Source organism: Phacochoerus africanus, chromosome 7 (assembly GCF_016906955.1).
Source record: "Phacochoerus africanus isolate WHEZ1 chromosome 7, ROS_Pafr_v1, whole genome shotgun sequence".
NCBI classification, from domain to species: Eukaryota; Metazoa; Chordata; class Mammalia; order Artiodactyla; family Suidae; genus Phacochoerus; species Phacochoerus africanus.
Window position 1 is genome coordinate 21,829,954 of NC_062550.1, and position 61,067 is coordinate 21,891,020.

The 61,067-nt window shown below is 43.6% G+C and overlaps 2 protein-coding genes across 9 annotated transcripts; one reads left to right on the top strand and one right to left on the bottom strand.

Annotated features, from left to right (window-relative positions):
- Nucleotides 1-12,634: 12,634 nt before the first annotated feature.
- On the bottom strand, nt 12,635-51,793 carry CBX5 (chromobox 5). Of its 6 annotated transcripts, none has more exons than XM_047786815.1 (6): nt 51,636-51,793; nt 51,373-51,469; nt 32,267-32,445; nt 26,601-26,787; nt 23,308-23,408; nt 12,635-21,103 (listed from the first exon to the last, which is right to left on the bottom strand). In XM_047786815.1, exons 3-6 carry the CDS (start codon nt 32,401-32,403, stop codon nt 20,953-20,955), a joined length of 576 nt encoding a protein of 191 aa, XP_047642771.1. In that variant the 5' UTR covers nt 32,404-32,445; nt 51,373-51,469; nt 51,636-51,793; the 3' UTR covers nt 12,635-20,952. The 6 variants fall into 6 exon arrangements, with proteins under 6 accessions (XP_047642771.1, XP_047642770.1, XP_047642767.1 ...); XM_047786814.1 differs by having other exon boundaries at nt 51,306-51,469; XM_047786811.1 differs by lacking the exon at nt 51,373-51,469 and having other exon boundaries at nt 51,636-51,791.
- A 500-nt stretch (nt 51,794-52,293) lies between these two features.
- On the top strand, nt 52,294-58,669 carry HNRNPA1 (heterogeneous nuclear ribonucleoprotein A1). Of its 3 annotated transcripts, XR_007135828.1 has the most exons (12): nt 52,294-52,450; nt 52,996-53,112; nt 53,406-53,552; nt 53,688-53,898; nt 53,990-54,082; nt 54,168-54,260; nt 54,370-54,444; nt 54,720-54,878; nt 55,391-55,546; nt 55,789-55,857; nt 58,259-58,333; nt 58,522-58,669. XR_007135828.1 is itself a non-coding variant. In XM_047786808.1 (11 exons), the coding sequence occupies exons 1-10, from the start codon at nt 52,436-52,438 to the stop codon at nt 55,842-55,844; spliced, it is 1,122 nt and encodes a 373-aa protein (XP_047642764.1). In that variant the 5' UTR covers nt 52,294-52,435; the 3' UTR covers nt 55,845-55,857; nt 56,095-56,806. The 3 variants fall into 3 exon arrangements, 2 of the variants coding, with proteins under 2 accessions (XP_047642764.1, XP_047642765.1); XM_047786808.1 differs by lacking the exons at nt 58,259-58,333; nt 58,522-58,669 and adding an exon at nt 56,095-56,806; XM_047786809.1 differs by lacking the exons at nt 54,720-54,878; nt 58,259-58,333; nt 58,522-58,669 and adding an exon at nt 56,095-56,806.
- Nucleotides 58,670-61,067: the final 2,398 nt, after the last annotated feature.

A 61,067-nucleotide genomic window follows, 5' to 3' on the forward strand; every position in this document is an offset into this window, starting at 1 on the left:
GACACAGTTCGTCCCATCTGACTGGGGATGGGCCTGCGGCAAGCCTCACTTGGGGGGGTGGGTCACAAGGCCACCTAGTGTCTGTCCTGGTGGGCGGTCAGAGTGAGAGCACCTGGTCCGCTGCTGCCTATCCCTCGGGCTGTGCAGTCGCTTCCGTGGGGGAAGGGCAGCCACGTCCACCTAGGCTTCCTCCAACCCTGTCTAACTCTTAAAATATATTCTCTCTCCTGCCCTCACCATTTTGATGGGCTTCCAAGGTAAGAAAGTTTCTGGTAATTTTCCACCAGCCCCCGGGCATCATTAATCCCCTTACGCCACACCAGGCGGGTCTGACTCCAATGGGGAAGTCCTTCCTGGCATCTGACCACCATTCCTTCTGCTGCAGCTAAATCTAACAAGCTCTGTCCTTATGGAAGAAAGCAGGTACTTTAACTTTCCTTCTTTTAGTTAAACAACCCAAGCCTCCAGACCCTTTTCTGTGATGACATTCCATTTCCCCATCCTGACAAGGCGTCCCTTTAGGGATCATCAAGATCCTTGTATCTCCTGCCTTTCCTGGTCAGAATAATCCAAGGCTGTTTTCTGATTAGCGGCCCACACTCCCTCCCAATTTCCACCTCTCAGTACAGGACACACACACACACACACACACACACACACACACACACGCCCCCCGCAGCTGTACTCCCATCCAAGTCCCACGTGCCTGGGCCCAAAGATGGCCTCAGTTTCCCCAGCAGGGAGTTGTGCTACGTCTGCAGCGCCCTCCTGTTTTGTAAGGGCCCCCTCTCCACCGCATCTAGGTCATCTCGTTCCTTCCCCAGCTTCTGAACTGGACACCTTTACGGTCTTTCATTCATCTCGTAAATATTTATTGAGCGCCTACTATATATGTCTTGCCTCGACTCACTCCTAGCCCTGCGGCTGCTCCCTGGTCTTAGAGGAAGAAGCAGGAGATCCAGCATTGCCGATCTCCAGGCTGAAGCTCAGGGTAAGAGAGCTGAAGGTCGTCCGCAACCGGCTGGAGCCACTGGGGTAGGGCGGGGCTAGGCGGACGCCCGCGAGTCTGAGTGCTCAGGGACCGCAGAGAGGACACTGCGCCAGGCGCCCCAGCCTCCCCGCGCTCCCGCCTGGCGCAGGATTTCCCATTCTTAGCGCAAGGAAGACCCCTTGTGGCTGTTGTGGGAAGAGCTGGCAAGGAAAGGGGGCAAGAGCGGGGAGATGACAGTTCCCAGCCCTGATTTTCTTCTAGGTCTTGCCTAGGTGGAGACACTCCCAGGGCAGGGGTGGGGTTGGGGGGTGGGAGGTGGCTGTGTCCCGCAGTCCTTCACCCCATTCCCATATCCTCAAAAAAGCAACAACTGGGACTTCGGGAATAGTCTTCTCATCAAACCACAGGAAAAATAAGACAAACAGTAGCACGTGTGACTGTGGATAGACTTCTGGAAGGACTTCTCTAGATGTGTTCGAAGGGACGGATCGCAACGAAAGGATGAAAGAAAACAGGATTTCCGACCCTCCCCTTCCCTGGCGGTGAGGAGAGAGACGTTTCTGAGGTTGGGGCGGGTGTGGGATTATCAGCCCCTGCCCTCCGCTGCTTCCGCACCGAGAAGGAAGCTCTCACCAGCAGGGATGCTCAGGTGGCCTGGGCACCGGGGGCCGTCGGGTGGGGTGGGAGTGGGGTTGCACAAGGTCATAGGGGACAGGGAAGGGACTCCACATTCGTCACAATAGATTGTCGCGGTCCTGAAGGGGGACCCTCAGGGCAGGGAAGAGCCCCCCCCCCCACTACACCCACCGGGTCTGAACTCCTTCGGGGAGTGGAAGAACACTCACAAGACTGCGCCCCTTCCCCTACACTCTGACGCTGCTGGAGATCGAGCCTGGGTCCGGGGCCGCGTTCATTTTCATGCGTTTGCATACCCAGCTGCGCACAGCTGCATCCGGCTTTGGGCCATAAATTCATGGCAGGGGGCTCCGGGCGGCGAGCGGACCCCACGCGGGGCAGGCTTCTCTCCGCGCGCGTCTATTGTCGCCCCGGGCGCTTGCGGGTTCTCACGCCTCCCTGAGCCCCCTCCCCCGGTTCGCGCCGCCTCCTGGGCATCTGTCTGCCTCGGCCAGCTGCAGGCCGGGCCTAAAAGCCCACTTCCCCGTTCTCTGTCTCTCTGGAACTCTACCCGGTCAAGGTCTCCAGAACGTATTCATTCAGCTTGCTCTGACGCCTCGCTGGAGCCAGGGGTTTCTGGGCGGATTTTCTTGCCAAGACCACTGCGTAGCCTCCTAGGTGATAGTCCTGCCCCTGGAGGCACCTTGCCAAAAAACAGGTCTAATCATGGTCAGTACCGTAAAACTGAATTCTCTAAGGCTTGATGAATAAACCTTACATTGTTCACTCTCATCAAGGAAAGCCCCTCGCATCCTTTTTTTTTTTTTTTTTGTCTTTTTGCCATTTCTTGGGCCGTTCCTGCGGCATATGGAGGTTCCCAGGCTAGGGGTCGAATCGGAGCTGTAGCCACTGGCCTACGCCAGAGCCACAGCAACGCGGGATCTGAGCCGTGTCTGCAACCTATACCACAGCTCACGGCAACGCCGGATCGTTAACCCACTGAGCAAGGTCAGGGACCGAACCTGCAACCTCATGGTTCCTAGTCGGATTCGTTAACCACTGCGCCACAACGGGAACTCCAACCGCTCGCATTCTGCTGGCATCTCTTGTCTGTTCAACTAACAATTGGTGCTAAAATGGTCCTTCCTCCAGGGGGGAAATTAGTTTCCTCCCTAATTTCTCTCACCTCTGGCAATTTGTAATGAAACGTCTGTTAACACTTACAGTATAAACGTTTGGTCAGTTGCATCCACCAGATTGCAGAGCTGCCTCAGTTAAGACAGGGACTGTGTTTGCTGCTATTTCCCAGTTCCCAAGTTCACGGTCCTGGCACCCAGGAGATGCTCAGAAATTCTGAATGAAGGAGGGAGAGAAGGGAATGAAGGAAGGGAGGAAAGGAAGAAGGAAGGAAGGAAGGGAGAAAGGAAGGAAGCTAGCTGTGATTTCCCCAGGCACCTGGAATATGACACACATAGGAGACACTCTGCTGGTCCCAAGCATCCTTTACATGACATCTGTGAGCCCACAGGAGAGTTCCTCCCCCACCCACCCATTCCCTTTTGGCCCAAGCACCTCTCCAAGCATCCTTAAAACTGTGAGGAGTGAGAAACCAGGCGGATTATGAATGGAGAGCTGGTGCAATGAAAGAGCACTGGACTTAGAATCCTGAAGCCTAGGGTCAAATTCTAGTGCTGCATGACACCTCGGAAAAGTAACTTCCTCCCACTGAGGCTATTTCCTCAACTGGGAATAACAGAAATAAAACTGACTTTTTTTTTTTTTTTTTTTGCCACGGTCTCAGCAAGTGGAAGTTCCTGGGCCAAGGATCAAACCAACACCACAGCAGCAACTCAAGCTGCTGCCATGACAACACCGGATCCTTAACCCACTGTGCCACAAGGGAACTCCAATATTGACAATTTAATAAGAATATCATAATGGGAGTTCCCGTCCTAGCGCAGTGGTTAACGAATCCGACTAGGAACCATGAGGTTGTGGGTTCCGTCCCTGCCCTTGCTCAGTGGGTTGACGATCGAGCGTTGCTGTGAGCTGTGGTGTAGGTTGCAGACACGGCTCGGATCCTGCATTGCTGTGGCTCTGGCGTGGGCCGGTGGCTACAGCTCCGATTCGACCCCTAGCCTGGGAACCTCCATATGCCGCGGGAACGGCCCAAGAAATGGCAAAAAGACAAAAAAAAGAAAAGAAAAGAATATCATAATGATTGAATGAAATAGTTCATGAAATGCTTACTCTGTGTCAGGAAATGTTGGACTCCTTGAGATTCCAGGCAGATGATGTAAAGATCCACCTCACCCCCTTCTCCTGAGGAGGAGAGAACATCCACTAACCTTCCAAGCCAAGAAGTTAAAGAGATTGAGGTTTCCAGGACCTCAGGTTTCACCAGTCTGCATTCTGCAGGAATGTGTGGAACAATAAGACAGTCACCGTGTAGGGTGGACATGGCGCCGCCTGTCCTCGGAGTATCGTCCTCACTGCTTTTCTCCTAATGGCTACCAGGGGGCAGCACAAACCCCCAAATCACCTCAGGCCGCTAGAGGCAGGTACCCTTTTGGGCCAGCCTGAGAACTGAGTCCTGGTGGGCACCTCCCCATCCCCTCCCCGGCAGGGCTTGGTGTCCTGTCCATCCTTTCTCCCTGCCCCCACCCCTCGCCCAGTGCCTCCTGTCTTTTCTGGTGGTTTTGTGCTTCCTTGGCTAACTTAGAGCAGACTCCTGCCCCCAGTTGCCCAGCCTCCCCTTGATCACAGCCAATCAAGTAGGCATCTCAGGTCTGGGCATCCCAGGACTGAGAAGGGTGTCCTAAGCAGGCGTCCCAGGACTGGGAAGGACATAACTAAAGCCTCGGGGAACAGAGCCCAGCACAGAGTTCTTAGGAAGAGAGACCCAGGTTCTAGGCTTAACTGTCACTAATCAATGGTGACACAAAGGGCTTGGTCTCTCCGAGTGGTGAGGCGTAAATGCACTCACTGCATGGAAAGCTCTGCTCTATGTGTATCTTGTCCAGTGTTGATCCTTCTGACTCAGCCCAGGGTGCACCCTACCTCTGCTCAGGCCAGAGCCTCCCTCATACCAGCCCTATATCCTGTCTGGTCTCAACTTCCTTGAATTGGTGACAAGACCTCTCATCCTTCTGACATCTTCTTGGATACACATACTCCTCCCTCACCCCGTCCTGCAGACAGGAGGCTCAGTGAAGTTGTCCCTGTCAGGACTTTCATCACTTTTCTTTTATGGCGATGGTGTCCAGGATGTGCCTGAACACAACTCAGGTGCTCCCCCCTCACGGGGTGCTTTTTTCTTCACTCTCCATCACACTCATCCTTCCTTTTTTTTTTTTTTGGTATTTTTAGGGCCACACCTGTGGCATATGGAAGTTCCCAGGCTAGGGGTCAAATCAGAGCTACAGCTGCTGGCCACAGCCACAGCCACATCCACAGCAATGCCAGATCCCCAACCCACTGAGCGCGCCCAGGGATCGAACCCACATCCTCATGAATCCTAGTCAGATTCATTTTTGCTGTGCCACAACCGGAACTCCACACTTCAGCCTTCTCACCCTTCTTTATACTCTTTTCTTTTCCTCTCCATTTATTTATTTATTTATTTATTTATTTATTTAATCTTTAGGGCGCACCTGCAGCATATGGAAGTTCCCAGGCTGGGAGTCGAATTGGAGCCAGCCGCTGCCTACGCCACAGTTCAAGGCAACACTGGATCCTAACCCACTGAGCAAGGCCAGTGATCAAACCCGAATCCTCACGGATACCAGTCAGGCTCATAACCTGCTGAGCCACAGTGGGAATTCCTTTTCCTCTCCTTTTATGTACCCATGCTTTTTACGTCCTCTCCTCTTTCTTCTGAGACTTAGTTTCTTCCCAGCCTTTCTCCCTCTAGAAATCCTGTCCTCTCTTCATCCCAAATGTTTCCTCTGCTCTCTGAGGTGAGCTGTCCATCATTTCCTTCCAACTTCCCCCTCTGTGCTCCGTGCCTCTCCTCGCAGGCCCAAGATCCTACCAGGGCACGAAAGATTTATGAGCCACTTTTTGAAGATCCCAAACTCAGAAGCCAGCACCCTCTGGTGCTTTAAGGGACATGATGTGCAACCTCACTGCTGGGACAGCCTCGATGATAAGGGAATTGAGATTTTGACAGTCCCCTGCAGAAAGCAGGAGGGAGGGAGAGAGGATGGGGTCAGACAGCCCGGACAGTGAAGGTCTTGCCAACCATGTTTTTGTTTGTTTATTTGTTTGTTTTTGTTTTTTTAGAGCCACACTCACAGCATATGGAAGTTCCCAGGCTAGGGGTGGAATCAGAGCTGCAGCTGCCTGCCTACACCACAGCCACAGCAACGCAGGATCCGAGCCATGTCTGCTAACTACACCACAACCCAGGGATCGAACCCACATCTTCATGGATACCAGTTGGGTTCGTTAACCTCTGAGTCATGACAGGAACTCCATGTTTTGCTTTTTTTTTTTTTAAATTTGGTTTTTGTTTGTTTTGTTATTTTAGGGCCACCCCTGAGGCATATGGAGGTTCCCAGGCTAGGGGATGGAGCTGTAGCTGCCGGCCTACACCACAACCACAACAACACAGGATCCAAGCCGCGTCTGTGAACTACACCACAGCTCACGGCAACACCAGATCATTAACCCACTGAGCAAGGCCAGGGATTGAACCCACGTCCTCATGGATACTAGTGAGATTCGTTTCTGCTAAGCCACAGCAGGAACTCCCTCATGTCATCTTTTAAATTATGTTTACATCCTTGTTCACTGGCCATCTTGCAGAAAGTCTGTAGATGTCACTGCCATCCCCCAGCACTAACTCTGTCTCAGCTCCAGAAGGCAGGGACAACGTGTCACTCCATCTGTAAAGCTCTTTGCTTTGACAAGTCTCCAGGATACTCAGGAGGAGGCCGTAGAAGGCAAGTGGACACTTAGAGGACAGAGAAAGAGTTGAGGCCCAAGAGACCACTCACAGGTTTGGCGGTCATGAGCCTTATCATCAGCGATGGTGGAAATCATGAGTGGATGAGCTATCTCAGGAAACAGAAGAAACTGAGGGATGAGAATAAGAGCTGAGAGTAAAACACTGGAAACACCACTAGTTCAAAGGTACAAGGCTGTGTTGAAGCAGCCAGAGAGGTAGAAGGGGGCCTTCCAGACCCCAGGACCTGATAGGACCCATACATAGTACATTCATAATAAATTTAAACAATACATAGTGTTATTTGGGTCTCACCTGGGGTACCAAAAAAAAAAGAAAGAAAGAAAGAAAGAAAGAATTCATGATGCCATGAAACTTTTTATTTTGCTCTACCTTTGGCATGTGGAAATTTCTAGGCCAGGGATCAAACCTGAGCCACAGCTGTGACCAGAGCCACAGCAGTGACAACACTAGATCCTCAACCCACTGCACCACTAAGGAACTCCTGAAAACTATTTTATAATGAGCGAAAATATACAAAAGTGTAAAAATAGGAATGTCTCCTATGGACAAAATCTGATCTATCCCACAAACGTAAAAAATATGTATTATATTAACAAGATAGGATTATAATTTTTACACTTTTATCAAATTTTTCTTATGATTTTGTGAAAAATGAAATAATCATTTACCATTTGAGCTGACTCCCCTAGGAAACTGACACAGGAAGGGGAAATTCACACAGCCTATGAATGACAAAGCTCCACTTGAATTCTCACCTAATGATTTTTTTCCAGTGCTCAGGCAGTTCTGGGCTGGTGCTTTGGCTAATTCCAGAGCAAGGTCAGCTGGGAGTTTCTATTGCTTTCTAACCTCTCTCAATCCACACTTCATCCTGCCGCTCTCTGTGCCCTTGGCCTTTCAACACGTTTGCTAGCCTTGCAGTAGCATGCTGCCCCTGAGGCCCTTTCCAGCCTCTCTGCCTTTCCACCTGACCAGACATGTTGCCTGCAATTTCCTGCCTCAGATCTATATGGCTGTCCTGGTGTGGAGCTAAGAGGAGCTTTGCCGCCCTTAATGACTTTCTCCTCTTGGCCCAGAGAAGCCCGCAGGTACCTACCAAAGCCTGTCCCACGCAGCTTTCAAATATATTCATAAAGGATTTAGGGATTATCTGCTGCCTTGAATTATTCCCTAGGCCATTGCTTCCCCACGGTTACAGAAACACGACTTGGGAGTTAACATATTCAAATGAACAAAAATATATATTCCGAGAGTTACAATCAAATTAACACATCCCTTGAACCCCCAAACACACACAGACCTGCCATTTCCTCTGCGGGGGGGCAAACAAGGAGCTGTTTGTCCCATCTCATCTTTGGAGACAGCAACTGTTATTCAGTTCTAGAAATCTATAATGCACAATAGTGCAACCCTATCTGCAGCCTGTGGGACCCCTGAACTGCCAAGGCCCTCCCCCACAAATAAAAACCACACTCTCCTCTCTTCCTGGGACCACATGAAGCAGGACTTGGGATTGAAGGAAGAAACACCAGGATTCCAGGCCCTCCACCCTCCATCAGGCTGGAAATTGAAGTCAGGGTGCAGAAGGGCCTTCTGAAATAATCAAAAATATGTTTTAGATTTTTCAGGGTGGTCATCCACTCCAGAGCAAAGACTATTCTAACTCAGAACACGAGAGTAAACACTATGTTGATTCACTGCCCAGAGCTCTTCCGAAGCGAAGTTCCAGCCGCTTGCATCTGGGGGAAGACAGGATGCCTGGACGCAGAGGACGCAGCCTCCAAGGGCCTCGCAGGCCCCTCGGTGTGTGTCCACATCCCCGGCATCTGTTTTGGCGCATGCGCACGCGCACATGCCCAGCCCACCCTGTTTTCTATCCTTCTTCCTTTCGCGCCAGTCTCCCGGTTTTTCACAGGAATGACTTTGTACCTCCCTCCCTCCGTCCCGCCATTCCACCCTCTCTCTCTCTCTCTCTCTCTCTCTCTCACTCCTCTATCCTAGCTTGCAACTTCATTCTTAACCATGCCTGACCCAGCTCCTTAATCCAAACAAGAAAACCTCTTCTCTGATCCAAACCCTCAGACCCTCAATAAGTGAAAGAAACGTGGAGCGATGTAAAAGGAGATGAGAGATCTAGTCCCTGCTCCTCGCTTCCCTCTATAGTCGGGCTGGGACAGCCTTTTAGGGGTGGGGGAAGGCATCAGGGAAGCGGTTTCCACCGGTCACATAATCCCTTAGTCTGATGAATTGAGTTCCCCAAGAAGAAAGCTTTTATTCTCACGCTGAAAGGCACCAAAAAAAAAAAAAAAAAAGACTAAATAAGGATCCAATTGGCTCAGCTGGCCACTACAATGCAGTGATTTCCAGCCTTGTTACTACACCCTAGATTCCAATCTCAAGGAGGGTTATGAAGTTCTCAAAAATGATTATCTTAATTTTTTTTTTTTTTTGGTCTTTTTAAGGCCGCATCCGCAGCATATGGAGGTTCCCAGGCTAGGGGTCCAATCGGAGCTGTAGCCACCGGCCTACACCACAGCCACAGCAACGTGGGATCCAAGCCATGTCCATGACCTACACACCACAGCTCAGGGCAATGCCGGATCCTTAACCCACTGAGCAAGGCCAGGGATCCAACGTGCATCCTCATGGATGCTAGTCAGGTTCATTAATCACTGAGCCACGACAGGAACTCCAATTATCTTAAGATTTTTAACAGAAAAATATCACACGGTGACCTGTTTTTGTAGGGATGGCAAGGGTTTCTTTCTCTCACCTACAAAATCACACACACAAAAACAATAAAAGTAGAAACTTTTTTAAGGTTAAGAATCACTATTTTAGACATCACTACTGAGAAAATGAGGAGGACTGAGGGTGGAGAGATGCTCCAATTCCCAGAAAGACAAAAATGTGTGATCTTACTCTTCCCCACACTTCTAAACGGGGAAGTAAAAAGAAAATCTGCGTACTTTTCTTTCCCTCCCAATCCCTTCCCTCCAGCCCTCTTATTAGCTGTTTTACTTTTATAACATGGAAATAAAAAACAAGGAGAGAAGAGTTCCCTATTGGCCTAGCGGGTTAAGGATCTGATGTCACTGCTGTGGCGAGGGTTCAATCCCTAGTCTGGGAACTAACTTCCACATGCCACAGGTCTGGCCCAAAATAAAACAAAACAAAAAGGAAAAAAAAGGAGGGGGGGAAGAACTGAGAAGATGATTAAAAAAAAAAAATCAGAGAGGGGCAAGTAGTCAGGGAGAGGCAAGATGGGTGGAGAACACTGGGAAAGAGAGAGCATCCTGTGCCTCTGTGTCCCGGTCTAGAAGCTTGTGCCTGCAGCCTCCCCAGCATCCTTGAGGAACAGGGAGCCCCTGCCCTGCTCTCCAGGATCAAAGCGGCAGCTCCATCACCTCTCCCCTCAGACAAGACTGGGGAGGTGAGGTAGGAACTAGAGAAAGGAGGACAAAGGAGCACTGTCAGGCCCAGGTCTCTGGGAGCTGGCTCTCCTGGCCCCTGCCAGGAAGAGTTGAAACAGAAAGCAGCAGAGGGTTACAGCAGAGGTGAGGGAAGTAAGGAGAACCAGGCTGCCCAGAGGGGCTGCATGGCATCGGACTGGAGAAGGAATGGTCCATCCCCATTCCCACGCAGCACAGGCAAGAGTTTTTGTGCACCTGTCCTCCTCCCTGTCGCTGCAGACCTCACCTGCCCCCACCTCCACCCTTGCTGCAGATGCAGAAGCAGAATTTCATAAGCTTCAGCAGCTGTGGCCAATACCTCAGCTCCCCACCAGTTTCCTTCCCCAGAAGACAGCAGCAGCGGGGGAGGGGGGGCAGAGAAAAGGAAAGGGTGCAATAATAAACCCAAACCTTTTCATCTCGGCAGCCCCCATATTTATCGGCAAGCTCAATTCTCAGCAGCTCTTCCTCTCTCCTTGGCTCATAACCAAATGATCACATAAGGCTTTGCTGAGAAGAGGCATGAGGCTGTTGAGCCGGCATTGCCTCTCCCAGTCTGGGAGGGGGTATCACATTATGTGCAGAAAGAGATGCACCTGTTTCCAGAGGTGGCATGGGGTAGAACGAGCTCATAAAGAGTCCCAGATTGTTGCAAGAAAGATAATAATTTGATGGGGTTGAAATTAAATGTCCAAATTGAGGCTGCTTATGGACTTTGAAGGGGGTGGGGAGAACCTGGGGTGGGGAGGCTAGAAATGAGAAGAAAAAAGACAAAGAAAGAGAAAAACAGACACGATACAGTAGACAAAGGGGAGAAAGCATAAAAAACACAGACGCACAAATAAAGACAGAAGCTGAGAGAGGAGGGAGCTGGCACCTGGAAGGCAAGATGTTACAGCTGCAGAGAGGGTGGGGGAAGCAGGAGAGCGATGGGGAAGAGGGAACGAAGGCCGAGGATCCTAGGAGCTAAGAACCAGACCCCTCCATTCCTCTGCCTTCAGCGTGTCCCGACTTTGAGCAGGGGAGTTCATGTGGGTTCTCGCTCACTCTTTACTCCCCACTCTGCTGGAATAACACAGCCCACCGTGCTGTGCGTGATCCATGCTCACCCATCAGGTGGCCAAGCTTTGCCTTGTTTCCTGCCCTGCCCCCACCCATAGTCACACCCCAGGCTTGGGGAGCAGCTCGGTGTATCCACAGGCTCTAACAGGCTCCCCTCTGCACACGCCCCATGTGCAGCAGCTCTCAACCTTGGGGCTCTCATCCCCCAGCTGACACTCCCTTTCACAGGGCAGAGGCTGCCTGGGGGGCTCCTTCCTCTTAACAGGGTGATTTCAAGCTGTGGCTCAGCCATCCAGCTAAGCGCAGACTCCCACACAGGGATCCTCCATTTTCCCCAGGCTGTAGGGGCTGCATTGATTTCCTGGGCTCTGCAGCCCCTTTAGTGGAGACAAAAGGGGAAGCACAACTGGCCAGCCCTGGCCCAGTCCAGCACGCTGAGGCAGGGTTCCCGGGAGAAGAGTTATGAGCAGTGATGAGCTCATCTGAGTGAGCGCCAGGCAGGCATAGCCCCTGATACACCAGAGGGAAACAAAACCAAGACATACTTGTTTAGGAGTGGGAGGGGGTGTCAAAACCCTGGAGCCATGCTCTCTGATGGGCCCAAGGCAGAGACAAAGCAGAGTGATGGTGAGAGAGCTAGAGAGAGATGGAAAGGAAAGGGGTAAGCAGTCCCAGGCTTCAGAGGTGGGAAATAAATAATGTCCAGAAGAGTCTGGCTCTGAAGTGGACCAAATGGCTCTCCTGTCCCATGTTTATGGGGTCATGGACCATTAAACCAGCCAACCTACAGATGTCTTCATAAGACTTTACGAGATTAGACTGGGGAGACCCCATAACTCAGCAGCAAGAAGGGAAAACAAGAGGAATTGCAGATAAGAGATCGTGGAAACGAGAGGGCTCGGCCTTTGGAGGAGGCGCCTCTCCGTGGGAGGATGTCTGGGTTCTGGGATCCCTCTGTCTTCACTTCTCACTCCTCAGTTTTTGCCATAAGATCTGCATCAGGCTTATTTACCCAATAAATTCTTGATTATCCACACACTCCCTTTTCCTTCCTAAGCCAGCTTCCAATTACCCCCATACCCCCACCATGACTAACAATCATTAAGGCCTCAGTTTCTTTGGCATTTGTGAAGCAAATCCAAAAAAAATAGTTATATTTATAAACTCACATATACTGGGGTTTTCAAAACTGATTCAGATTATTTGTCAATGTGGTTTTCTGTAAATTCTCGTAACCAGGAGCTGATTTTTCAAGGGGTCCCTGGGTTCCTAAGGTTAATATTTATTCTCTGAGCCACTTGGACCATGAAGCCTTAAGGGAATGGAGTAGGAACAGGATGCTTGTTCTCTTTTTCCCTCAGGCTTGCGCCACCCTGTGGTCTCACAAAGTCAGAGACCAACGATCCTTAGAAAAAAAGCCCTTGTCCTTCCTCCAAGTCACCCAGCTTTCGGAAACACACGTGCGATTACCAGCTGACATTTGGGGCCCAAATTAAGGAAGAAGCCTAAGATCCAGATCTTCAAACCACCACTCAGGATCCGTATTTGAAAAGCAACCATTTATTAGAACCAATACAAGAGTATGAAAAGAGGGAAAAGAGGAGGGTGGAAGAGGGGGAGAGAATGAGGTCTGCATCAGATGTCAGTTGTGGAAACACATAAATTGCCTACTTTTAAACATTTACATTTAAAAGGCGAACATATATATATATCACTTATCCTAAAAAAAAAAAAAAAATCAAAAGCAGACATGTTTGGCTGAAATAAAACCAGGAAACACAACCAAAACTCCCCCACAAACCAAAAAGGTCCATAGAGAATTCAATTTTCCACTTTTCCATTCAGAAATCTGGCTACAAAGTGTGATTTGTTTGCTACTCAGGATGGTACAGAGCGCTGAAACCCAGCCTCTCACGTCTATTCGATGCCATCCTGAGGGAAGGGGAGGGAAGGCCTGCGGGCCATGGGCGTATCAACTCCTGGCTGCTTGGCAGGATGTCAGACTGTGCTCTCTCCATCCTCCAGAGAACCGCCTGGTGCCGCCACTGCAGTGAACAGAGGAGCAGAGTCCACAAAACACCGAGAACCGAAATGGGACCGCAGCAAGGGGCCGGGACCTTGTGCTTTTTCAGGGGTTACACATCTAGGGTCAAGGAGAGGGAAAGAGCCCTATTGGAAAGAGGAGCTGGCTAAGCCCCTAAACTGAGATGGAGAGTAAGGCTCTCGAGCCCACACCTGGGCAAATAGAAAGTGTCCAAAGTTTTCCCAAACCAGAGGGGAAAAAAGGTCAAAGTCAGGTTCAAACTGTAGACACTGAGAAAGAGATGACAGATGCTGAGTACAGTGAATTGGATGAAGTTTTCAGGAGTATCAATGCCCAATTCTGAATGTTAAGTATATCTCCAATAAATTTTTTTTCTAATGTGGCTCTTGTTTGGTGGGGGATGGAGAAAGTGGTTATGCTTACTGAACCAGCTGGTTCTCACGGGGGGCGGGGAGGCTTGGGTACAGATACCACGAAGGGGTGAAGTGATCCAACCGACCTCAGACCAGTTCAGGGAGCAAAAAGCAAAGTTATAAATCAAACCCACTGTGTGCGCTTTGCTCCCAAGACGGCCCAAGTCTGTTCCAAGTCCATGGGGTACAGGACCTTAGTTCCCAACCTGCAGAGAAACAAGCAGGAGCATCCCTGATTCCCTATCCAATGCTCTTGGGTCTCAAACAGCCTCTCTTTGTGGATGCAAGCCATAGAAAATACTAAGTGCCTTCCCCCATAACATCCTAAGTCAGTCTGGACTATCAAAAGACGCCAACATTCTTGAAAACACTGTCAACATCTGAACTAGCAGCTTTGATGAGGGGTGGGGGGCAGAGAACTTGCCGAGGTCACTAAGTAGTTCCAACCTTGGGACAGCTCAGTGAGGACAAAAGCCTATGGCAGGCCTGGATTTCGGCTCAAGGCATCCTCCATTGAGGACCCTAAAGTATTCTATCAATTTTGATTTACAATGCCTCACAACACCCCTGTGAGGTAGTCAGTATTATTACCCCCATTTGACAGATGGGGAACTGAGGCATTGAAAGGAGTGACTTGCCCAAGGTCAGCCATTACGAATCAGTTGAGGAGGTTGGCACAGAGTCTGCATCCACTCAATTCTTGTTCCACTCCCTAGAGCATTTTACTTCTCCCGTGCACTTAGGAGCAAAAGGGAGTCGGGAGGCACACCTCACTACAAACTAGATGAACTCAATCGACCCACAAATATTAACTGATGGCCTATTAGTTATCTAGCATATGCAATGAACCTTGGAGAAGCAGCAAACTGCTTCTGAAAGTCATGTGTTAATGGACGATTTGAAAACAAAATTACATTCAAAACATTAAGGGCATGAATTCTTCTGTACAGAAATGCTCGCTTCATCCTAAGAGGCGAAGGACTAAGTCACATCAATTTCTCAAAGTTCTGTACTGAGTAACCCAAATTGCTAAAATTCAGAATAAAGCAAGACCACGCTCAAGCAGAAAGCCAAGCACCATTTCCTCAGTGGTGGTCTGGGTAGTGCTCTGAGCTGCAAGGTTGGTGGGGAAGGGCCAGCAACAGCGGTGGCAGCAGCAACATTCTCTACAGGCTAAGCTAGGAGCTCAGGAACCCTAATACCACCAACACCCCTTCACCCCTGCTGCTGCTTGCCTCTCCCCACCACACTCTTTCCAATCTTTCTGCCTCAGCTCAACCTCAGGAGTTGCAGTATCTTCACAAACAGCTCAAGATTAAGGATATAAATGATGACACTTTTCCATTTAGGGGGAGGGTTTGAAGTGCTCTCTATAACTAGTCAGAAGACTCTTGTAATATTCCTACCTCCTGCCAGAGGCAGGACTCCTTAGAAAGACAAAAGGAAAACACTTCCCCCTCCCTCCGGATTTACACTGGATTCTGATAGAAATCACTATGACCCTTATCCTAAAACTAGGAGGGAAAATACTAAACCCACAGCCAGCCCTGGTTGAGAATCAAATCCTAAAGCTACTGGAAACTGAGAAACACTGACTTGAGACTTAAAAGTGCTGTGACATGATGAAACTCTATCTTCTCAGGTCTTCTTGAAGAATCTCCAGGCAGGAAGCCCCTCCTTTCCTCTGTACCCACTTGCAGTAGCCAGAGCAACAGGACCCTATGTACATGATGAGAAGCTCAAAGGATTCATCAATACACACAGTATAATGTTCACCAGGGACACTCCAGTTCCAGGAAGGGCCAACCACCCCAAGGCCTAAATTATATTTTTTCATTGAAACCTTTTCCCTTGATTGCAGATCACAATGGACAAGTCCAGGTGATGAGGAAGTTCAAGAATGATTAACGCAGCAGAGACAGTTCAGGTTCAGTCTGCTGGACTTTTTCAAAAAGCATGACCAACTAGCTACTGGGGCCTGGGTCAATTGTGAGGGTCACATCTGCCAATGCTGGGGGCAGTTCCAAATTAAAAAAAAAAAAAAAAGAGAGAGAAAGAAAAAAAAAGGAGAGAGAAGATAAAAAGTTCATTGCATTCAATTTGGCCTAATTTCTTGATAATAGTTTCCTATTAGATTTTCTGATTAATACTGATGGCTCTTACCTAGGCTGTGATAATTAGGTTTTGATCTATTGTGACATTAATGATCACAATCAGTTGACTTTGAAATTGTCTTAATTAATGGCTCTTCCCTTGTTGGCTGCCTCCAGCGCAGGTTCTCCCCCCTCGCCCAGCATCTTGTTTTAACTCCTTCTCTCACTGACCTCAGAGACAAATAGCATTGGAGGATCACTTTCTTCCCATAAGCCAAGATGCTAAACTATCTTAAAATATTTCTCTGACAGAGGAGCTATATGAGATGATGTTAGGTGAAATGAGGATCAGGATAAAAGGCAAGAAAACAGGCTCTCAGCAAACAGGAAATAGTCCATCTTGGAAAACCACCACCACAGTCAAGCATGATGTTTAAGTGGCAACAAGTTGAAGTAACTCCAAAAAGACAAGATGAGGTAGTTTAAAATTCAAGAAATTCAGCACAGGCAAAAAGAAACTAGAAATTTTTATGGAGCTATCCAAAGAACCATCACACTTTAATTTTCTAAAACAGTTATTCTAATTCTTGGGAATTCTGGCTTCCAAGTCTAGCCAACTTTCAATTACCCACTTCTCAATTACCCAGGAAGAGAAAAGTAGCATTTTTCCAATGGTCGCATGGTCAGAACTAAGACATTTCTTAAGCTCAGACTCTTCCTAACAGGGTTAGGCCTCACCCTGGACCTCCCTAGATTGATTAAATCAAAAACTCCAGGGCATAAGTATTTTTGGGAGAGGTTTTCACATAATTGATGCAAGTCTCTGCTTAGAAATCACCATCCTGCAGTGGTTAAACTATACTGCCCAGAATAGATGCCCAGGTGTTACCAGATGTGCCCTAAGAGGCTTTTTTTTAGCAAATCTTTTTGTCATTGGAATATGTCCCTGTTTTAGGCTTCAAGCCTGCTTCATGTTAATTCCTTCAAAAGGGATGAGAAACTGAAAAAGGTATGAACAACTCTTATACAATAAGGTAACAATACATAACTGGATCTGCAACATAGTTAATACTTTCCACAAGCAAGGATTAACTAAAACATTAAACACTTGGGCAAAGAGCCTACAATGGGGACCAAAGCCAAGGGTTCTCAACCCCCACTCACTCACCTGTTGTTTTCTCTCTCAGACAGTATTCCTGACTACCCTCGGTTACCTTTATTTTCTGGAATAAAGCAAGCCTTTGCTGTGGCCTCTCTATGGCCAGTTAGCTCAGTTCATCCAAGGTCACAGGTCTTTTCTACACATGAGCCAATTTGTCACCCCCTTATTCTAGGGCCACAACCTATACCAACCAGTTGTCTCTGCCCTAAATCTGAAATGTGTACCCATTTATAGCATTTATTACACTAAACTATTAACCGTCAGTTCATCCCATACCAGTATGAAAATCTTTTGAGGTCAGAGACTCTATCTTCTTGAACTTTGTATCCCCAGCACCATAAAATGCTTGTTGAATGAAATCAGTGTTGACCCACTAAGTGGCTGAAATGTGGATGCCTCAATACAAATCCACCAAGATTAACTGTGTGCTGTGGGGGGTAGGGGTAGGGGGCGCCCAATTCCAAGCATAGGCTCTTGGGTACAAGGCTGGTAATATCTCTATTTTTGAGAACACTAACTTTTTTATTAGTGGTAAAACCAAAATGAAACCTGACACTTTACCTCTCTGCCCTGACATAAGTAAAGCTTGCTTGGTGGTCTGATTACAAAAGTACAGATCTCAACACTAATCTTCAAACCAAAGACAAAAGGATGGAGTCATGGGTGAAAAACAAGCTTTTCCTTTGACCTAATTTGTGAGAAACCATTTCCACATTTCAAATCTAGTGACATAACCCTTTGTGCAATTCTCATATCAGTGCAAACTTATTTTAGGCCCTTGAATTAGAACCCTAAGGACAAAGACAATCACTCCCTAGCCCAAACACAGATCCCTCTGACCCCTCACTGTACCTCAGGTGAGCTGGGCGAAACACAGAACCAACAAAATCACAAGATGAAAATCACAAGCCCCTTCCCCAAGGCCCTAGGATATGGCCTGAAGATAAGGAAAGCGGACTGCAGGTAGGCAATAGCACAGGAACGAAGAATTAGGAATAATCAAAACCGCCCAAGCTACAGGAACAGGACCAACTTTTCACCACCGACAAAAAGGAATACAGACATACGACTGGGGGATAGCCAAGCATCATCCAGACTTTTGAGAGTCAAGGAACACCACAGGTCCACGCTCTCTCAAGCAGACTAACAGCCCGACTGCAGGAGGAAAGATGATCCGAGTCTCTCCAGGTTAAAAATGGGTGCGTCCATCAGGGCTGACCTTCTCTAACAGCTGATCTTAATGGGAGGGCCTCTGCCCAGCCCAGGGCTCAGAAAAGCAGCTGCACTGACCTTGGTACACTCTGCTGGTCAAAGTTCTGCTATATCCTGTGGAAAGCAAAACCCTTGAATGCTGATTACCAGAAATTCAGCTTAAAGAGATGTTTTGAAAGAGGACCTAACATAGGAAAAATATATTTTGAGCACCCAACACCTAGATGTTTAGGAGTGCTTAGCCCAGGGTTAACCCTTCTGAGAGAAAGCCCCATGAAAACAGGTTTCTGTTTGAGGCTGCCATTCTCCAAGGGCCTGGATAGCTGCCTAGCACTAACAAATGTCGGGGGCACCGGCAGGCATCTCGTTCCCTTTCTGCTAAAGGCTAAGGTCAGTACTGGTCACTGGCTCCCTCCATTCCTACAGAAGTCACTGAGCAGCATGTGGAAGTTCCCAGGCCAGGAACTGAACCCACACCACAGCTGCGAACCAACAAACCACAGGAGTGACAACATGAGATCCTGAACCCGCCATGCCACAAGGGAACTCCAAAAGAAACCAGATTCTTGACGAATGTCTTTAACATTACCTCTAACATCAGCAACCATGTGCCCCAGGTTTCTTAGGATTACTCTCAGGACCAAACAGTTCTGATGTGCTTTATCCACAAGCTAGATTTGGGCTCTAAAAATATGGTCACTGTAGTTTGTTTACATGCCCATTGCTCCTGGCTACATGGATAATTTGTCATTTTTTTCCACCTACAAACTTGAGAGGCCCAGATCACCTCCTCGGGGGCTCTGGCCTACTTCTGCCCTATCCTAGTACACCCCAATTGATATCCTTAGTTACTTATAAATGAAACATCTCTTTCCTAACCAACCTTTCTTTCTTTCAGATGCCCATCAGATTAAGTACTAACAACTGTCAATTATCCAGCACTCGATCTAGGCCTTTAATTCCTTCAGAGAGTTAAGGAAGATGGAGATAAAACTCCTACCCACTTGAGGTATGGGCTGAGTTCTCACCCAATCACATTACTATTCAGAAAGATTTTCTTGGATGGCTGAAGCCGAAAGCTTCATTGTTCTGGCCTGTCATGTCACACAGCAACAGCTGTCTTCTCAACTGTGCAGTATAATTTTTGACGTAATTTACACGAGCACACAGAATTCAATCAGCAGCTGAGCAGGGAAGCAATGGTAACAAATGCTATGAATGGGTGTATGATTTGCATATCATTCAGCGCGTCTGTAGACTGGAGCAATCTCTCCATTCTCATTACTCTGAATAATTTAGAAATGACTGAACACTCCTGGCCAGACAGCTGTATGTTTTAAAAATCAAAAGCAACCCCAAAAACCACCTCAATGGCTGGTGAACTCTAGAGTTAAGGCTATTTCAAGCATTTGTTCATATTTCCTCAGCTTTGGGCTGGGACAAGGATGCTCAAAACCCTGCTATTTCCTTATTACTTTTAGTCTTGGTTCTCTAGCCCCCTTCAATTATGAGGAAAAAAAAGGGTAAAAGAGAAGTAGGGCATTTCTTGGGGGACAAAGGCAGAAGGAGATAATCAGAAAAATAATCTCTACATATAATGGCAGAGCAGGAAGAAGCCAAAAGAGAACTATCTTGCCAAGAAGGGAAAGGTTGTGTCAACATGCTAATTAATGCCGGGGCCTGCCACTCTCCGAGGTGATAATTTCCATAGAAATGCACTGAAAAAATAAGATACCACTACGAGTTTAAAGGTGGAAAAAAGTAAGCACTGATACTTTGGGGACTCTTGGTGGCAAATCCAAGAGTCAACAAAGCAGGAAACTTATGATTATAGACACTATGAATATTTAAAATTGATATGGTGGCCAATGGCTCCCCTCCAAGAATTCCCCACTGAAAATAATGGCATGGAGGAGAAACGTGGGTCCACTGAGAAGTGAGGGTCAGGTTTGAAGCCTCTTTGGTAACAGGAATGCTTTGGGAGGCCACAAAAGTTGGCAGGGTTGGAGGGTGCCTAGCACCTTGGCACAAGCAAGCACCAGGCAGTCACTCACACCTACATAAATACATAGCCCAAATGGGAGGGGTGAAAAGAAATAATACATATGTACCACATGTGATAATAAAGACAACTGTATCCTACCCCACCATCCTCATGTACTAATAGCTAAAAATCTCCACAGTTAATAATTTTGTCATTTTATGACAGACTACACCAACTTGCAGAAGCAGAATCAGGGACAGCTAAGAAGCAAGGCCAAGAGTCCTGGGGCTAAAAGGAGTGCCTTGACAAATCTGAATGTAAAATTTCAAGTCCTCCAAAGGATGGAGCTATTCTGGAGGATGGGTGAGGACGAACAACAGAGGGTGGCCCAGAAGACCACACCAGAAACCCTGTATTCTCCTGGGTAGAGCTGAATGAGGTTGGGGGAAGCCCCAACAGGTAGGCAGTTGCTATTGGCTTTTTCAAAAGATGGGCAACATCATTTCCATCCCAACATCTCAAAACAAAGGCTAGCTGGTCATCAACATGTTCTAAGAGCCAAAGCAAGAAACCAAAATTCTTCATCAATGTAACAAAATCCCCCATCTAAAAAGCAACCAACCCTGAAGATCAAAACTCTAAAGTGATTAAAAAGTTAAAACTCATCTTGAGGTCACAGGGGAGCAGAAGGAAGAGAGCAGGGCAAAGGAAAAAACTGTGGGAATTACACACAGTATGTAAATGCCTGGTCTTCACAGAGAGACACTTATCATGAATCAGACCATCAGTTATGTTACAAGAGAACCAATACCAACATTTCTCCTGTGGAGCACAGTGATAAGCACATTTTTTATGGATGTGTTTAGGATAGAAGGGGGTGGGTAGAAGGGAGAGGAGGCAGGGAGGTGAATGTATTATGTACAAAGAGAAATGACAGAGACCACCCCTTCCTTTAGCTCTTTGCTGTTTCTTTCTCTTTGTTTTCCGCATCCTCAGGATATGCATGCCACGTCAGTCTCTCTTCATAAAATGCTATCACAATTTGTGGACATTTAACATTAGCTTCTTTTGCAAGAACCAGGTCTGCTTCATCTGTGTCTTTCCTGGAGAGAAAGAATTATGAGATTTAGAATGAGAGGAAAGGTGAGAGAGTGTCCAAACACAGGTTTATGTCATTAAATTATGATTTAGCTGACTTGATTTCTTCTCCATCTTGACTTCAAAGGGAAAAGGATCCTAACAGTCCCACATTTTCAAGGAGAAATTTAAGTAAATGAATCGAGTTAGTAAACATCATTCAACTACTACATCAGAAGACTTAAGCTAGAATAGATGGGAAACCTAGCAGGCTTAACCAAAAGGCTGAAAATTAAACTACTATATAAATTCTGCTCCCATAATTTTTATGTGTGGGTATGAGCATGTGAGTGAAGACACAATCAAACCTACATTCAGCCCTATTCATTAAGCATAAATTGCTCAATCCACTTTTTGGACCATCTGGGTCATTGAAGGGTCCTAACCCTCCTCATCTTGTGGCCTTTTATTTATTTATTTTTTGCCTTTTGCTCTTTAGGGCCACACCCGAGGCATATGCAAGTTCCCAGGCTAGGGGTCCAATTGGAGCTACAGCTGCCAGCCTACGCCACAGCCACGGTATCCAAGCAATGCAGTACACGAGCCGCGTCTGTGACCTACACTACAGCTCACGGCAACGCTGGATCCTCAACCCACTGAGCGAGGCCAGGGATCAAACCCTCAACCTCTTGGTTACTAGTCAGATTCGTTTCTGCTCAGCCAGTAGGGGAATTCCAGCGTGACCTTTTAAACACTCATCCTTTTGGTCAGAACTGTGGATTAGAACAGTAAGAACGTAGAAATTTCGGTCAGCAACAGTCCTTATAAAACAGAGTGAGGGCGAATGTAAAGTCTAGTCACTAAAATAAAATGTAGGCATTAAATGCAAATTTCAATTATAATATGAAAAAGAAATCCAGTAAGTTCCTTAACCAGAAATCCAAATCAAGAAAGAAAAAATTTTTAAATTAAAATCCCACCGAGGGAGTTCCCGTCGTGGCGCAGTGGTTAACGAATCCGACTAGGAACCATGAGGTTGCGGGTTCGGTCCCTGCCCTTGCTCAGTGGGTTGACGATCTGGCGTTGCCGTGAGCTGTGGTGTAGGTTGCAGACGCGGCTCGGATCCCGCATTGCTGTGGCTCTGGCGTAGGCCGGTGGCTACAGCTCCGATTCAACCCCTAGCCTGGGAACCTCCATATGCCACGGGAGCGGCCCAAGAAATAGCAACAACAACAACAACAACAAAAATCCCACCGAGATGTGAGCAAAGACAGCTAACCTCTTTCCTAGGAAACAGAGATGCTGAATTCATAGAGGTAAGCATTATGGATGAGAAGGGGGGTGGGGAGGGAAACACATCGCTAAGAGCAGCTACCCAAATTTGGACTGTGGTGGAAAAAGCTAGTTAACATGTGAATGTAAATCATAAGTACCACATATGGCTGAGTGGGAAAAGCAGTCAATACAGCTCCTTATGCAGACGGAGTATAGTGATTCTTCAAATACAGACTTCTGGGTAATTTACCAACAAAATTTCGATCAGATAAAATATTAAACCTCTTGACTATACAACTTCTAAGGTAATTAGCTTCCTTAGTGGCACTGTAGCATGAACTCTCTATTTAGAGACCAAACTTAAATTACAAGCCCAGAACACTTGGAAATAGAGAGGTAGTGAGGGCCACACTATAAATCACTCTGTCTTTAAGAAACCAAATTGAGGGGAAGTAACTATACTTTCCTCTAAGATCCATTCCCTCTACCGGATGAAATAATTTGTGCTTTGGCCAGTATTATTCTTAATGCTTTTTGTTGAGATTACTCTTCTCTTTTAGACATTATTGAGTGGTCTTGGTCCTCAGTGATGGCAGAAAGCCTCACTCAATTCCTATTCCATGGCCACAGGCTCGTGGTCTGATGGTAAATGATTCAGAACTGTGTAAATTAAATGGTTAGGTCATGTTTATATGTTTCCTACCTCAAATCTACACATTAGTATGTGTGCTAATATATTATAATTTGGCTTAATACTAAAGCTTTCGAATGTCTTAAATCCATTCTGAACTATAATTCCCATTTAATACTGACAGTTGGTATCAGCTAAAAATTTAGCTCCCTGACGATCAAAATTCTTAATCAAAATTACTCAGTCTTCTCTCCCTATCTTCCGTACAAATTCAAGTCACTGGCAAAGAAACACAATTGCAGAGTGAGGCCCAATCTCTCTCACCATTTCATTAGGAACATTAAATCGCCACAGGAATCTGTCGCCCCAATGATCTTTTCTGGTTCCAATCCTCTCTCAAAGCCCCGAGCGATATCATTGCTCTGCTATAAATAGAAGATGAAGAAAGGTTACAGCTTGGAGATAAGAGTCAAAAAACCTTCCCGTTTCTCAGCTCAACAAAGCACAACCTAAGTTAATATCACTAGATATCACTTTTGTCACCAATTCATAAAATTCTTAGGACCTAAATACAATACTGCATCAGCCAGTGACAGAGATATTTCTACAGGAAGTTGCAGCTGTCCTTCCAGTATTCCTTCAAAGGATTAGGAGTGGCCCCTAAAACTACTTAATATCCTTTAAAATATTCTGGAGTCATCATCTAGGAAATCCTCTATCCCCTCATTTAATCTTGTTATTATAAACGGACTACTCCTAAATTGTTCCTTCTGGGTTGATAAACAAATCCACAGGGGTTACCTGAAAGAAACCCTTTTTCACTTTATAAACTTCAAATATAAAACCTCTTAATCTTTATTTTTTTAGACTTTTAGTTCACCTAACACTGACCAATATTTTTAATACTTCCTTTCCCAGAGTCATCTATGCTTATGAAAGAACAGAGATAAGGATAATTCAAGGCATTATCATAAAACAGAAAATTTCTTTTCAGAGCTCACATACTATAACACCCACACATTTGGGGAAGAGGCCCTGGTCTATGTCTATCCCTTCCTGAAGGGGATGGATCAATTGCATTAGAGAGCAGAACTGGGGACTTTCCTGGTAGTCTAGTGGTCAGGACGCACGCTTTCACTGCTGCAGCCCAGGTTCAATCTCTGGTCTGGGAATTGAGATCCCACATTAAGCTGCTGCTTGCTGCAGCAAAAAAAAGCCCCCCGAAAAAAACAAAAATAAAAAAAGAGAGCAGAACTAGACTGATAATTCTGTAAGGAATTATTCAGACTTGGTCAAACAATAATCACGCAATCCAGACAAGGAGCATTAGGGTCTGATTCAGGTGTGCTGCCACTTGTGAGAGCAAAATGGTGAAATTTTATACAAACCAGGTAATTAAAAAAAACCTTTTTATGGAAGATAATGCAAGCTTATTTAGTGGCAATACAAAAAAAGATTTAGAAAGACTGCCCAATTGAACTAAATCTCTGATATCTGATCTTCATAATAAAATCTCTTTGCTCTGATATTCGCCTTGCTGTCTTCTGAGATACAAAGCATTCAGCGTCCAGGCGGTCCCCAAAGATACCAGAATCCAACATTGGGAAGGAAATTCCATGCATGGATCAGGGGACATACAGACTCAAAAACATAGCCTCTTTTGGGGGTGCTTAAAAGGAGGAGGTTCCCAGATGTGCACACAGCTGCTCACAGCTGGAATGCTGGCGCACGAACTGAGTCATAAATCATAGCTGGCGGCTGAAAACAGTTTGCCACATAGGGAGGGAAGGAAAGAAAAATGTTCGAGATGCTGAAAAGGAGCCGAGGCGAGGAAAATGCTAAAATCATCACACAGGCAGTAATCTTAAATCAGGCATAATGCCGACTAACAAATTTCTTCTGCAGTGGTCTAAAGAAAGAAACGCAATCCCCTCCTGCACCCTTAAAACACACAATCACCCATCTTCCCAGCTGCCTACCTGACAGCCGCCAGCACTGCTGAGAATGCTGTCAAGGGGCCCCAGATGAACATTACAATGTAAGGGACATGTGGGGGTGGTTTTCAAGGTCAGCAGCATCAGAACCTGGCCTAGGAATGAAACTCTCTACACTGGCCAGTGGCTCAAAGTCAGATTGCTCATTTTTAAAAGGAGAGAAACCGTAAGTTGAGGAAATACAAACTATATGTCACAAATGGCTATACAGGTCTTATGCTGTGTTGTTTTTCAGTCTCTTTACTTAGCTAGAAAATGAATCAAATGACAAAACCAAAATACAAAGGACTAATAAAAAAAAAGAAAGAATCAAATCTTAGCTCCTTAGAGAAGAGAAGCCATTCTCAAATTATTTATCAGTACACTATATCAAATGTTATACACACCTCATCAGAACAGGGCAGTTTTAAAAATAAGATTGTAAAAAATAAAATTAATCATGGAAACAAATAAGGAGACAGACAAAAACCTAGAATCCACTTTCACTGGGAGCCTCCAATCTTTCACTCTTATTTCCATTCTTTTTGGAAAGCTGGTCTCCCATTTTCTCTCCTCTGGAGGTCAGGAATCACTTGTGTAAGTCTCTATAAAACACTGATGACAATGTCCAATCCACGGAAATTTGAACTTAATTAGTCTGGGGTGTTATCTTGGGCAGTGGAGTTTTTTGAAGCATTGTCCCCTAACCTCCTGTGGTGATTCTAATGTGCAGCCAGGGCTCAGAACTGATGCTCTAGAAACATGGGTATCCAAGGAAAACGAAGATAAATAGGGATGTTTATGGCAGTGACACTACAAGATTCAGAAGCAGACTTATGCTTTTATTTTATTAAACTTTAAGGGTATGATACATCTTTCACCACAAGAGGCTTCACAGCCTTGAAATAAATGAAAGCAGTGGAAGCTGGGGAGGTGGGTTATCTGTATATGTGTGTACAGATGGAAAAGATATAAATGAAAAAAGAAGAGAGGCAATAATAGTGCTTATGGCTAGTTACTTGAGAGCTAAAGATCAGAAGGATCAAAGCAACTGAATTAAACCAAAATTTCATAAACATACTTTCCAAACTGAACAATAAAAACATCCAAAAGGAAAATGAAAATTAATTTATTTAATGTAAAAACATAGTAGGATCAGAAGGGAATATACATGCCACTGAACTGTACACTTCAAAATGGTAAACTGTATTTTCTGTGGATTTCACCTTAATTTTAAAAGACAGAGAGTTATAAAGGGTTGAAAATAAGTGTTAATTTTGGAACGAAAAAGTGAAATGGTAAGACATTTTAAAGTTCCTTTCTATCCTTACAAAATTCACCAAAGACTCTAAGATAACTCTGCCTGTATTCATGAATAAGGCAGAGTATGAAATGTTTTACAAGGATTTCATTTTCCCACCTTAACCCCAATTTAGAGGACTCATAATATTATGTTCCTCACTCAGTCAGGAGGGGGCGCTGTAGTCAATCAACATATCTCCCTGGACGCTCTATTGTTCAACAATTTACCTTGTAGCCATCCAGAGAAGGGAAATAACCAAAATAATGCCCTTTTTGGGGGGAAGGGGGAGCCACAGTGGCAGAAGAAATAGTTTGTTGAGGAAAAAGGAAAATAAAGCTTACCTCTCTCTTTTTTTTGGATTTGATATCATCAGCACTGTTGGAGAAATTGGATTTCCTCTTGTTACTTTCTGACTTCTCCCTCGGTTTGTTATTTTCACCCTCCTTCATCTTCTTATACTTTTTCATGAACTCAGAAATTAGCTCAGGGCAATCCAAATTTTTCTCAGGTTCCCAAGTATTGTGCTCCCTGGGCAAGAAGAATGGAGAAAAAAAGCAAAGAAATAAGGGGGGGGGGGAATCCAATGCCTTATTTAAAGAAGACAAGTAGGCAAGAAAAGAAGTGCTATTCTTTTTTTTTTCTTTTGTTTTTATAGGGCTGCACCTGCGGCATACGGAGGTTCCCAGGCTAGGGGGTTAAATCAAGAGTTGTAGCTGCTGGCCTATGCCACAGCAGAATCCAAGCTGCGTCTGTGACCTACACCACAGCTCAGGGCAACGCCAGATCCTTAACCCACTGAGGCCAGGGATGGCACCCATGTCCTCATGGATACTAGGTGGGTTTGTTATCACTGGGCCACAAAGGGAACTCCAGAAGCTCTTTTTTATTTTTTTGCTTTTTAGGGCTGCACCCATGGCACAGGGAGGTTCCCAGGCTAGGGGTCAAACTGGAGCTGCAGTTGCCAGCCTGGACCACAGCCACAGCAACTCGGGATCTGAGCCACGTCTGCAACCTACACCATAGCTCTCGGCAACACTGGTTCCTTAACCCACTGAACAAGGCCAGAGATCAAACCTGCATCCTCATGGATACCAGTCAGATTCATTTCTGCTGAGCTACAACGGGAACTCCAATAAATGAATTTTATGGTATATAAACTATGTCTCAATAAAGCTATTAAAAACTCAAATATTGGGAGTTCCCATTGTGGCTCAGCAGGTTAAGAACCAGACACAGTGTTCATGAGGATGCAGGTTCAATCCCTGGCCTCGCTCAGTGGGTTAAGGATATGGCGTTGCTGCAAGCTGCGGTACAGGTTGAGGATGTGGCTCCAATTTGACCCCTAGCCTAGGAACTTCTATATGCTGCAGGTGCCGCCATAAAAGAAAAAACAAAAACAAAAACTCAAATATGAGTTCTGCTCTGTAAGTGGCAAAATAATGTGATTTCATACATATAATCATCTATGCAAATCCTGGAGAGGAAAATCCAATACGTTGTCTAGTTTATATTATCCTAAATATGTGACTTATATTTTGAAGAAATGTCAACAAATTATTAGAAGATCGAAAATACTTAGAAAAAAAGCAGTACGGGCTTAAAGCATTACAATATAGGCATACCACTAGAAGGAAAAGATTCAAAACTGGAATTTTGACTGCATTAGTTCAAAGCTCTGGATTCAAGCCTATCGTCTCTAGGTAGTCCAAATACATTTTAGGCTGATAAGCACAAAAAAAATACAAACTAAATAATTATATCTAACTAAACTTGGATCAAGGGAATTGTACTATGAGGAAAACAAATGGTATTCACAAAGTTGTTCTCTGTACTCCTGGCACGGGTTTTAGAAAAGCAAAGCATGGAGTTCCCGTCGTGTCGCAGTGGTTAACAAATCCGACTAGGAACCATGAGGTTGCGGGTTCGGTCCCTGCCCTTGCTCAGCGGGTTAACGATCCGGCGTTGCCGCGAGCTATGGTGTAGGTTGCAGATGCGGCTTGGATCCCGTGTTGCTGTGGCTTTGGCTACAGCTCTGATTAGACCCCTAGCCTGGGAACCTTCATATGCCGTGGGAGCGGCCCAAGAAATGGCAAAAAGAAAAAGAAAAGAAAAGAAAAGAAAAGCACCAAACTACCAGCAGCAGGTTATGGAATCAAAGCAAGAAATGTATCTACAGAGGAAAAACTACAACAGGCAACTCTTCACTCGTAGTCAGTGACAGAGGTTCTTTTGGTTATACAGTAAGAACTAGCTATGTTAAGACACTTTGTAAAGATATCATAGAAGCAGTTTCTATAATCCCTTCAATGACTTAGGAATTTTTTTTTTCACATTTATGACTATATATTTTAGTTATTTCATTGGGTTTTTTTGTCTCTTTAGGGCCACACTCGTGGCATATGGAGGTTCCCAGGCTAGGGGTCTAATTGGAGCTATAGCTGTCGGCCTATGCCAGAGCCACAGCAACACTAGATCTGAGACATGTCTGTGACCTACACCACAGCTCACAGCAATGCCAGATCCTTAACCCACTGAGTGAGGCCAGGGATTGAACCCACAACCTCATGGTTCCTAGTCGGATTCATTTCTGCTGCGCCACGATGGGAATGCCTGGTTTTGTTTTTTTAAATAAGGTATCTTTAGATAGAAATGGTTCGAACAAACGCCATAAAAACTCAACTCAAATAAGAAGCAGAATAGAAAAATCTGAGATATTTACTCTAGACTTCAACTTTCTGCAAAAAGAACTTCAGAATGAGACAAAATTTATTTCCAAACCGTTTGAGCTGAAACTGGAAAAGCCTCTCCCTCATAGCTCTTCTTTCGGCAAAAAAAAAAATCTTCCTCATACAATAACTTTCCCCCCAAATCCACAAACTATATAGTTTACTATCCCAGAAGAAATTAAGGTGCCAAAATCAAGAGGCATGCCAACACTGCAGCACAATAAGCAAGCAGATGTGGAGGTAGGAGAGTCTCTGGTTCAAGCAAGGAAAGCCAGTCCTCTAAATGAGATTATCTCTTTTCCCACCATATTTGCATCTTGCTGTGTCTACATTAACCACTTTTCACCCAAAAGACATCACGGCATAATTTAAAAAGAATCTGGGCTTTAACACCAAAGAAATCTGATGCTGGATCTTTGTTTCAGCATTTACCAGTTATGTTACTTTTGGCAAACAACTAACTTCCTCATCTATAAACTGAAAATAGCTCTAAAGGCTGTTATGAGAATTCAAGAGACATATGAAGTAGAATATGACCACTGCCTAGTGAGCAGTAGGTACTGAGTTGTAGACAAGGCTGATGGGGCACAATTTGCTGGGGCAGTCTTAAATGAAACTCCAGGTATTTCTGACAAAGTAAGGACAAATGTTTAATCCATCAACCCTAAACCTTTTCTTCCTCTTTTATCTGTGTAAGATACCTGGAGCTCAATTAGACAGTCCTGAAAGTCTTCAAAATGCCCAGGAATTTCCAGTGGTGATACAATGAGCCAAATAAACACCTTTAAAATTTTACGGTGAGGAGTTCCCATTGTGGTGTGGTGGAAACGAATCTGACTAGGAACCATGAGGGTGTGGGTTTGATCCCTGGCCTCTCTCAGTGGGTTAAGGATCTGGCATCGCCGTGAGCTGTGGTGTAGGTCTTAGACTCAGCTTGGATCTGACGTTGCTGTGGCTGTGGCATGGGCCGATGGCGACAGCTCTGATTTGACCCCTATCCTGGGAAACTCCGTATACCTCAGGTGCAGCCCTAAAAAGGAAAAAAAAAAAAATTTTTTTTTTGAGGTGTATTTAAATTCCTATTTCCTAGTACCCTAGGTCCTCAAATTCACAGTTCTCATCTCTAGAGGATGTTGTGAAATCACTCTAGAAATATCAAAATATTCTGAGTGCTGTGCTACCCACATTCGGTGTTCTGTGTGCTACAGATGCTAAGCCCCGTACAGTGTATGAACTATCCCCCCCGCCCAAACACCAGCAGTGCTCCACATGAAACAATAATTTTAAATATAATCCAAAGGCTCCTGATCATTCCTTTGTCCAAAGATACTGTGAAAACATTCAATCTTTCATTATATTTAAGTCTCACACTTTAAAGTTGTGATATTCATCGTGGTAACTACTAGCCACATGTGGTTAATGAGCAATTGAAATGTGGCTAGTATGAATGCAGATGTGCTATAAAATGTAAAATATACATCGGATTTTGAATTCTTAGCATGAAATGTAAAATTTCACCGATAATTTTTAAATTAATTAATTTTGAAGTAGCATTTTGATGTGTTGTGTTTAATAAAACACATTATTAAAATTAATTCCACTTGTCTTAATATAGCCACCATAAAATTTAAAATTACATATGTGGCTTGCATTACATTTCTATTGGACAGCACCACTCTAGGGAGCCTAAACCAGTTCCTAGCAGCTCACTGGGGTTCTAAGAAAATCCATTCTTTGTTATCAGGCATCCTGGGAAGAGAACTAATGAGAAATTAAGGCAAAATGCCTAATGATTACACAGCTTCATGTATTTCACTTCTCAAGCTACCTGTTCTACGCTTCAATATGTGTCTAGTTTTTGGTTTTTTGGGGGTCTGAAATCACAGCACGTGGAAGTTCCTGGGCCAAGGATCAAACCCACGCCACAGCAGTGAAAACACCAGATTCTTAACTCACTGAACCATCAACTCCAACATGTCTAGTTCTATTTATTCCAAAAGAAAAAAGAATTTATTTCAGCATGTCAGCGTAAGGTCAGTTAACCCCTAATTCTAAATGGTCAACACTTCAGTATCACCATAACTAACTTAAAAAGAGGGGTTTTAAAGTCTTTAAAATAAATTATTTAAAAAGCTAGATTGAACAGAGTTCCCATCGTGGCACAGTGCAAATGAATCCAACTAGGAACAATGAGGTTGCGGGTTCGATCAGTGGGTTAAAGATCTGGCGTTGCCGTGAGCTGCGGTGTAGGCCACAGTCGAGGCTCAGATCTGATGTCGCTGTGACTGCGGCGTAGGCCAGCAGCTATAGCTCCCACTGGACCCCTAGCCTGGGAACCTCCATGTGCCACAAGTGCAGCCCCAGAAAGCAAAAAAAAAAAAAAAAAGCTACATTGAGGGATAAAGGGAAAGATTACAGTTTACGTTGCTGCTGTGGCACAGGTTCAATCCCTAGCCCAGGAACTTTCAAATGCCTTGGGCACAGCTGGAAAAAAAAAAAAAAGGTAATTGTAGAAACTAGGTGGTGTGTATCTGAGTGTTCATTCAATTTTTTTTTGCCTCAGCTGTATATACGGTTTGAAATTTTAAAAAATAAATATTTGGGGGGAAATGTGGTCTCAGATCTAAGCCTCTCATTAAGATGAGTGCTTCATCCTATACTTTCGAGGTCCAAAGATCATTATGAAAAGCTATGAGCTATGCTTTTTGTTTGTTTCTTTTGTTGGTATGCAGAAGTTCCCAGGCCAGGGATGGAACCTGAGCCACAGCGGTGACCCTCACTATCACCTCAACAGTGACAACACTGGATCCTTACTCTGTTGAGGCACAAGGGACCTCCTCCTTTTGCTTAAATGTATGTATTTTAGCTTAGTTATATCCAAAAGAATAGTAATAATAACAGTTTATACTTACACTGATGTATTAGGCTTTACACATCTCCCCAACATCTCTATGCTATAAACTATTTCTTATCCCTCTTTTACAGAGGAGGAAAAAAGATTAAGAAACTTCACCAACGTCACTCAGCTCTTATTAGAAGTGGAAGAGCAAGAATCTGGACCCAGGCAATCCAGCCCCATGTCTACTCTCCTAAAGTCACTATACTGCCTCTGAAAAGCATTCTCTTTAGAACATCTGCTCCAAGAAAGGGGAAACTTTGCTTAGTTTACTGTGGTGTCTTCTGACTCTTACGAAAGGAGTGCTGGCAGAGAAAGAAAAAAACAAAGACGGTGGTGATGGTGCACGGGTGCAAAGTCCCACAGCCTGAGAGAATGTACTTACTCGGAAAAGCCTTTCCACTTCAGCAGATATTCCACTTGCCCCTTAACCACGCGTCTGTCTAGCACCTTCTCCACAACATACTCCTCCTCATCCTCTGAAGAAGAACTGTCAGCTGTCCGCTTGGTTTTCTTTCCCATGTCTCACGCTGTTCCACCTGAAGGACTAAGGCCACCGGGTTCCTGCAAGTGCGAAGGACATAATGGTCAGAATCCAGGTGAGCAGTTAAAATTTTCTGTCTCTTCTTGATGGAATGCAGGGGATATAATACAAAGCGGCTCCCCTATAAAACTGCCATATTGCACATACCTTAACAAAGTTTGAATGTTAAATAAATTATATATTCACTTAGAAAACAAAGTTTCCATGTACCTTTTTCTTGGGTCTTGAGGCATTCTATAGGTGAGTCCTAAGAATTTAATCAAAAACAGGTAAATCCTCACTTTCCAAACCACAACTTTCTCTTCAGCTAACAAGATCAAAATTATTAGATGGCACAATTATCTAACTCTTCTAATTTCAGATTCCAAAAAATAAGTAGTGTGTGGGATTTTAGTCTTGGATACTTCTGTAACTGTTTACAAGGCATAAACTCGTTGGAAAATGTGGAAAAACCTTCTGTTAGAAGAACCAAGACAGAACTAAAACCTTTCCCTCCAAAGTGACTAAGGTTCTTTATAAAAAAGAAACAAAAAATGAAAAGTCATCAAAATTTAACTTTCCTCTGCTCTGAGCACCTTGAACAGTCTCTTAGCAGCACAGAAAATGCCTGCCCGGGCATCTTTCACCACATTTTCAGTGATTCAGGACATTTCCCTTAAACAAATTGAGCCTGTCCCTTCAGAGCATCCATCAGCTCACAAAAGCGAGGCTGACATCTCAAACACACTAAAACCTCTTCTTTCACTCGGGCATGGGAAGGAGGCAGGGAGGGAGGAGAAATAAATTTTTAGTCCTAAAAATCAAAATTAGTCATTGGGTTGTTCAGTAATTCTTAAGGCTCAACTAATCCAAGTATTAAGGAGGGTACCTCTCCTCTAACTGGAGTTGACTCTGGGCCAAAGGAAGAGGAGGAGGAAAAGTCTGGTCCCAGACTCACATCAACATGAAGGCTCAAAACACAGAGGAACCATTCATAGGCCCAAGGAAAGCTGAAGCAAGGCAACACAAATGGAAATTGAGTTAAGCTCAGAAATATGCACAACCAGGGGGTACTCAACAGAGATTCTAGTTTTTAAAATTCCCACATTGTTGTTACCATACCCATTTTTAAGACTTCTTCCTTAACCATGTTAAATGGTGCCTAGAATCTGGATTACAGAGCAGAATTGTTTTCTTAGCTGAACTCCATTTTTATCTTGCCGTAATCTTTAAAGATTTTTCAGCACTCAAAAAATAATTCCATCCTGATCAGAAGGCCACCCTAGGAATAGGGAAGGCCACTTACTAATCTCAGAATTTTGTTCAAGTAGCATAAAAAGTTGCATTTATCGATTTACTTCATATTGGCAAAATTTAGGGAATTATTTCAAGAGTATACAGTTGGGAATCATACCTCCAGAACTTACTAGCAATAGGTCTGCCCACCCAAAATACTGTTTGTGCCCCTTACTGTTCTGTAATAAAACTATGGTTTTATTAAAATACTTTATTTGGAAGTGGGGTGGGAAAGCAGAGGAATGTTAAGGTAAGGGGTTTCAAAATAATTTTTCCATGAATTCAGAAGAAAGTCCTAAGCTTCAAGCAAAAAAAAAAAAATCTGATTTATTTAAAATAAAAGCAGCCTCCAACCTCACCAGAGACAGGAAATGTCCTATTCCAGGGAGAATACCCCACCCCCACCCCCACTCACCTTGGAATTTCCGGGAGCTGAGCAGTTTAGGTCAGAGCGCTGGGGTTAAAACCAGCCCCGGGTTAGATGCATGCAGTTAAGCATTGTGGCTATGGCCTCCCCTGCCTCACAAGGAAAAACAAGGATTTACATATGTGTTCTTCAGTTTGAGGGAGGAAAGAGGAAAATCTCCCTTTATACCTTCATGCAGAAGAGGAGCCCCAAAGGTAGAAGATGAATGGGGGTTCCCTCCTTTACCTACCGGATCGCCCCAGTTCTTTCTTTCCCTCTGGGCTAACAGGAGGGGCCTCCCCTCCCAGGTCTGGGGCTTGGCGGGCTGGCAGCTCCCCCGCCCCCACCCAGCTGCCTAGGCGCCACTGCGCAGCTGTCCCAGTCCGTTGCCATGGCAACTGGCAGCAGTACTAGACTAGGGGGAGAAAGGCAAACGGAAAAGTTAAAAGGCTTAACTTTCCTTTTCAGTGAAGACTGGGTGGAGAAGTTGGAAGGTACCTCCCTTGGCCTCAAGGCTAAGGCTTCAGAGCTCTAGAGAACTGGCTCCAGGGTTTTAAACCCAAAACTTGTGCTTATTCCTTTAAGAACACTGGGAATTAATCAATAGCATTTTAAGATCAACTAACAGGATTATAGCTCAACTAGAAGGGGGGAGCCAGGGAAAAGCTAAATCCATCTACACATGATCAGAATGAACTGCCCACCCCCTAATCCAGCCCTCCAGAAACATTTCAGACAAGGCCTTTTCTACCATCTGTCACTGAACAGTTAATTAAAATTGTTGGTGTGGGGAGGACCTGGGAATGGGAAGTATTTCAAAGATACTATACAACTTCCTTCTCTTGGGGGATTACTAGAAAAAGAAACAGATTCTGGAGACTTGAAGGGCTACCAAAGAACCTTTCAACTGAAATTAAGGCTAGGAAGAAATTTAATTAAGTAGATTTTTTAAAAGAGGGGAGAGGGAGCATCTAGTCATAACCATTACTGTTAAAACCATTTCTCATTAGTTGTTCTTTTAACTTTTTTTTTGGCCATACCCTTGGCATGTGGAAGTACCCAGGCAAGGGATCAAACACAAGCCACAGGAGCAACCCGAGCTGCAGAGATGACAATGCTGTATCCTTAACCTGCTGTGCAACAAGGAACTCCTCATTAATTGTTCTTGTGATGTTATAAAACATATTTTAAAATAATTACTATGCACCTGGAACATTAAATTATATAACTTAAAGCTTCATATATTAAGGATTCTTAATACTTGAGAAAAGGAGAACTGAGACAAAAGAAATACTCAAGAGACTCGCAGTCCCATGAATTTTCTTTTTTCTTGGTCCTAAAGAATGTCTTATTTTTTAAATTTTATTTTATTTTTTGTCTTTTCTAGGGCCACTCCTGTGGCATATGGAGGTTCCTAGGCTAGGGGTCCAATCAGAGCTGTACCTGCCGGCCTATGCCAGAGCCACAGCAATGCGGATCCGAGCCGTGTCTTCGACCTACACTACAGCTCACAGCAACGCCCGATCCTTAACCCACTGAGCAAGGCCAGGGATCGAACCTGCAACCTCACAGTTCCCAGTCGGATTCGTTAACCACTGCGCCACAACGGGAACTCCCCTAAAGAATGTTTTAGATCTCCAAAACACTGCCCTACTTTACAGACAGACATGGGTCTTTAGAGCTAGAGGCTGCTGTCACAGAAGATTAAGAAAAAGGGACAATCAAAAGCAAAGAATCCAGAGTGGCTCAGCAGGTTAAGGACCCAACATTGTCTCCGTGACGATGCAGTTTCAATCCCTGGCTTTGCTCAGTGGGTTAAGAATCTGGTACTGAGCTGCAGCACAGGCCACAGATGGGGCTTAGATCTAGTGTTGCTGTGGCTGTGGCACAGGCTGAGAGGGGCAGCTCCAATTTGACCCCTCGCCCAGGAACTTCCACATGCTGCAGGTGTCGATGTTAATTTTAAAAAAAAGCAAAGGATCCGTTGAGGAGAAAAATATAATCGTGACTATTTTGGCTATCAGAAGAAATACGAGGATATGAGAGCAAAGTGGACAGTTTTCATCCATAGAGGATTTCTTCAAACTTGAATAGACCCATAAGGAAATGTGAGTAAAAACTGCCCATTTCAACTCTTCCTAACTTTTTAAAACTTTTTGTAGATAACGGATATTTAAATAATGCCAAAAGAATTAGATCGGGGTTGTGATTCTGTGATTAACTTGCCATGTGTGATGGTGAGTAAATAAATTTTAGCTCTAACCCCAGAATCACTAAAATGGACCAAATAAATCTCCACTGCCTATCTCCTAGAGAAAAAGTAAGTTTATACTGAAACCAAAGGGCCTCCAAAGAGAAGCTTTTGTAAAAAATATCACAGGACCTAATACAACAGGGGCAGAAAAAATGGGACCTTCCAAATTCCTAAGCCATTAAACCATATCACATGCAGTAACTCCTGCAGTTCAACATGTTCGTTAGACAGCAAGGAAGAAGAGTGTCTTTGTTAACTAGGTGCTGGTAAACTAATAACCTTCAGAGAAAAGGCAGATACTCTTTCCCTCAAGGACAAAATTCTTTTTTTTTTTTTGTCTTTTTGCTATTTCTTTGGGCCGCTCCCGTGGCATATGGAGGTTCCCAGGCTAGGGGTTGAATCGGAGCTGCAGCCACTGGCCTACGCCAGAGCCACAGCAATGCTGGATCCGAGCCGCATCTGCAACCTACACCACAGCTCACGGCAACGCCGGAGCGTTAACCCACTGAGCAAGGGCAGGGACCGAACCTGAAACCTCATGGTTCCTAGTCGGATTCGTTAACCACTGCGCCACGACAGGAACTCCAAGGACAAAATTCTTATTCCTTGAAACTAAGACAGGCATTGGAGATAGCAGAATGAAAGGGCTAACAGCAATTCTGTGAAGGGATAAAGGATAGGAAAGAATGACAGCAATATTAACACTTAAAACAAGTGAATTCAACAATAAATTGAATTTTCCCTAAAAAAAATCAGGAAATAAAGGGAGTTCCTGATGTGGCTCAGCAGAAATGAATCTGACTAGTATCCATGAGGACACAGATTCGATCCCTGGCCTTGCTCTGTGGGTTAAGGATCCAGCATTGCTGTGAGCTGTAGGTCGCAGACGTGGCTCGGATCCCAAGTTGCTGTGGTTATAGTGTAGGCTGGCAGCTACAGCTTCTATTTGATTCCTAGCCTGGGAACCTCCATAAGCTGTGGGTACGGCCCTAAAAAAGAAAAAAAAATCAGGAAATAAAGAGCCAGATCAAGTCCTTCCTTCCCACTCTTAAGAACCGCCTAAAAGGCACAAGGCTAAGATCCCTCTCTCTTTGGGAAATGGGTTTTGTAACAGCTGACAAATCAAATTGGGCCTGATGCCAAGAGTCAGAGTCCAACCATAATATTCTGTAAAGAATGGCATGCAATTGTCTTGTAAATCTCCTGGACAGTCACAGATCAGAAGCTGGCAAGGATGACGACATAGTTCTGATGGAATGTGTCTTATCTTAACCTTGAAGTTACAGATCTGCTCAGGAGCAGCAGTAAGAAATGAGAAATGCACTCAGACATCGGAGGGGACATAATTCTCTTCTAGACAGCGTGACCCAGTGTATTAGGGTCAAATGAAACACAAAGCCAGACGGACAATTTAAGGGCTAGTGCCTGGACCAGATAAAGCATCAAGACTGGTGGTTCACGCTGAGCTTGGGAGGAGGGAGCTTTCCAGTGTGAGAAATGAGACATGGCTGGCAGGATGATGGAGTGAGTAAGGTAGAAGCTTGATACCATGACAGAGGAAGAAGGGCTGAGCCTCCGCACACAACCTTATTATCCTTGTAGAAATCTCCATGGGAAAGGGTGAGCAGCTTCTCAAGTTTCTAGTCGTACAGACATAACAACTCTTAGCCTTTTCTTAAACATACACAGGAACTCTCTGGTAAAGGCATCAACAACTACAGACAGTCCAGCAATTTAACTGCCCATCAGATCATGAGAAAGAGCAGGCAGGGTCCACCAACCCTTCACATAAATGACACAAGGCAAATTCACCTTATAGGCCTCAGAGCACTGGGGGAAAACACCTAAACCAGGGATCTGGTGAGAATTCAGCCTTGGACAAACATCAAAAAGCTTTGTGGTCAGGCACAGTCAGAACCCACATTCCAAGGTGATGACAGGAAACTTCTTTAACAGACGAATCTTCCAGAAAAAAAGGGGGGGTGGTGGTGAGGAGGTGAAGCAGAAAGAGAGGGATTTAAAAAAAAAAAAAAAAACCCACACATTATAAAGGTAAAAGAAAAAATGGTAAAAGTGCCAGTACTCAGAAATTACAGAAAGGTCATTATACAAAGTTGGCGCAATCCAGAAGAATGGAGGGATGATTAGCTATTTGCATTAACCAATCAATCCTAGAAGCAGAGAACCACCTACATGGGATCTCTGGTATCCCTCTGCTCTGTCTAGTTCAGGCTCCACTCTAGTCCCTCCAGTCACTATTTTTTTCTTCCCTCCCCCCAGTCACTATGCCAGCTGTCCTCGTGGCTTTTCTTAGATCTTGGTGTAGCACATACAAGCAAAAGCATATGGGTATATATACACATATAATTCTATATCTTTCTCTAAGCTTCCTTTGTATTGTTTAAAAATGTCAAAATATATAATCACTGAGCTCTCTTCATTTTAGAGTTTTTTTGGGATATGGAAGTTCCCAGGCTAGGGGTCGAATTGGAGCTACAGCTGTTGGACTATGCCACAGCCACAGCAACACTGGATTCAATCTGTGTCTGCAACCTACACCTAACCCACTGCACAAAGCCAGGGATCGAACCTGCATCCCTGTGGATCCTAGTCAGGTTAGTTAACCACTGAGCCACAAAGGGAATTCCCATTTTAGAATTTTAACATAAATTCTCCAAGGCCACTAAGAAAGCAAAATCCTCTATAAAGAAAGCCATTCTAAAGAGCAGGAAAGAGCAAGGGCATATTAAAGGTCCCTATCACATTATTAATTAAATATGCCAATGATGGGTGACTTTAGTTGGTCCAGGCTTGATAAATTCCCATTTCTCCCCTAAGGCCCTTGATGAAACCTGTTGGCTTATATGAAGATTAAAGTGTCAGCTACAGCACTGTCTTTAAGGCATCTTCTTTATAGCCATATTGTAGAAAATAAAACAGATGAAAAGAAACTAAATTTACAGAACCATTTTAATCTGGTCTAAGTTCTTTGCTCTTTATGGATCTACAAGTACCATTGGCTTTAGGTTTGTAATACATACAGCATAAAACTAAAATACCTTCTATAAAGATGTTTTCTTCCACTAGATTTATGATTTCCAAAGTATTAGGCATGTGGCACTTTAACAAAAACACAGTATAGAGATGCACATTACAGCTGTCCTGGCTGTCTCAGGTTTTGTTAAATGAGCTGATAACTATCACTCCACCTCCACCAAAAGCCTATGAGCACCCAATTCAAAAGGAGTTAAAAGCTTTTTAAATGTCTGTTTAAGAGACTGGATTAGGAAAGAGTTGAGGAGGAAGATTAACTGTGGTCGTTAACACCCCTATCATTAACAAGACACAAACAGACAACACAAACTTTATTAATAGAGAGGAGTGTGGAAAGAGGAAAGGCTCTCCCTTGGCTAACACAGCTCCAGTTTGTGATCCTTTAAAAATCAGGCCAACGCACTGTTTCAACCAGTCACAGAATTATTCTGGGGCCAAGTATCCTATTTGTTGATTATCTAAAACTCTTGCTCCAGCGAGCAAGGGAGTAAAGAGACATTTGTTCTTTTAGATTAAAACATATAGATTATAAATAGAGATAAAGGCTGCCTTATAAATTTCACTTAGCTATACTGTCCTCCAAGCTCCGATCACCACTAAAAATATAAATGAAAGTGTATTACAGCAATTCTCAGAACTGCTCAAAAGCTTTAAGTATGGTTCACTGGAATATTTAGCAGTAACATACAAATTCTTGATGTCTTAAGAAAAAATGGGTAATAGCAACATTTGAGTAGATTACCATGAAACTTCAATTTTCACATACCACTCTGGCAGGTCATATTCACAAAATATGGAAGGGTTAAAAAAGAACTGAAATGTCCACCCCCAAATAAAATTATGGTCATAAGGTATTTTCCAAACAGCCATAAAATTAAAGACTATGCTTATCTAGCTTGTACACATTTTGGACATCAGCAGCTTAAGGGTTACCAGGGCCCCATCAGGTCATTTCAACAAATCCTCTATTTTAAGGAAGAGCTTCTACTATGCCAGACAATTTATATTCTATCAGAGTCTTTGTTCAGCAGAGACTCAGGAGACATACAAATTTGCATAACCATAAACTAAAATATCTAAAAATCTATAATATTACTGTTGAGATGATATTAGACTTTAAATCAATATGCTAAAATCTAATTAATATATCCTGACCCCCCCCCAAAGAGGAGTTTTTATACAATTGGAATAAGAACGATATCTCAGACTGTAAAACTTCAGGGGGTAAAGAGAGCATATGGCATAATTTTGTGCTTTGCCGTTACCTTGGTGAGTTAGTGACATGAATTACACTGAAGTCATAGTCTACAATTTAGACAAATAAAATCAAGCCAGTATTGAACTTTTTCCCATCCTATACAACAGTATCCTTGGCAGCTCCTTGGCCATCTGTTAAGATCCTGACCAATTCCTCTCCGTGGCAATTTAAAAGCTGTAAAAAAATACATAATGGGTGATGACAGGAGAAACAAACCCACACCAGAAATTATTGAACCTTGTACATCTTTGCAAGTGTCTCTATTGACATTTAAGTGTGAATTACTATACCACAATATCATAAAAGTGTGCTCTACACTTCAGATATATTGATAGTTAAATGCAAAGAAAGGCCACCATCAGATAAACGGCCAAAGGGATGGCCAATGTCAGACCACCCAGCTCTTCCACTGAGCATTCTGACATGTTACTTAAACCAAGTGAGATGTTTCTGCCTCTTCTTGTCTGGCTTCTAACCATCCTCCCAATTCAGATCCTATGCCAAAAGGATGATTAATATAGTAATTTCATTCTTTGCTCTAAAATTGATTGGTTGGTTATTGGTTGGGACATTTATTGAGGGCCTAGTAGCTGCCAAGCAATGCATGGGCATTGAGTCTAGCCCAGTCCTCAACTTAAGGACTAAGGATTTTAAGTGTCTCCTTGGTTAAGTCAGCACTGGTTAGCAGGGTCTCCAAAGAATAATACAAAAAAGCTACTAAAAGGGCAACTTGTTAACAGCGGCAATATCATGAATAAGGAATAAGATGTGGGTCCTATCCCAAGGAGATCACTGAAAGGTTGAACTTGACAGTTCACTTAACTTGAAGGGTGTTAGCTACTTGCCCTACTCATCCCATAGGTCTATGGCAGTGGGGGTGGGTGGGTGGGTGTGTGGGGGTGTGTGTGTGTGTGCGCAGAAAACACTTAAAAATGTAGACCAAACAGAATATAAATGTCTGCTAGTGGAATTTTAAAATAATGAACATTTTGGCAAGTGTTCCCTCCTCTTCTGTCTTCTGGAAGAGCCTGTATAGAATTGATATTTCTCCCATCAGGGTTGGAAAATTCACCCCATAAAGCCATCCGGACCTGGAGTTCTCTCTGTGGGAAGGTTTCTAACTACAAATTCCATTTTCTTAATAGATATAAGGCTAGTGAGGTTCTGAATTTCTTCTGAAGTGAGCTTCAGTAGTTTGTCTTTCAAGGAAGCCATTCATTTTATCTTAGATATTGAATGTATTGGCATAGTTGTTCTAATATTCCCTTATTGCCCCTCCCCCACTTTTTAATGGCCTCACCTGCAGTGAATGGAAATCCCTAGGCCAGGGACTGAATCTGAGCTGCACAGCTGCCGCAATGCTGGATCCTTTAAGCCACTACATGCCAGGCCAGGGATCAAACCCCAGCCTCTGCAAGGACCCGAGCTACTGCAGTCAGATTCTTAACTCACTGTGCCAAGGTGGGAACTCCTCTCAATACCCTTTAAGCATCTATAGGATCAGTAGTGATATCCCTTCTCTTATTCCTGATATTAGTAATTTGTGTTTATATTTCCCCTGATCAAACTTGCTTATTAATTTTATTGATCTGAAAAAACTTTCAATTTCATTGATTTTTCTCTGTTTTATACTTCATCAACTACTTACTGCTTTTACCTTCATTTTCTTTCTTTCGGTTTAATTTGCTTTCTTTTTTTTTTCTTTTCTGGGCCACACATACATAAGTTCCCAGGCTAGGGGTCAAATTGGAGTTGGAGCTGCAGCTGCCAGCCTACACCATATCCACAGCAACGCAGGATCCAAGCCATGTCTGCAACCTACACCACAGCTCACCGCAAGACTGGATCCTTAATCCACCAAGCACTACCAGGAACTGAACCCACATCCTCATGGATGGTGCATTTCTGCTGAGCCACAATGGGAATTCCTGCTCTTTTTTTAATTTAAAAAATTTGACATGTAACACTATAATGTTAAGGTTACAGAGTTACTTTGATACATTTGTATATTGTAATATGGTAGACAATGTGATATTTATTACATTACATAATTACAGTACCATATTATTATCTACATTCATTATCCATGCATTGTATCTTTAGGGCTTATCTACTACTTGTTACACACAAGTTTGTACCCTTAAACATCATTACTTTCTTTTTTGGCCACCCTGAAGCATATAGTTCCAAGGCCAGGGATCAGATACAAGCTGAAACTGTAACCTACATGGCAGCTGCAGTAACACCAGATCCTTTAACTCACTGATTCAGGGATTGAACCCAAGTCCTGGCACTGCATAGATGCTGCCAAGCCTTTTGCACCACATCGGTGACTCCTAAACATCATTACTCTTATTGCTTCTTTTTCTGGGTTCTTAAAATAGAAACATAGACTCTAGATCTTTTTGCCTTTTTTTTTTTTTTACCAAGGCACAACTGCGGCATATGGAAGTTCCCAGGCTAGGGGTCAAATTGGAGCTGCAGCTGCAGACCTACACCAAAGCCACAGCCACACCAGATCTGAGCCACATCTACAGCCTAATCCACAGCTTGCAACAAAGCTGGATTGTTAACCCACTGAGCAAGGCCAGGGATCAAACATCCTCACAGACACTATGGTCTGTGGGTTCTTAACCCACTGAGCCACAAGAACTCCTTTCTACCTTTATAATTAAAGCATTTAAAATTATAAAAATTATAAAATTTTCTCTAAGCACTGACTTAGTTATATCCCAAATTTTGACATGTTATCATTTTTATTCAGTTCAAAGTATTTTCTAAATGGAAATCCCTGGCAGCTCAGTGGGCTGGAGATCGGTGATGCTACTATAGTGAGGGTTTGATCCATGGTCCCCAAACTTCTGCATACCATGGACATGGACAAAATTTTTTTCTTCTTTGTGATCTCTTTGATCCATGGATTGCTCAGAAGTGTGTTGTTTAGTTTCAAATGTTTGAGGATTTTCCAGATGTCATTCAGTTACTGATTTCTAATTTAATTGTGTTATGGTCAGGAACATCCTTTGTATTTTTATGTTTACAAATCCTTTTAATTTTGAGATTTGTTTTATGACAGAAGATGGTCTGTTTTGGTAAATCTTCCTTTGCAATTGAAAAGAATATATTTTTCTTAAAAAAAGAAGAAAGAAAAGGAAGTTTCCTGGTAGTCTAGTGGTTAGGACTTGGTGGTTTCACGGCTATGGCCTGAGTTCAATCCCTGGTCTGGGAACTGAGATCCCACAAGCCACAGCACACTGCAGGACTACCCCCCCCCACCGCTTTCAAAAGAAAAAAGAATGTGTATTCTGCTGCTGTTGGATGGAATATTCAATAAATGTCAGTTATATTATGTTCATTGACAGTATTGTTCAAGTTTATTTCCTTACCGATTTTCATCTAATTCTATTAATTACTGAATGAGGGTGTTAAAATTTCCAAAACTGCAGATGTGTATTATTTAGTTCTATTGTTTTTTTCTTGTATTTTGACACCTTTTTTTTTTTTTTTTTTGGTCTTTTTAGGGCCACACCCGTGGCATATGGAGGTTCCCAGGCTAGGGGTGAAATCAGAGCTGTAGCCGCCGGCCTAAAGACCACAGCCACAGCCACGTGGGATCCAAGCGGCATCTGTGACCTTAACCACAGCTCAAGGCAATGCCGGATCCAGGTTGTTTAACCCACATGGATACTAGGTGGGTTTGTTACATTGAGCCACGAAGGGAACTCCCTTGATGCTTATTATTAGTTGTGTAAAATTTGGGATTGTTGTGTCCTCCTGAATTGATCCCTCTATCATGTAACCTAGTGTTAGCTATTTGTCCTACCTACCTCATGTCTGTTATGGAAAAAGAACAAGAAAAGCACTTTGGAAAATACACAGAAAACAGAAGGTAAAATGTCTGATGACAGAAGTAGTTAAAAATAACTTTAATGAATTTTCTGTACTATCTGTAAGTTTTATCTACGCTTGTCTCCCATTACACATATAAATGGGGTTTGCCTATGTTTTATCAGATTCCTAGATATAATTTATTATTGTGAAATACTGAACAAATTAGCAGTATATTACCCTCTATAACTCCCTGTGCGGTAAGTGAGTCTCACTGATTTAGGGATGAGAAACAAGGCACATGGAGTTCAAGGATTTGCCTCAGAAACCAAACTTAAGATAGATTTCCCAGTCTGTTAGTTGACCTCTTTAGCAGAGGGCATTTTATTCTGACATAATTATGCCCGCTGGCTCAGATATGAACTTGCTTTATTCTAAGAATTGTAGATTACAATCACAGAAATACTTGAATTCAATTTGGTTCCTCCTTTCCATGAAGAAATAAATAATGAGAGTGTGTTATAAAACTTGATCTTGAAATAGTCCTTTCAATGACACCATCTCAATCCCAGGGTTTCTGGTGTCCTTCCTAGCAAAGAAACACAATGGAAAAGGCACTTATATTTATTAAGACTGAAGAATAAGACTGCATGAGAAAAAATTTGAAACTAGGTCCATGATTTAGTTCCAAGTAGAAAAATCTGGCAGTGCTGTTTTTTCTTTGTTAAAATTCTGCTTATTCTCCTCCTTTAAAAATGTATTTATTTATTTTGGCTGTGCCCAAGGCATACAAAAGTTCCCAGAGCAAGGACTGGACTCGAGCCACAGCAGTGGCAATGCCAGCCAGATCCTTAACCACTCAGCCACCAGGGAACTCCTTAAAAATTTTTAATGGGGATATAATTGACTGTGTTTAAATTTGATGAACTATCCTTACTGGATAGGAAATTCAGACCATATAGTCCACAGCCTTATAAGAATGACAGTGAAAAGTGGCCCAGCTAGTTCATTATACTTTTTTAAGAAAATTCCACACAATTAACAAGTACATGTTTGCTACCCTGGGCTGTCTTTTTTTTTTTTTTTAAATACCATGATTTTAATTTTTTTCATTATAGCTGGTTTACAGTGTTGTCAATTTTCTACTGTACAGCATGGTGACCCAGTTACACATACATGTATACAATCTTTTTCCTTAATACTTGAGGGGTTGACAACCAGCCAACAACTCAGTATTCTGTCCCTCAAGTCCTAGGCAAGACCACCAGTGGACTGTAATGGCCCCAAATATTAGAATGAGTTTTTGAGTTACCTTTTTTAAAAATTTTATTTTATATTTTTTGGCCATGCTCACAGCATGCAGAAGGTCCCGGCTAAAGGACTGAACCCAAGCCACAGCAGTTACAATACCAGATCCTTAACTGATAGGCCACCAGGGAAGTCCACCCCTCATTTTAGAAAATAACTTATATTTGGATAGGGATTGGAGAAATCGGGTATAATGGTCTGCATGATCACACCCCCCCAACCACACTAAAGACCATGACCTAGTCACTCAAACCTGCATGATTATTAAGATGTGATTTAATGATGTGAAAGGAGAAATTAACCCTGAATTATCTGGTGGGGCTTAAATTCAATCACGTTTAAAAAAAAAAGAGGGAGTTCCCGTTGTGGCCCAGTGGTTAAGGAATCCGACTAGGAACCATGAGGTTGTGGGTTCAATCCTTGGCCTCACTCAGTGGGTTAAGGATCTGGCGTTGCCGTGAGCTGTGGTGTAGGTCGCAGACTCGGCTCGGATCCTGCGTTGCTGTGGCTCTGGTGTAGGCCAGTGGCTGCAGCTCCAATTAGATCCCTAGCCTGGGAACCTCCATATGCCACGGGTGCAGCCCTATAAAGACAAAAGACAGGAGTTCCCGTCATGGCGCAGTGGTTAACGAATCTGACTAGGAACCACGAGGCTGCAGGTTCGGTCCCTGCCCTTGCTCAGTGGGTTAACAATCCTGCGTTGCCGTGAGCTGTGGGGTAGGTTGCAGATGCGGCTGGGATCTCGAGTTGCTGTGGCTCTGGCGTAGGCTGGCAGCTACAGCTCCGATTAGACCCCTAGCCTGGGAACCTCCATATGCCACGGGAGCGGCCCAAGAAATGGCAAAAAGACAAAAAAAAAAAAAAACCAAAAAAAGACAAAAGACAAAAAACAAACAAAAAAACAAAAAATTCAATTACATGTATCCTTTGAAGAAAGGCCAGAGTTCTGAGACAGACACACAGAGAAGGAAATATGAAGACACAGCAGGGAAAGACAAAGGCCATAAACCAAGGAATACTGAAAACAGCCAGAAGCTGGAAACGGAAGGAAGGGACTCTCCCACAGGGCCTCCAGAATGGGCTCAACACCTTGGCTGCAGACTTCTGGCCTCCAGAATTGTGAGAGAAAAGAAGTTCCTATTGTTTGAAGACACCAGGTTTGTGGTAATTGCAACCACAAGAAAATAACACACAAGGAAAATAAAATTTTAAAAATCTTAAGCTGGACATATATAATTCCAATTAATGATCCAAAAAGAATTGTGTTTTAAGTAACCCAAAGAATGCCTAAAACCTTTAATCCTTCATTTCGAAGGATAAATTAAGGCAATCGATCACAAGATGCAATTTCCCCAAAGTATGGCAGATCTGAGAAGACGAACTCAGAAAGGTCTAATATTTACAAAGCTGCTAACAAGAACAGTGTAGGTTTTCCCAAACATGCTAGCTGGTAGAGCTCCCGGACAGACTAAACATAGGCAACAGTTGTCACTGTGGGTGTTCTGCCAACACAAGTGTAAAGTTGTCATCAGAAATGAATATGTGGCTTCAAGTGGCTCACAGAAATCTAACAAATCTGCGTCTTGGACTCTGCACAAGCCAACTCTTCTCAGGATGACCTGGACTCCTTCCCATTAGTGCAATGGTCAGCTAAAGCCATCCTCTATAAGTAGGGAAGGAAAAATCAGTTTCTGTCAGGGAAAAAAAGGCAACTGCCCAGAGTCCAAGTTCATCAGTAATACGTTTAAGTATCAGCCATACTCAGTCATAAGTGTTATCTTACAGTGTAATTTACTGCTTTTAAAAATCAACATTCAGAGAATTGAGGCCCAATTTCATCTAAAGTGAATGGAAATAAAAACAGACTAAAAGGACAAGGAAAAAAAAAGAAATGCTTTACCAGGGGGTGTTAAATGTGCTATTTCAATAAGACATATAAATCACGCTATGTGGTTGAATAAAATACCTCAATAAATGGAAAAAATTACTAGTCTTTCTCAGAAACCTTTGTACCCTGGATACCTTTCTGTCTTTCCATAGCTACTGTCAAGGGCTCAGAAAATCAACAGAACTTGCCTAGACATATAAAAATCCAGTCACCTCAGAGGTATGTTCTTTCTTTCTCTTGTCCCAGTTATCATCCTGCTCACAGCCTACCCAGACAAGAAGCTTTCTACTTACTAGATTTCAGAAAAACCACTGAAGATGTGTTATTTTCCCTTTTAGTGAAAAATCATTTTGTTTGGATACAATATTATGCCTCTAAGTTCTAAGCTTAAGTGCTTAAAACTTAATTTTTGTAATACTAGGCTCAGTGCTTTTTATTGTTAACAGAGTGCTTAACAAGTTAACAACCAAACCAGGTACTCCAAAGGCAAGAAATACAAGTCTAAACTTGGGATTTTCAATGTGACAGTCTCAGAATTTCAATGAAAAATTACCCCACCAGAGAGAAATGTGTGTCAGACCTACTAATTGTGACACTCTAAAAGAATTCACAATAAAACATGCAATTTTTATTTGTACACCAAAAAGTCTAGGTTGAAGTCATGAAATTTTTCAAATTAAAAACATCAAATAAGGGGTGGCTGATCATTTTCTTTATAGACCCAAGTAACTGGAGCTGGAGATGAGTGCAATCTACTCAAGAGTAATCTAAGGTGGCATGATTTGGTTATCTATTCTTCAGATCAGTATTCCTTCTTTTTCTTTCCTTTTTTTTTTTTTGGCCACACCTACAGCATGCTCCTGAGCCAGGGACTGAACCCAAACCACAGCAGTGACCTGAGTCTCTACAGTGACAATGCCGGATCCTTAACCTACTGCACCATAAGGGAACTCTCAAATCAGTATTTCTTTTTCCTCCAACGCATGTGTCTCTACATAGCTGAAAAATCAGTTTAGCAGAAATCGACTTGTGTTTTTAACCAAATGATACAGTCTACTACAGAAGAGAAAATGTCAGTGCTTTGAACATTTATCTGCATAGTGAAACTTTTTTCAATGTGCCTACAGGGTCAGTGTAAAATGTATTTCTTACTCTGGGTCAAGGTCAAAAAAGTTTGAAATACTGATCCAAAAGAATGCTAGTAAAGGAAAGAGGAATAAATCAGATAAGAATACAAGAAACATCTGAAGCAAAGTCTACATTCTTCAAAAACACATTTGCCATTATTTCAGGAAGTCAAACATAAGATGCAATCAATGTTTAAACTGCAAGAAATGGTAAAAATCTTAATGAAAGTTTTCTCTTACCCAATGAAACAATGATCATGCTCTATCTGAACAGATAATCATAAGGACTCAGTGATCCACTTTACCAAGGACACTTCCTAAACATTCATCTTCTCCCTCTGATTTCCAATTGGCAAAAAACAAAATATTTTGACAAGATAATCAACTCTACGATGTCTCATTTTTTATTTTTATTTATTTACTTGTGGTCTTTTGTCCTTTTTTTAGGGCTGCACCCATGGCATATAGAAGTTCCCAGACTAGGGGTCGAATCAGAGCTACAGCCTCTGGCCTATGCCAAAGCCACAGCAACATGGGACTCAAGCGGAATCTTCGACATACACCACAGCTCACTGCAACACTGGATCCCTAACCCACTGCTCGAAGCCAGGGATCGAACCTGCATCCTCATGGATCCTAGTTGGGCCCGTTAACCACTGATCCGTGAAAGGAACAGATAAATGGTTTCCAAGTGGAGATTTTGCGCCCCTCCCTCCCAGGACAATTGGGAAAACTTTGATTGTCACAAGTGGGGGTGTGGGGAGGTGAAATGCACTTATTAGGCTCAAAATGTAAATAGCACTGAAGCTGAGAAACCCTACAGATCAAGATTGTATTCCTTTCAAATTTAAATAAATTAGGGACAGAAATTCTTAATCTATATCACTTCAGTTCTTACAAACCAAGTAGCTACACTATTAACATACCTATAGTTTATACGCAAATATGAAACAGATTTTCCATTTCAAGTATCAGAAAACATGAAAATCTCTCCTCTGTTCAGGATAAGCTCAGCTAAAAATCATCTTTCTTTTGCACAGTGTTACAAAGATCTCTAATCATAACAGAACTTCTTCATGTGTATTTGAACTTACTACAGTATTTAAACAACTGTCCCTTGATACTAAATAAGGCAGTTAATAACAGGAGTATAGGAATTCTCTTATGAGGCAGTAGGTTAAGGATCGAGAGTCACCACTGCAGCAGCCTGGATCACTGCTGTGGTGCACGTTAGATCCCCAGCCCAGGAACTTCCTTATGCCACAGGTGCGGCCAAAAAAGGGGGAGGGGCAGTATAGACTCTCATACAGTCAAAACGTAATGAAAATTTCTATGGTTTACTAAAACATAGTGGAATGAGTAGAACGAGCATTACTAACAGGATATGGACTGCAGGAAATACTTTGAAATTCTATAATCAAAAGGCAAAAAATAACCCAGGTGATGGATGGGTTCCGTCTCCAGCACCCTAAGTATCACCCTCCTTAAGCAACTTCCTTTTTATCCAAATCCAGATATCCTTAAAGGAACAGCAGAAAGAAGGCCTAAGAAGATCTGTAACAATGTGAAGAGATATATATGGAGGAGAAAGTTCCTCAGAGCAGAGCCTAAGATAAAGGCATTGGACAATGCTTGTAAAGCACTTAACGTCATGACTATCAGTACTCAAAAAAAAAAATTATCTTTTTAAAATTTGTATGTTTAAACCAAGAATCGCTTTAGTTCTTAACTGAAAAACAGCACCTTTTTGAGGTGTAAGGAGGTGGTGAGAAGTACTTGACTATAACTGAAAACACAAAAACAACGAGCTTTTAAATTTATTTTTAATTACAAATTATTATCCCTGCAAAAATGTAAACACTGGAGATGCGATGTGTCTCCAACCCACTGTATCCCTAGAGGTTAACATATTTTGCTATGCAGTTTTCCGAAACATCTCCTATGGGTTCACAAATATCTCTTTGTCTGTGGCAATATGCATTAATATTATTTTGTAGACTCTTCTTGGGTGCTATTCCACAACAGTACAAATAAATTCTATTTGTTCTAAGATTTCAAGGCAGTCTTCCTAAAGAAGCGAGTTTTCCAGTCATGTCTTTGACATCCCTTGTTCCCCTCCAAAACCTAAAGTGCTGGATGGTGAGATATACCGTTGTGGGGGGGAAAGAGCCAAAACCGAGGAATACAGGACCAAACTTAACAGCTTTCCTACCAGAGAAGTGTGGCACCGAGGCCCACAGGTTTTGTTAAAGTCATTGTGAATAAAATAGCCCCTACGCGCCATCACAGGCATTGAATCCCCTTCCTCGCATCCCCAAATCTAAGACCTCCCTCTTTTGGAGCGCTGATTGGACGAACAGCCTGAGCGCTTTCCAGAGGCTGCTCGCCTACTGGCTCCCGATTTGGTCCATCCACCTAACCGCCCAACTCCCGCATCCCCCATTGGAGTCAAATCGTGGCCTCTTGGAGGAGCCCAACCTACCGCGCGCTTCGTGCTCATTGGCTCAGTGAGATGCTGCTCAGGAGGAGAAAGCCCGCCTCCCACATACCGATGGCCCAAGGACCGATGAGTCGGCAGCTAAGGACAGCCCCAATTGGCCTATACACTCGCCAGTCAAACTCTTCCGCTGCAAAGCTCCACAGAACCTACGGGGATAAAACATCCCGCCCCCGTTCTTCCATTGGTTGGCCGATCTCACCGCTCCCCCTTCACGAGCCCCCACCCCGAGGTCCATTCATTTCACACAATAACGGGCCCAGTTGGAGTCAGTTCAAGACCTCGTATGGGTAGGCAAGATGGTCCGCCACTTACCGGGGGTCGAGACCGATCACTCACGCTAACGCCTCGCCTGTTCCTCTGTGGTGCGGCCGGACCACAAGCCACCGCCGCCGCCGCCTTCTGCGCAACGCCAACCGCCCGCCAAAACGGATCCTTCCCTGCGCCTGCGCGACCAATCCTGGGACCCGACCCTTTCCCCGCCCATTACGCCTGCGCAAAAGGGGGCACAACTCCCGCCACTACGCAGGCGCCTTAGGTTCGCCGCTGTCTCCTGCCCGCCATTTCACGTGTTGCAAGCTCCGGGCGGAACTTCTTAGCGCGCCTGCGTTAACTCGCCATTTTACTACACATGCGCTCAGCAGGCGATCTTGCCCCCGCCCCCGTTCCGCTAAATTGTCGCATGCTAGCTACTTTTTTGATACATAGTATTAAAAATGCTTTGACACAGGCGTTGACTATTCCGGACATAGCTAATTAAAAAGTTATCTCAATACCCTAAATAATTCAAATATGAATCATTGGTTGACCAGCCAGTCTAGTTAAGAATAATATTACTTAGGAACCAATGGACCGGGAGGGGTTGAGACTGCGTAGAACGCCCAAACGGATGACGTTACACAGCAACGCATACGAGAGACCAATAGTGGGGGAAAGCTATGTCAAATATCCAATCAGAGCTACTCAGGGGCGGAGTCTACCAATGCCGAACGCGCGGAGGCGGGATAAAAGAGCGAGGCCGAAGGTAGGCTGGCGGACTCGTTCGTTAGATTACTCCTTTCTGCCCCTGGACGCCGCCGAGTAAGCATCGTTATAACCTCCTCCCCACTACCGTCATGTCTAAGTCAGAGGTGAGTGAGACTCTTTTTTCAGCTGCGTTTTCTTCTTCGCCGCTTCCTGAGTTTGGTAGGGTGCGGTCTGGTTTGGCTGCTTGGCACCAGCCTTTTCGGCAGTTCTTCGGTCGCTGCCGGGGCCTACCCCTCCCTGAGTTCAGGTCGCCATTTTGTCCTCGTCGCCATGAGGCTGCCGTCCTGCAACCCTTGGTTATCACGCTGCTCTCGTTCTTCTTGCAATGCTCGTGGACACATTCGGTCTGTTTTTCATCCTTGTCCTAGTGGACGACTTTCTTAAAGAGTAACTGTAGTCCAATTTTGGCGATGCACGCCCTCCCAGTCCTTTTGTTGCGCGTGCGTCGTAGAGAGAGTAAGGGGCGCATGCGCTCGCCGCTTCCCAGCCCCCAACATACCGCCTCCCCAGATGGGGAGAAGCACGTGGCTTACAGCGACCCGAGGGAACAATAAAAGCTTCGTACGTTGCTACCTGGTGTTGCTTCTTGTAGCGGGGAGCTTTTTTGCGTTATAGCCCTATTTAACGCTTTTTTTGCCCCTACTTCTAGTCTCCCAAAGAGCCCGAACAGCTGCGGAAGCTCTTCATCGGAGGTTTGAGCTTTGAAACAACCGATGAGAGTCTGAGGAGCCATTTTGAGCAATGGGGAACGCTCACAGACTGTGTGGTAAGACTTGGAAGAGACAAAAGGCCTTAGAGCTAGTTGTTTTTCTTGGCTTATCTCGCTGTCGTTGCTGTTTGAATGCTTATGAAGATTCCTATTGACTTTATAGTTTACTTGACAAAGGAAGGTGTGGCTTCTTAGCCGAAAAGCTCCCAATTGTTAGGTTTAAGGGGTGGGGGCGGTGGTTATTGAAGAGCTCCGTTTAGAGGGTTGGTAGAAAGTTTTGCATTGCCTTAGTCAAGGTAGAAAAGGCTGTAACTTCTGGGGTCTTACCATGTGCTAAATAAACGTTAAAGGTAATGAGGGACCCAAACACCAAGCGCTCCAGAGGTTTCGGGTTTGTCACGTATGCCACTGTGGAGGAGGTGGATGCAGCCATGAATGCAAGGCCGCACAAGGTGGATGGAAGAGTTGTGGAACCAAAGAGGGCCGTCTCAAGAGAAGTAAGTGATGTTTTTCTTCTTGTGTTTCATCGACTGGAAATGTTCGATTAGCAGGATTCATTCACATTAAGGGGATGTAACAGACTTAGTATTAACATGGTCTTAGGATTTGTTAATATTTTTCTCCCCCTTTAGGATTCTCAAAGACCTGGTGCCCACTTAACTGTGAAAAAAATTTTTGTTGGTGGCATTAAAGAAGACACTGAAGAACATCACCTAAGAGATTATTTTGAACAGTATGGGAAAATCGAAGTGATTGAAATCATGACGGACAGGGGCAGTGGCAAAAAGAGAGGTTTTGCTTTTGTAACCTTTGATGACCATGACTCCGTAGACAAGATTGTCAGTAAGTAGCAGGTGGTTGGCATTCGCTAAGAGTTCTGAAATCCATTTGTGTTCTAAACTCTGAGATGGTGTCTTACTTTCAAATTTTTCAGTTCAGAAATACCACACTGTGAATGGCCACAACTGTGAAGTGAGGAAAGCCCTATCCAAGCAAGAGATGGCTAGTGCTTCATCCAGCCAAAGAGGTGAGTTTGTTGCTTAATTAAACCTTAAGCATGATTTTGAATGATTTTAACCGGTACAATTTAACATTAACATTTTTTCCTTCAGGTCGAAGTGGTTCTGGAAACTTTGGTGGTGGTCGTGGAGGTGGTTTTGGTGGAAATGACAACTTTGGTCGTGGGGGAAACTTTAGTGGTCGAGGTATGTATGGTTTTTTATTATTTTAACGTTTCTTAGAATTTAGGCTTAGAAGGGTGTGATTTGTATGCAATCCACATACTTCAAACCTGGCTTTTAAATTCTGTTCCAGGTGGCTTTGGTGGCAGTCGTGGTGGTGGTGGATATGGTGGCAGTGGGGATGGCTATAATGGATTTGGTAATGACGGTAAGTTTTTTTGTTTTTACTGTTAAAATTTTGTGTGTGCGTGTGTGGGTTTTTTTAGTTCGTTTTGTTGTTGGATTTTTTTTGTTTTTTAAGGAACTACAGGTAAAAAGTTTGACTACTTTTAGAATAGGCTGGTAGATACTAAAACTTTAGTGCATGATAAGTTCAAGTTTGACTATTACAGCATGTTGTGAGCCGGCCTTTAGCCATCATGCTTGCACAGAATTTGAATGTTGAATACTTGTGTCTTATTGAGAAGAATTGTATTCTTGTAGGTGGTTATGGAGGAGGCGGCCCTGGTTACTCTGGAGGAAGCAGAGGCTATGGAAGTGGTGGACAGGGTTATGGAAACCAGGGCAGTGGCTATGGCGGGAGTGGCAGCTATGACAGCTATAACAACGGAGGAGGCGGAGGCGGCTTTGGCGGTGGTAGTGGTAGGTATCCAGTGATCCAAGTACTTGGTGCAAATAGCTAGCTTAGCCATATGGGAACTTGATGCTCTCTAGGCATAATGTGTTTTACTGCATGGTACTTTCTTTTAATGGGCTTGCAATGCTACCTCCTCCTAGCTTTAAGCTGGGGCCGCCTCACTCCCAAATAGATTAAGGGGATAGTGGTGCCTACAATTAATCGGGATTAGGTTAGCTTTTATTTAGGCACTTAGTTGATGTATCCAGCATGTGTTTGCAGTGCCCCTGGATGGGTAACAACAGCCTTCGAGGCTAGAGACTATACTACTTGCTCTACCATGGTGAGTCAGGGGTAAATTTCTAGCTACTGGATTATTCAACTGAATGCCTTGCCCAGAAGGAATGAAATATATAATTAAACTTTGAAACAACCAGAGTTTGGGAGAAAGGCAGGTAGATCATGTAATCATTTGCTCTGAACACTAGAATTTATCATTTTCCCAAGTAACAGGTAAAGGCCTCTTTTCTATTCTTAGGAAGCAATTTTGGAGGTGGCGGAAGCTACAATGATTTTGGCAATTACAACAATCAATCTTCAAATTTTGGACCCATGAAAGGAGGAAATTTTGGAGGCAGAAGTTCTGGCCCTTATGGTGGTGGAGGCCAATACTTTGCCAAACCACGAAACCAAGGTATAGTATATATGTGGTATTCGGAGGGTAAATGAGCTTTGATAAAGGGAAACATTTGATCTTTAGGCAATTCTTAGACAGCAAAAAGTTGACAGCTTAAAACTTTGAATTGTAAGCGACTGGTAGCTTGTTGAATTGGGGAAACCATACGGGCCCAAACTTTGTGAATTTATCATCCCAAATATAAAAGCATTACTTATTGTTGGTATTTCTAAAGCTTAAGGGAACAAATTTGTTCCTAGGTGGCTATGGCGGTTCCAGCAGCAGCAGTAGCTATGGCAGTGGCAGAAGGTTTTAATTATTACTGCCAGGTAAGTGAACACCTTTTTGTGCTTTTACTTAACTTTTTTTAAAATTGATAATGAACCCAGTAACCCTAATGTAGCTGAGCAGTGCAACATACTTAACATTAAAATTGCAGTAAAATTGTGGATGTTAAGTTAATATTCAGATCAGCAAAATTTGTGGGAAAGAAAACTTGCTATTGGATTGTAGCCTTGAGTCTTAATATGTTTAGATTAACAACTTTATTCCATATTGTTCAACAGGAAACAAAGCTTAGCAGGAGAGGAGAGCCAGAGAAGTGACAGGGAAGCTACAGGTTACAACAGATTTGTGAACTCAGCCAAGCACAGTGGTGGCAGGGCCTAGCTGCTACAAAGAAGACATGTTTTAGACAATACTCATGTGTATGGGCAAAAAAACTCGAGGACTGTATTTGTGACTAATTGTATAACAGGTTATTTTAGTTTCTGTTCTGTGGAAAGTGTAAAGCATTCCAACAAAGGGTTTTAATGTAGATTTTTTTTTTTTTGCACCCATGCTGTTGATTGCTAAATGTAATAGTCTGATCATGACGCTGAATAAATGTGTCTTTTTTTAAATGTGCTGTGTAAAGTTAGTCTACTCTGAAGCCATTTTGGTAAATTACCCCAACAGTGTGAAGTTAGAATACCTTCAGGGTGATGCCAGGTTCCATTTGAAATTTACAACCTGCTTGGGTGGAGAAGCCCTTGTCTTCAGAAACCTTGGTGTAGTTGAACTGACAGTTAACTGTGTTGTGACCTGGAGTTCACCCTTAAAGGGGCCACCCAAGCAAAGTCATGGAGGTTTTTTTTGGTTATTAATATGATTGTTGGCACATCCTATGCAATATATCTAAATTGAATTATGGTACCAGATAAAGTTATAGACGGGAATGAAGCTTGTGTATCATCCATTATCATGTGTAATCAATAAACGATTTAATACCCTCTTGAATGGAATGGCAACTGTATGGATTTGGGACTGGCAGAGCTTTGGACTTTCCCTACCCGCTACCCCTGATAATGTTGAATGCTTCTATCACAATTCAAGTTCAAAACTCTGCCAGAGAGTAGAAACCAGCTGCTGGTTAATGCCACCCCGTAAATCCACAAATTAGAAGTTTTGGGGAGACCTTTTTAAACTGACCAGTACCAGTAAGAATTTTACGTTTAACACCAAAACAGTCATTAAAGGAAAACTGCAGTTTTTGTTCTGATTGGGTGGGTCTTTATAGAGGTTTATGGATTGACCATACTAGTTAATTATATGGAGATTAAAATTGCAGAAGTGGTGAGGAACTGTATTATGCTTATATTCATGCTGACTGCAGTTTTCCTTTAAATGTGGCACAAGATCACACAACCACCCTAAAATGTTGATTGTGTATAGAAAATGATTTCTAAATCTTTATAAGAGTTTACTTAATATCAAATCATTGTTATTTGTATATAGCTTCCTTTGAGCCCTCCCCTTTGGTGCCCTCAATTTCAGTGCCATTGTACCCAGTAGCCTAGAGATGTTTATCGCTATAGGACTGTATATTCCATTCCATGGGTGTGTGACTTGGAATTTTGGGAGGGGGTGGGTGGGGTTGTGTGGGAGGTGGAGGTGGGTGGGAAATGGAAAACATGGATAATAGTTCCATGGGCTTGATACTACTGGCTGAGTTTGCAATGGCAGGTGGAACCTTAACTATTGAGGGAGTTTGCAGATACCTCAGGATTCGTGACAATGCCTTTAAAGATCCAGGAGAGATGTTCAGCTACTAGGAACTGCTAGCAAGTATAGCGCGAATGGCTCCGAGCTCAGACACTCTACAGCTGAGAGTAGACACTTGTGGTATGTGGAGTACAGATAAGCCAGGGGCAGGCCACGGCACCCTCCATGAAAGCTAGGAGGGAGTGAAGTTTGAGTGACCATCGCAAGGAAGGAGGCAGACCAGAGTAAGGCACACCTGACTCTTAGGACTAGCAGTCAGAACCAGGAGAAAAGGTTTTATTGCTATGCTGGTAGGTAAGAACAGATTTTACTTACATCCATATAGTTCTAAAGTCCAGTTTTCTCTTAAATTGTCCCTAATATGTTGAGCCAAAACTAGTCCAGTTAAGCTGATCTTGGTTTTTCTGGAGATAATTGGCTTTAAATTGACACCCTATTCTTGGTGGCTCCCAATTGAGGGAAGTGAGCACTTTAATCATTTCTGTGATAATTTCTACCCTTTTAATTTGTTTTCTACCTTCTTTTGACCTATTACCTTAAAATAGTGGCTCAAAGTAATGCATTAGAATCTTTCCCCAAAATTGTGGTGGGAGGGTGGGTGGACCATTAATGGGGGTGGGAGGATTTAGCCTGAGATGGAACTTGTCTCAGAGAAAAGCTAGTTCTAAAGGCCCTTTACTTTTCTAGGGAGGAGTCTGCTACTACAGGCTTATCAGCTCTTAAAAAACCAGGAACTCTTCAGTCCAAGCTCATGGCTAAAAGGTAAGTTATAAAGTAACAGTTTAATATTCCCAAATAAAATGGCAAGTTGTGCTTTAGAACCAAAAAAGTAAGAATCTCATCATTTGGTTTATTTGTTCTTAGATTGTGTAGCCAGTAAGAAACTTAGCAACTGGGCTCCCAGTGAGGAGAATGGATGTAATACCTTTTTTTTTTTTTCTTTGTTGCAGGAACATCCTTAAGAGGACATTTCTCTGAGCCACTCACTGTTCACTTCATTTTAACTGCTATGCAGTAATCATTAGCTGCTATGCAGCTGAAATTAATCAATTCAGTTTTGTGAATGGACTTTGGAAAATAAAGACACGTTTAACTTGGTTCCGTTTGTTTTATCTCCATACTATTTGTTAAGTATCTGGTAAACCAGGAGAATTTTTAGCAAAAGTTAAATGCCTTCCCCTCATCCACCCCTTCCAAATGTTCCCTATAGTCAGCTGTACCGGTTTTAATTCAGATGGAGGGAGGATTGGGTTAGAAGTGATTTAAATTTTGCCCTATCAGCATTTGTGGTTTAGTAAAATTAGAAACTGGCTTTCACTGCTGGAGTGAATCTTGGCCAGTTAGAAGTAAGTTGATATTTACTATTGCTTGCTCCTCTTGAATATGTCCTTTTTGTAGTTTGTGGCAAGTGAAAATCATGTAGTAAAGGCCAACGGCTGTTGTTGAATTTGATAATCTCTGCTTACCAGTTCTTGGGGCCGTCATAATGAACAAGCATTTATTAGCTATTTCAGGCTTGAAATGTAGCCAAGAGTAAGTTATACAGTATAGAAGCTTTTTTGTAAAAGGTAGTGAACCTGAAAGTAGCAGTTGAGCTCTTTAAGCAGATAACCATCTTCAAAGGTCATTATTTAGCCTGAATTTCCAGCCTTGCTGAAGAGGATATAGGTTATTATCAGAATTATGAGTAAGAATCTCCATTACTGAAGATTTATCTGTTTCACACAACCATGATTTAGAGGGACAGGACTACTCAGGCTACCAGTTTGCTGAAAAGTAAGTTACATGGTTTAGGTAATGGCAGAGTGGGTTAATGATTGGTGTTACTGTGGAGGCACCGTTTATGGTCCCTGGACCAGTGCAATGGGTTGGCAGGGGTGGGTCCAGCATAGCTGCAGCTCAGAAAACTAATAATGCGGGTGTGGCCAAAAAAAAGCAAATCCCCTGTGTTTTAGGGGAAGAAATAACAAATATAAATGTTAAAATTCTCGACCTGTGGAGATCCCTGGTCACTTCATCTTTTGCCTTAGGTACTGATATATACATGTATATGGGTCTTAACCCACTACAGTCTACCTCCAAGAGGTAACTGTCTTCTGTGCACCCTCAATCTCCAATGCCTGAAACTCAGGTGCCTAGTAAATGTTGAATAAGTGTCTAAATGGAATCTGTGGAGTTCTGTCGTGGCTCAGTAGTTAACGAACCCGACTAGCATCCTCTGGTGCTGGTCGCCGACGCAGTGCATTGCTGTGGCTATGCCATAGGCTGGTAGCTACAGCTCTGATTCGACCCCAAGCCTGGGAACCTCCATGTGCCACAGGACAAATCACCATCTGTGAGCTTGGTTAGAATGAAAAACCCTTTGGTCTAATATCCCTTTTGTGAATAAGCAAATTGAACAACTAATCCCGCTACTACTTGTTCCCTCATTTTCAAGGTTTTATTTTTGGTCTTTTTTTAGCGCCCCACCAGCGGCATATAGAGGTTCCCAGGCTAGGGGTCAAATTGGAGCTGTAGCCAACACCACAGCCACAGCAACGCCAGATCCGAGCTGTCTGCGACCTACACCACAGCTCACAGCAACAACAGATCTCCACTAACCCACTGAGCAAGGCCAGGGATCAAACCTGCGTGCTCTTGGATGCTAGTCAGATTCATTTCCGCTGAGCCATAACGGGGACACCTCCAATTTTTGAGAGCGTGGACAAGTTGGACTGTCCTCAGGTGTATTAGTAGGAAAATTTCATTCCCTAGAGACCATGTTTTTCCCAATCAGTAGACATGAAGATTCCACGTGTTTGATCACCTTTGCTTTTTTGTCTCACAACTGTAGTGACTATCAGAACTTGGAAATAAGTTTACTCTGTTGAATGGAGCTAGTAAAGTTGAATAGAAGTAAAAAACTCCAAAGGTTCCCTTTGTGGCAGGGGGTTAAGGATCCAGTATCATCGCTGCTGTGGTACAGGTTCAATCCCTGGCCCGAGAACTTCTGCATGTCATTGGTGCAGCCGAAAAGAAAAAATACTCCAAAGAGATAATTTACCTAATCTAGTGACTAGGGAAGATGGGGACCCACCCCAGCTCCAAGCAAGGAAATGAATGTATATGAGGCTTGATTGGATTTTGATAAATGAGGCTAAGGATTCCCAAACTTAATCTGTTCTAAGAAAAAATAAAAGGCCTTAGATCTTCAAGAATCTAGAAAAGGTGGGCTTCAAAACAAGGAAAGGGGGAATTCCCATCGTGGCACAGTGGGAATGAATCCGACTAGGAACCATGAGGCTGCAGGTTGAATCCCTGGTCTTGCTCAGTGGGTTAAGGATCTGCCTTTGCTGTGAGCTGTGATGTAGGTTGCAGACGGCTCAGATCTGGCATGGCTGTGGCTGTGGCTGTGGCTGTGGCGGGCAGCTATAGCTCCGATTCGACCCCTAGCCTGGAAATTTCCACATGCCTTGGGTGCGGCCCTTAAAAAGCAAAAAAAAAATGGTAGCATCTG

What these genes read in the sequence shown, in the direction of transcription:
- HNRNPA1 (XM_047786808.1), top strand. An exon ending in CTCCGTAGACAAGATTGTCA is followed by an intron (nt 53,899 to 53,989) that starts GTAAGTAGCAGG and finishes CAAATTTTTCAG; the next exon opens with TTCAGAAATACCACACTGTG. An exon ending in TAATGGATTTGGTAATGACG is followed by an intron (nt 54,445 to 54,719) that starts GTAAGTTTTTTT and finishes GTATTCTTGTAG; the next exon opens with GTGGTTATGGAGGAGGCGGC.
- CBX5 (XM_047786815.1), bottom strand. Translation starts at nt 32,403, where the DNA reads ATGGGAAAGAAAACCAAGCGGACAGCTGACAGTTCTTCTTCAGAGGAT. An exon ending in AATCCAAAAAAAAGAGAGAG is followed by an intron (nt 23,409 to 26,600) that starts GTAAGCTTTATT and finishes TTCTATTTATAG; the next exon opens with CAGAGCAATGATATCGCTCG. An exon ending in TTAATGTTCCTAATGAAATG is followed by an intron (nt 21,104 to 23,307) that starts GTGAGAGAGATT and finishes CTTTCTCTCCAG; the next exon opens with GAAAGACACAGATGAAGCAG.